At 43.1% G+C, this 71,348-nt stretch overlaps 4 protein-coding genes and 1 long non-coding RNA gene across 8 annotated transcripts; 1 reads left to right on the top strand and 4 right to left on the bottom strand.

Annotated features, from left to right (window-relative positions):
• LOC8055701 lies at nt 8,018-10,211 on the bottom strand. Of its 2 annotated transcripts, none has more exons than XM_021447079.1 (4): nt 10,061-10,211; nt 9,905-9,958; nt 9,714-9,789; nt 8,018-8,309 (listed from the first exon to the last, which is right to left on the bottom strand). In XM_021447079.1, exons 1-4 carry the CDS (start codon nt 10,150-10,152, stop codon nt 8,076-8,078), a joined length of 456 nt encoding a protein of 151 aa, XP_021302754.1. In that variant the 5' UTR covers nt 10,153-10,211; the 3' UTR covers nt 8,018-8,075. The 2 variants fall into 2 exon arrangements, with proteins under 2 accessions (XP_021302754.1, XP_021302755.1); XM_021447080.1 differs by having other exon boundaries at nt 9,738-9,789.
• Nucleotides 36,519-39,221, bottom strand: LOC8055700 (mediator of RNA polymerase II transcription subunit 1). Of its 3 annotated transcripts, XM_002439359.2 has the most exons (4): nt 38,828-39,221; nt 38,146-38,680; nt 37,711-37,932; nt 36,519-37,586 (listed from the first exon to the last, which is right to left on the bottom strand). In XM_002439359.2, exons 1-4 carry the CDS (start codon nt 38,887-38,889, stop codon nt 36,819-36,821), a joined length of 1,587 nt encoding a protein of 528 aa, XP_002439404.2. In that variant the 5' UTR covers nt 38,890-39,221; the 3' UTR covers nt 36,519-36,818. The 3 variants fall into 3 exon arrangements, with proteins under 3 accessions (XP_002439404.2, XP_021302899.1, XP_021302900.1); XM_021447224.1 differs by having other exon boundaries at nt 36,519-37,932; nt 38,828-39,207; XM_021447225.1 differs by lacking the exon at nt 38,828-39,221 and having other exon boundaries at nt 36,519-37,932; nt 38,146-38,803.
• On the top strand, nt 44,522-49,709 carry LOC110430393 (atherin-like). Its single transcript, XM_021448057.1, has 2 exons — nt 44,522-44,582; nt 48,853-49,709. Exons 1-2 carry the CDS (start codon nt 44,522-44,524, stop codon nt 49,707-49,709), a joined length of 918 nt encoding a protein of 305 aa, XP_021303732.1.
• LOC110430586 lies at nt 52,791-54,079 on the bottom strand. Its single transcript, XR_002447948.1, has 3 exons — nt 53,910-54,079; nt 53,420-53,734; nt 52,791-53,345 (listed from the first exon to the last, which is right to left on the bottom strand). It is a non-coding gene; the product is annotated as an uncharacterized LOC110430586 (long non-coding RNA).
• LOC8065889 lies at nt 54,469-55,914 on the bottom strand. Its single transcript, XM_021448056.1, has 2 exons — nt 55,672-55,914; nt 54,469-55,141 (listed from the first exon to the last, which is right to left on the bottom strand). Exons 1-2 carry the CDS (start codon nt 55,912-55,914, stop codon nt 54,581-54,583), a joined length of 804 nt encoding a protein of 267 aa, XP_021303731.1. The 3' UTR covers nt 54,469-54,580.

The raw sequence follows: 71,348 nt of genomic DNA, 5'->3' as shown, positions 1-71,348 counted from the left end.
CATGTAGAGTATTTGTGCACAACAAGCACCGGCGGCAATGTATTCCGCCTCGGCCGTTGACAAAGCAACACTATTTTGTTTCTTTGACATCCAAGAGACAAGTGATCTACCTAGGAAATGGCACCCTCCGGATGTGCTTTTTCTATCAATTCGGCACCCGGCATAATCCGAATCGGAATAGCCTACAAGTTGGAATCTTGCACCTTTGGGATACCACAAGCCTAGGCAAGGTGTGTATTTTAGGTACCTAAGAATTCTCTTGACCGCAATCAAGTGAGATTCCATAGGCATTGCTTGATATCTTGCACACATACACACACTAAACATGATATCGGGCCTAGATGCGGTGAGGTAGAGTAGACTTCCTATCATGGAGCGATAGAGAGTCTTGTCAATAGGGTTACCTCCCTCATCCAAGTCGAGATGCCCATTTGATGCCATGGGAGTCTTGATTGGCTTGCAATCCATCATCTTGAACCTCTTGAGAAGATCTTGAGTGTACTTCTCTTGAGAGATGAAGACCCCTTCCTTCATTTGCTTAACTTAAAATCCTAGGAAGAAGGATAGCTCGCCAATCATGGACATCTCAAACTCCTTGGACATCAAATCACCAAATTCCTTGCAAAAATCTTCATTAGTAGAGCCAAAAATAATATCATCAACATAAACTTGGCAAATGAAGATTTCCCCATTCATTTTCTTGGTGAAGAGTGTTGTGTCAACTTTCCCAATCTTGAAGCCCTTCTCAATGAGGAAGTCCCTAAGCCTCTCATACCAAGCTTTAGGAGCTTGCTTGAGACCATAGAGAGCCTTGGACAACCGGTAGACATGCTTGGGGTACCTAGGGTCTTCAAAACCGGGGGGTTGCTCAACATAGACAAGCTCATTAATATATTCATTTAAAAAGGCCCTTTTCACATCCATTTGAAATAACTTGATATCATGACTAGATGCATATGCAAGTAGGATACGGATTGCTTCAAGTCTTGCCACCGGTGCAAAGGTTTCACCGAAGTCAAGACCTTCCACTTGTGAAAAGCCTTTTGCCACAAGTCTTGCCTTGTTGCGCACCACTTTGCCTTGATCATCCTTCTTGTTCCGGAAGACCCACTTTGTTCCAATCACTCTTGCATCTTTTGGTCGCTCTTCAAGTGTCCATACTTGATTGCGCGAGAAGTTGTTCAACTCCTCTTGCATGGCCATGATCCAATCCGCATCACGAAGAGCTTCCTCTATAGTTTTTGGTTCATCTTCAAGAGACACAAAAGCGTGATGTTCAATAAATAAAGCATGTCTAGAACGAGTAGTTACACCATGTGATGGACTCCCGATGATGAGATATTGAGAGTGATCTTGGAGGAGATGTGATGTTCTTCTTGGTGCCACTTGAGGGGTTGGTTGGGGAGCATCAACATCTTGTGCTTGTGCCACCGCTTGCTCATGAGTGACTTGTGTGTCTTCATGAGCATCTCTCACATCCTTGTCTTCATTTTGTGGACCTTGTGAGGTGGATGGTGGCTCAATGACTTGTACATCATCATCATCTTCTTTAGGCTTGATGTCTCCCACGGGCATGTTCTTCATCGCATCCCTCAATGGTTCACCACCAACATCATCAAGATTATCACTTGCTCCTTGGGAGCCATTAGTTTCATCAAATTCAACATCAAAAGTTTCTTCAACCATGTTTGTGGCATGGTTAAAGACTCTATATGCCTTGGACTTTGATGAATAGCCAACCAAATAGCCAATGTCACATCTTCTTTGGAATTTTTCTAAGTGTTGGCGCTTCTTGTAGATGTAGCATTTGCATCCAAACACTCTAAAGAATGAGACATCGGGCTTCTTCCCATTGAGCAATTCATATGGTGTCTTCTCTAGGAACTTGTGAGGAAAGAGCCGGTTTGAAGCATAGCATGCGGTGTTGATTGCCTCGGCCCACATCTTCTCCGAAGTGTTGTACTCATCTAGCATTGTTCTTACCAAGGTGATCAATGTCCGGTTCTTTCTTTCTACAACCCCATTTTGTTGTGGTGTGTATGTTGAGGAGAACTCATGCTTGATCTTCATCACAATACTCTTCAATGTTGGTGTTGTCAAACTCTTTGCCATTGTCACTTCTAATTTTCTTGATCTTCACATCAAATTGATTTTGGGCAATCTTTGCAAACTTCTTGAATATTGATGCAACTTCGGCTTTATCTTGCAAGAAGAATGTCCAAGTGTACCGGGAGAAATCATCAACTATGACCAAGCAATATTTGTTGCCTCCAAGACTAGCATATGTGGTTGGTCCAAATAAATCCATGTGAAGTAGGTCAAGCACTCTTGAAGTAGAGAGATAGGCTTTGGTTGGATGTGTATTTGCAACTTGTTTGCCCGCTTGACATGCACTACAAAGCTTGTCTTTTTCAAATGTCATATCCTTCAAGCCTCTAATCAATTCTTTCTTCATCAACTTCTTGAGTGTGCCCATTCCAACATGTGCTAACCTTCTATGCCACAACCACCCAAGTGAAGTCTTGGTGAATAAGCAAGTCTTGACATCAACTTCATCGGATGAGAAATCAACTACATATAAGTTGTTGTGCCAGAAGCCTTTGAATATCACTTCATTGTCATCTTCCTTGGTCACAATTACTTCCTTCTTCTTGAATAGGTATTCAAATCCAAGATCACAAAGTTGTCCAACTGAGAGCAAGTTGAAACTCAATGATTGCACATAGAGCACATTGGTGATGGAGTTGTCATTTGATATAGCAACCTTTCCTAATCCCTTGACCTTGCCTTTTGAATTGTCACCAAATGTGATCTTCTCTTGGTTGTCAACATCTTCATCGAGAGAGGTGAACATCCGGGGATCTCCGGTCATATGTTGAGTGCAACCACTATCAATTACCCAATGTGATCCATCGGTCTTGTAGTTCACCTACACACAAGAGATCAAGCTTGAGATTTAGGGACCCACATTTGCTTAGGGCCCTTGACCTTCTCTACTAGTTGCTTTGGCACCCAAATCTTCTTTGGCCTTTGCTTGTTGGGCGGCCCCATGAAGCTAACCTTGACCTTGCCACACTTGTCTTTTCTTACAATGTAATGAGCATTGAAGGCAAATGGTCTTGCATGCTTGGGCAAGGGTGGTGGTAGTGGTGCCTTACACTCATGAGCAAAGTGTCCTTCTTGACCACACTCAAAGCATCTCTTTGGCTTTGGCTTGCTTGGTTGATCATGAGTGGCTAGAGACTTGATGAGCTTTGTTTGATGAGCTTTATAGCCAATCCCACTCTTGTCCATCTTCATGACGGTGTTCATGAAAAGCTCACTTTGAAGGTCTTTCCCTTTGGTGAACTTTGCTAACCCCATGGTTAAATGTTCCTTCTCTTTCTTGAGCTTGTTGTTCTCTTGAGTTAGCTTCTTGATGATTGGGTCATTGTTGCTAGCTAACTCATCCAAGATGAATGTTTCATCTTCTTCTTGCTTGTCATACATCAAACCAAGCTTGAGATATTGATTTTCTTCCTTGAGCAACTTGTTCTCATATGCAAGCTTCTTATCTTGGTCAAGTGACTCAATCACAATGGTCTTGTGCTTGACTTGTTCTTGCAACTCTTTCTTGAGCATGACAATTTCATCCTTGAGCTTGATAGTGTCCTCATAGCTCTCGGCCACTACCACTTTCTTGCCCTTGCAATCAATACATTTGCTTGTGCTCTCCACAAGTAAGTCATCACAAGATGTGGCTACATCAAGCTTAGCAACATTGTTAGTAGCAACATGTGTTTCATCAATTGCAAGTTCATAAGCAATCTCAAGGTTGTCATAGTTTGCTTTTAGAGTTGTTAGCTCTTCTTTCATTGCTCTATATCTAGTGATAAGCTCATCATGAACACTCTCAAGTTTATCATGTTTTTCTTTGAGCTCTTTTAGAGAGAGTTTGAGCTCCTTGAGCTTGGTGGTCATGATCTCATTTTGGTCTCTAAGCTCATCACTAGATTTGAGCTTTGCTAGAAGAGTGTCATTTTCAAGTTCAAGCTTTTCATTTTCACTTCTAGTTTTTCTTATGACTTTTGTGTACTTGTTTAGCAATTTTACAAGTTCATCATAAGAAGGTGATTCATATTCACTATCACTTTTACTACTCTCATCCTCACTTTGTACCTTCCGGTCACCCTTAGCCATAAGACATAGGTGTGTAGAGGATGTAGATGGTGGTGAAGATGATGGTGATGGAGCATCGATGGCAATGGCGGCAACCTTCTCATCATCACTTTCATTGCCGGAGGAGTCACCACTTGAGCTTTCAATGTCGGTGAGCCAATCACCAACAATGTAGGCCTTGCCATTCTTCTTCTTGTAGTGCTCCTTCTTCTTGCCACCTTTCTTCTTGTATTGCTTCTTCTCATTCTTGTCATCATCACTTGAGTCATCTTGCTCTTTGTTCTTCTTTTTATACTTGTCCTTCTTGGGCTTTGGACATTGATGTGCAAGATGACCAAGCTCACCACAATTGTAGCAATCCATCTCGGAGATGGGCTTCCTCTTGCTACTTGTGAAGAACTTCTTCTTCTTGGAGTCAAAGTTGACTCCATTCTTGTTGAGCTTCTTCAACATCTTTGTGGTTCTTCTCACCATGAGGGCAATAGATGCATCATCATCACTTGAAGTTGATGACTCAACTTCATTCTTCTTAGCCTTGCCCTTGTGAGAAGCCTTGAGAGCCAAGTGCTTCTTCTCTTTCTTGGCCGATGAGGAGCCATCTTGGGGGTTCATGTGCATGTACATCTCATGAGCATTGATCTTTCCTAATATGGCGGTTGGTGTAGCGGTGGAAAGATCTCCTTGATGAAGCACCGTTACTATGTGCCCATATTTTTCAATGGGAAGCACACATAGTATTTTCCTTGCTACATCCGCCGCACTCATTTGAGTGAGTCCAAGTCCATTTAGCTCCTCTACAATGACATTCAAGTGAGAATACATTTCATTAGCATTTTCTTTGGGAAGCATTTCAAATGTATTAAGCTTGTTCATCACTAAGTGATAGCGTTCCTCGCGTTCACTCTTTGATCCCTCATGGAGCGCACAAAGTTCCTTCCAAAGAGCATTGGCGGTTTTGTGGCTCCGAACGCGGTTGAACACCTCCTTGCAAAGGCCTCTAAAGATGTGGTTTTTGGCCTTCGCATTCCACTTCTCGTTTTCTTGCTCTTGTGGAGTAAGAGCGGTGGCTCTTTCCGGAGGGGCAAACCCTTCGGTCGCGGCTTTTAGGCACTTTACATCGCATGCCTCAAGGTATGACTCCATCCGTATTTTCCAATACGGGAAGTCATCCCCATCGAACATGGGTGGCGGTCCATCCCCGTTAGACATCTTTCTCTAGGCGGTGAAGCCTAAATAATGAGCACTAGGCTCTGATACCAATTGAAAGGATCAAGATGCCTAAGAGGGGGGGTGAATTGGGCTTCTCTAAAAATTTAAGCAACCTATAAGCTCCAATTCAACCCCTTGTGCCTAGTGTGACTTAGAGAGCTACCGGATAAAAGTTTTGCAACCTAGTTCCAATCCTATTCTAGCATGGCAATTCTAAGAATGTAAAAGCACAAAGTAAATGCTAGAAAGTAAAGGAGTAGTGGAAGAAAGTGCTCGGTGATGTTTTGCCGAGGTATCGGAGAGTCGCCACTCTCCACTAGTCCTTGTTGGAGCACCCGCGCAAGGGTCTTGCTCCCCCTTGGTCCGCGCAAGGACCAAGTGCTCTCTACGGGCTGATTCTTCGACACTCCGTCGCGGTGAATCGCCCAAAACCGCTCACAAGCTTGACACTAGCCACCCACAAGAACTCCGGGCGGTCTTCGTGCCTCCAATCACCACCGAACCGTCTAGGTGATGGCGATCACCAAGAGTAACAAGCAAAGAAATCTCACTTGATCCAAACAAGGCTCTAGAGAGTGGTGGATGCACACTTGACTCTTGGAACTCACTAGAGAAGGATTCTCTCAAGAAATCACTCAAACTTCAATCCTCTCTAGGCTCTTGCAACTCTCTTGCTCCACAACAAGTTTCTCTGATGTTCAAATGGGCAAGAGAGCTCTCATGGACGAGGTGGAGGAGTATAAATACTATCCACGAAGTCCAAAGGTCGGCCAACCGTTTTCCACTGAAAACGGGGTCACCGGACGCACATTATGTTGCACCGGACGCACTGCACCGAGCGTCCGGTGCTTCATAACGGCTACCTGTACTTCTCTCTGACAGGTCACCGGACGCTAACTCCCAGCATCCGGTGCACCGTCCGGTGCTCGGGGAACTTTACAAGCTTCCTGCGCAAGGGACCGGACGCTACCCGATGCGTCCGGTGCTCCAGGAAGGCTTGCAACCTCCCTGGGTATGGGACCGGACGCTGCCCGATGCGTCCGGTGCTAGCGTCCGGTGCCTAACCCTAAGCACCACACTGTTCCAACGGCTAAGGACCTCATCGGACGCACTCACAGAGCGTCCGGTGCAGCGTCCGGTGCCCCTTTGGGCACCCTAACTTCGTCGAAACGCGATAGCTCCAAAATGAAGTTGGTTCCTCTCGATTTAAGGACTATCTCTGAGCTGCCTAGTGCTAGATTTACCAAGTGTGCACCACACCTAAACCTAAAGCCTTGCCTAAGTCAAGCTACTAGATCAAAGCCCCTCTTAATAGTACGGTCAAAGGAAAACAAAGTCCTAAGCTACTCTAAGTGCCCTTCTTCACCATATGGCACTTAGACCTAGTCTAGTCTTGACGATGTCCATCCATCCTTTGAAAACCGAAAACGATTTCCACTATTAAGTTGGCATGTACGTTCCTGTCCATCGAGTACCTATTTACCATGACCTTACCTATGACTTTGTCTCTGCAAAACACACGTTAGTCATAGTAATCAATAATGTCATTAATCACCGAAATCACTAGGGGCCTAGATGCTCTTTCACACATCTTAATGAGCATCACTACTAATAACTAATTTGTTTTACCACTGTGTATCTGAAATAAATTGTCATTGCTGTATTCTTGCAGAATTACTTTTGTCCATATCCGGTCAGACTTACGATGAAAATTGATGTTGCCATTCTTCCGCTCAGACTTATGATGAGAAGCCAAGTTGCCAAGAGCCGAGGGTCTTCGTTTCATTTTTACCACCCGAAATGCTGGATTTTTTTATTTCAATCAAAATATGCAAAGTGAATACACTGAGAATTATATATCCACAGACAAACATCTATATTTATATCTATGACAGTATTCCCTCCGTCCACAAATAAATGCATATTTCGCTTCCCGAGGAGTCAAACTTTTCAAAGTTTGACTAGAAATATATTAAATAATATCAATATTTGTATCTACAAATAAATATATATTTCATGCTCAATCTAATAATATATATTACATATGATAAATATTAGTATATTTTTATATATATTTAGTCAAACTTAAAAGGGAACGGATCTAGTGCAAACTCATCTCGACCACAGGATGTTGATCCAAGGGCGCGAAAAGATTGGGTAATTTTGCACTTAACCGCCTGCTCTTAATCACACTTTTACAAATCTCTCCTTCCACCTCTCTTATGCGCTCTCTTGGATCAACATCCTGCGGTCCAGATTAGAGTTTGCATAGTTTGCACGGGAGATGAGTTTGCACTAGATACGTTGCCAACTTAAAAATGTTTAACTTCTCAGAAAACGAGATGTGCACTTATTTGTGAACGGAGGAAGTATTTCACAAGATAAATTTAATGGCATTATTCTGAAAAGGGGTTTCTAGAAATTATAGCTTCAAAAAAAAATGTAAGTGGCAGCTTTTTAAGACTCTAATCCCTTGGTAAAATAAAATTCTATTCGAAGTGTAAGAACATTATAAAAGTCATAGTTGGGCACTATCCTTTTCATTTGCTACATTGATTCAGCTTGTCATTCAGTACTGTCATGAGTTCATGACTAGCACCCCAGTAAACAGCTGCGTCATCATTTACCGCATTAGAGTAGAAACAAGATATAGATAACAAATCAGCTTTTTCTAAGGATAAGTGTCTTATAATTTTCTGATGCATTGCTTACAGATGACCATGCTTCTTTGTTAAACAGAGGCAATCAGTTGCTGTACATTCCAGTACAGAATGAGTACAACAGTGTACTAACTTAAGATCAGCTACGACTCCAGAGCATTCAAGTTCACGAAACCAGGCTTGCTGCTTCTTGCGGAATGCTAGGGTAGATATATGTGCTGGTAGAGGCAGTCTTTTGGGGTGTTCAAGAACTCTGCTGATCGAACTGGCAGCATAGTTAATCTGTGATGGAACAAACGAGCTGTTAGATATCAGGATGATGTTCTATTAATAGCCAAATCAAAGGTTTTTCCATTTCTCTCTTTATGACTAGGAGATAACCTGCATGCTTCGCGTATTCAAGTAACCATAATAACAGATGTGTAGTACTAGAGTGGATATAATCATCAATTGGAATAAAGGAAAACTATAAGGATAACATCATCTATAGGCATTATTGACTGACATGACTAATCTACAAGCACAGTTGAACAGTCGACATAAAAGTGGATCATATTCAGTTCAACTGGTAAGTTCAGATAAACTCATGGATATGCATGGCTTCATATCTACCACATGAACACCCACCAAATATAAATTGCTAAAACATGAACAGTTGAATAGGAACAGAGTCCAGAGTTAAGTCCTCAAAGAAAATGTTCCCTAGTACTTCTACTTAGGAGATCAATGTATCAAATTTCGTAGGAAATCAATAGGGCACTTAAGTTACAGTGTGGTACATGTAGTCCAATACACATTTAGCAGTTTTCAAAGATTAACAATCCACCACAGTAATAATTCATCTAAGGTAAGTAAAGGTTCATAGTAGATCAATGATCTCAGAATAGAACTGTTCAAATTTTTCAGAATGTTATCCAAATTGAATACATAGTGATTCCGAGTTTCCTGGATGACACAGAAGCCTTGCGAGATTAGTAATGTTAGGAAAAGATAAATGCCAATCACATGAAGAAAAATTCTCTAATGGATAACTTTCAGAAAAAAAACATATATCTCATATTAGACCTCAAATTGGTTGCCTCATCATATTTTTGCAATCTAGAAAAGAAATCTCCACCCAACAAACAAATTCCCGGAATTTAATCACGTGCCGATAATGTTGCCCAGCTTGTACTTGTCATAAACCCCAAACGTTAAAGATGCGACCATAAACTAATGCTGTGAAAGCATAGTGAACCTGGGGAATAATGATAAGTCCATTGTAGAATTCAGAACTCAGAATCCAGAACTTGTATTGTCACTGCAAATCCGTAAAAAGAACAAAGTGATGCTAGCATGCCACTCTATTATCGCCTAGGGCCTTGTTTAGTTGGTGAAAAATTTTGGGTTTGACTCTTGCGTTTGTATTTGATAATTATTGTCTAATCGTAGACTAACTAGGTTCAAAAAATTTGTCTCACAAATTATAGGCAAACTGTGTAATTAGTTATTTTTTATCTATATTTAATACTTCATGCACGCATTTAAAGATTTGATGTGACGGAGAATCTTAATTTTTTTTTTGGAATTTTGGGGGTGAACTAAACAAGGCCTAGATTTCTCCAATGCATCCTAGCACGCACGCCCCCTTTCCCAACAATCTAATTTAATCCAGCGAAGATGACAAAATTCAGCACATATCCTAACTTGCCAGCAAGGAGATGAGATTACCGAGGACGCCGCAGCGTCCACCAGCGAGCGCGCCATCGTCACCGCACAGAACCTGAGAAGCGACAAGGCAGGTATGAACGAGAGCTGAGGCTGGTAAAATTGGGGAAAAGAAGGAATTCTGAGGAAACCCAGCAGCATCCACGGAACGCGGGAGTGGAAGCACTAACATTCCGCGGCCGCCGGAGAGGGCTTGGTCGGCGGGGTCCGTCCACTCGTCGAAGCTGCGGGAGGGAAGGAGCGTCAGAGCACACGGAAACAGGGTCTCGGCGCCGACCGAGCGAGACAGAGATGGGGGAGCTGGCTGGGGGTCGGGTGTCTCTTACATCCAGCCGTAGCGGCGGTCGAAGACGAGGCGGCGCGGGCGGCGGCGGAGTGGCGGAACCAGCGAACCGGTGGAGGACTGTGGCGCCGCCATGGCTGGCGTCGACGCTGTCAGGAAACGCTCAGGGTCGCGTCGAAGCGGCTCTTGTGTTGGCATAGGCAGTGTCTCAGGCTCTCAGCTGTTTGACTCTTTTTAGTTCCAAAAACTTTACAAAATTTTGCAGATTTCTCGTCGCATCGAATCTTGCGATACATATATAAAATATTAAATATAAAAAAAAATTAATTAATTGCACAGTTTGCCTATAATTTTGCGAGACGTTTATATTTAAACAATATTTATTAAATACATACGAAAATACTACGGTGTTTATTTTGTAAAAAAAATTGGAACTAAACAAGGTCTTAGTAAAGAAAAACAAAATAAAATAAATTTGCTCGTGCTGGGCTATATTTCTCATGGAAGCTAGTTCAGTGTTTGCAGGCCCACTGAAATATGGACGCTGCATAGGGGCATGATAATATTGTTGTTGGGCCTTACTGGGTACGTTTAAGCAGGCTGAATTATAATGGGCAAGGTAGAAAATTAGACCTATTCCTTATTCTTTTTGTTTGCTTTTTTGGGCTTATTATTATCACCTGGTCATACACTTGGCACATGAAAATGACCTTCAGTTCCTCTCTCTCAAAAAAAAAAAGGAAATGCCCTTCAATGAGTTTTCTGACACCGATAATCGGACTTCGCTGACAAGTTACAGGTTACATCGAAGACCTTGAAAGAAAAACTCATTAGAAATAATCTACTGCTGTCAACTTCATCTTGTCTTGTATCCTGGTAGGTACTGGAAGTTCCAAATGCAGGGATGATTCCTTTTGCAGATCTTCAATCCTTTCTGCACTAACATCATGTCATATTCTCGAGCATTCGTCATGTAATTTTATTTCTAGATTTCAAGAGGAGTATTTGAGCATGTTAATAAACTGTAGTGCCTAGGGAAAAACAAACCTACTGCAGCCGGAAATTCTCTGCATCCATTCCACGAGTTCAGTGAGCAGGGTTTTAATTCCTTCGGCGAAGGCACTCCTGCAAGAATCCATTCTGTCAAGTGTCAAGTGATCTTAGCAGGCGCATCAGGCTTGGTCCCATTGGATGGTCCTTGTTTAAAATTCAATGGTTTCTAAGCACCCTGATGCTCTTGGTCCGGATTAATCTTCACAAGTGACCTGACTACATAACCATGACTTGAATTACTATTATTCACTTATTTACCTTTGCCATTGTTGCCATGCATGACATGATGATAGCAGAATTCTGAGAACACAATTATGTCATGCATGCCAATGAAGGCTCTGTAGTCCTTTCAGGCTTCATCAGTAATGATACTCCTTAAGCTTTCAATTCCTGCTGTCCCCCATGACTGTAGTACCATCTCTTACCTATCCATCTCAGCAACTTAAATATACGTGTCCCTTAGAACCAGGACACAGGCCGGTCTCTCTCTTATACCTATCCAGAGAAAAATGCAGACTTCCTACTTGGAATGAAGTTGGCAGCCAGTGCACTGCATGGTAGGAGGAGTAGTTATACGATTTCATTTGATTTGATGCAGCAGCAGGCATCGATCAGACTTGAGAGGGGCTGAGCCTATGCATGGCAGTGATTTCCATGTTGGGAACTGCGAAGAATAACGAAGAGAACTGGGGCATTCAGCTTTCAGAGGCTGACGAACGTTTGTTTGCAGGCCCCAGAGGCACTATTTCGTTCGTCCAGGATTTCTTTTTTCACCAACTGGTGGTATTGGTTGTTGCAAAGTCTATATACTGTTGTTGTAGTCCTTGGTATGCCTTGTGCTGTGCACAAGCAGGGAATTGTATGTGCATCAGGAGACAATCGGCAGCTGTATGTGCATCAGCAGCAAAACTACAGTATTCATCAGGAGAGATGGTGGAACTGTTTGTGAATGTTTCATTCAAGTTTGCATAGTGATTTAACATATTTCGTAAGGCATAGTATTTTCAAGTCCCGGCACTGCTGGGGGTTTTCACTGGTTGGACATTTCCTACAGCTGATTCTTTAATCAGTGATTTAACACTCTACTGCTGATTAACCCACCTCCTGCCACTCAAGAGCCACACTGTGGGGACTGGGGACAGCTTCATTTGTTTTAAATTTCTGAATTGCAGACGTAGAGGAGTATATATATCTTTTTGCTCACTGGCATTGAGCAATAGCTGAGCTCTCAATTTTCATAGTACTGTACCACACTGTGGTGATGGCACAGTGATAGTGATACCATCCGAGAGCGTCAGCTGAAGATGAATGAGTACTGTACCGTAGCTTGCACAGTATTTGAGCTTACACATGGTCCTGAGCTGAGTCCCTTAACCCTGATCTGATGAGTCAAATAAATGTGTGTAGGGCACAGGCATAGAACATTGGCAGCCAGAGCACAGAAGACATGTATGTAGCATGTGCTTGTTTGAATCATTTTGCGTTTTCAGGAAGCTCACACTCACTGACTCTCACAGTGGTTGTTCTATCTCCATGTGCTGTGAAAATTGGCCTTGCCTGCAGAATGCAGATGATGATGAATGCATGGCCGAATGGAGGGGGTACTACGCCGCTGCGCTCAGATAGATGTCTCTACATGTTCTCGTCTTTTGTTTGGATGATTCCTCTTGGTCCGGATGCAGTGATTTGCGATTCGCACGGCCCTCGTTCGTGCTCTCGTCCCTCCTTTACTCCGGGAATTAATTGGGGAGCTATGATGCTGCTGCTGACAAGTGAGGATCCATGGATAATGCTGCTGCGGACGATTCCACCGCACTGCAAACTGCAAATGCTCAGCTGCCTCAACCTTGTTTAGATACACCCAAAAACTCAAAACTTTACGAAATTCTCCATCACATCGAATCTTATGGCACATGCATGAAGCATTAAATATAGATAAAAATAAAAACTAATTACACAGTTTGTCTGTAAATCGCGAGACGAATCTTTTAAGCCTAGTTACTCTATAATTGGACAATGTTTGTCAAATAAAAACGAAAGTGCTACAGTGTCAAAATCCAAAAAGTTTTTGGATCTAAACAAGCCCTCACTCACAGTACCACAGCATGTGGCCGTTAATGGGGTGTTGTGGTGTCTTTTTGTTGCTCTACTGTTCTTGAGAAACAAGACACTGACCGTACGTACGTACTACGAGTACGCCGCACAGGAAAAGTAGGGCAGTGAATCGAATTCATTCCGCAACTCTTTTGAAACCTGTTCTGTTCGTTTGCTGTCCTTGAGATTCTACTTCTGCTTCAAATTTGAACATCATTAAGATTAATTACTAGAACAGCTAGACTCGCCTAGTAGTGCATCTTCTTTGGAACACAGATTAATTACTACAACAGCTAGACTGTAGTAGTGGAGTACATAATCGGATCGGAGTGCCTTATCATTTGAAATCCTACATACTTGAAATCCTACATGATTAGTACTCCCTCCATTCCAAAATATTAGTCATTATAAAAATCTTAAAAAGTTAAAATATCTTAAATTTGACTAAAATTATAGAAAAAATTATAAATATTTATAACATCAAATAGGTATACTATAAAAATATAATTAATGAATTATCTAATGATACTTAGTTGATAACATAAATATTATTATTTTATTATATAAACTTGGTCAAACTTGAGATCTTTTGATTTTCCAAGATTCTTGAAATAACTTACAATTTGGATGGAGGGAGTAGAAATTTGTATTTTGGAGGGATGTGCTATTGGAAATATGCAAGTATTTTTTTGATGGCAGACGTTTATTGAAAGAGAGAGTAGGTGAGGGATAGACATAGACTCAATGTTCATTAGTCCTCACAAAAAAAATTACTTGGCAATTCTTTTTGAGGCGTTTTTTGAAAGAAGGATGAGGAATTCTTTTTGAGTAATGTGTAAGGCAGTTGTACATTTGATGTGTAAAGTTTTTTTTCGAAGGTGTTGTGTAACGTTTTTTGTTTCATTTTCCAATCAATGGTGTTGTTCCATATAATTTCAAGATGATTTAATAGGAACAACCGAACAACCCTAACGATTGTTTGACCCCATTTGGTTCGCCTTATGCCCACCATGCGGTGCGGTACGCCATCAGCGGTGGGAGAGCTGCGGACGTGGACTGAGGCGGTGAAAGAAAATCGCAGCGGCTGCAATGACTTTGGTGCGATTATCGCGATCTAGCACCTGATAATCCGCTTTTAAAAAGTTCTAAACAGGCCTCTTCAGATACATTTATTAAGTATAATGTGCTTGGACAAAAGGTGTTGGTTGCCGCTGGAATCTATGGCTGACGACAGTGGCCTCTGTTATTGGCCAAGATTGTGCTCTTCACTTGTAGGTGTGCCACCTGGAATTGATGACAGAGCTGAGAGGTGCAGCTACTAGGGGAAGGGAGGCGAGACTATAATATGCTTGATGACGATGAAGCGCACAAAAATAGACTAACTGTGTCCACGCAAAAATTTGGTCACCACACAAGACACACAACAAGCTTGGAAGATCTGGTTGGCTTCAGTGTATGTGGATTTTGGGATCTAAGGTGTGTCAATTAGTTTGACCTATAACTGATAAGGGAAAAGATAATCAGTAATTTAAGGTGAAACATGTCGGCTGATGATTCGAATAGTTCTATGGGTCATTGGCTAGAAAGCCGAAGCAAGAAAAACGCGAGCCGCGGGGGAATGACGTAGCTATGAAGCCGAAATGCAATGATATGATAAAATAGAGCAAGTTGAGCAAATACCTTGGCTAGTGAACCAATGACGGCAATGCATATTCATATAAAGATATTAACTAAGTAATAGATGACTAGTTGGATCAAATCTACCGTCACCACTAATTGGATCAAATCTACCGTCACCACTAATTGGATCAAACTGAGACATCGTTAGCAGCAGGGGCGATAAATTAAAGGTTGCAGGCCGATAGATCTATTTATAGTTAAACAAAGAATTGAAAACACACTATGTTAGACTAGGATTAAGATATAATCAGCCGATAAGCCAATCTGACATCAGAAACAAAATAAACGAGATGAACAGCAAGACGATAGATTCATACAATTTAAATCGATGTGCCTTAATCTTAGTTTAACTGGTCATTCTACTAAATCTTGCAAGAGATTATAAGATGCTGCATTACTAAACCCAATAGAATCAGTAATGACGACACTTACAAATCTAGCAAGAGATCAAATGATGCGGCCTTACAAGATCAGATATAAATCGATAATGACGGCATGTAACATCTTTGATGTTATGGATACTAAAACCTGCCATGTCATCATATGCAGTGCAAAGTATGCATGTTTAGTACACTAAGATGCATCAACTAAAATAAGTTTATTATTTTAGTTTGTTGTGCTTAAGTGGTTAGTGTGTGTTTTAACTTTTGGAATGATACCTGTGATGGTTAAGTGATCCCTAATTAAGGTAGGATGAAAATTAAGTATTCACATGATGAGTAAAACCCTAATTTAAACCCTAGAATTACCCCTTTTTTTGTGCAATTCAAAATCTAAGCTAAATTTAGGGTTGAGCCGAAAAGCTAAGATGTAGATCTAGTTGAGATGTACAACTTTGGTGTTTTGAGGTTTTAAAGTTTCAATGTAAAATTCAAAGTAATTTTGAAAATACAGATTTCCAAAAATTACCCCCCTTTGATTTTAAACTTGCATTACAAAATCTGTTTGGAATTTTGAAATATGGTAAAAAGTAAAGTTGTATAACTTTTCAAAATGAACAACTTTTATTTTTGGAATTTTTCAAGTTGTTGAGCAAAATTGAAAATAATTTTGGAAATTCAGAAGAGTCCCAATTCAAATTGAGTTTTCCCCCAAATTGGAATTTGAATCCCCATGCTGTTTCATTCAAATTCACCCTTTTCCATTGCAAATCAGCTATGGTTCCTTAAAGATGATTTGTAGAGCTTTTAATTTTGAACAAACCATATTTTGGTCAAATTTCAAGTTGTATTCTAAATTTTGGTTTAATTTTGAAAAAAACGGAAAGCGGATAGGGATGTGCTACAGGAGCTCAGCCAATGGCCGCTGGCCAACTTCTGTCTGCCTTCGCCACCGTGGTCGACACAGCTGCTTGGCAGCTTGGTCATCACCTTCTTTAGCTCGACCATCGTCATCCACGAGCACAACGCCGCTGTGACTCGCTTTCTCTCTTTGAGCTCACCGCCGATTCTCCTCTCCTCAGCCACCAGCCTTTGCTCCTATGGTCACATAGCCAACATCGCCATGTTCTTGCGCACCTCCAGCACCCGCTCACGTGCCTCCGTTCACTCTCTAGCTCCCGCGCCACTATCTTCCTCAACTCTGGCGGGATTCCGCCATACTCTCTTCTGCGGCCAAGCTATCTCCGGAGGTCTCTCACCCTATCACCATGTGTTCTAACTCCTCCATAGCCTGCTAAAACTCATTGGTTTGATCTTTCCCTTTGTGCGTGGCCAGGTACCCGAGAAGTCGCCGTGAAACTCTGAGCGCATCGTCGGGCCACGCTCTACTGTTGTAGAAGCTCCGTATACTTACCCTGACTCTTCTAGGGTGAGCATCATGTTCGCCTTAACCTCTTATAGTTCCTCGAGTCCTTGGACCACATTCTATCGCGCTAGAGGGGTAGAAACATGGTCGTCGGTTAGCTCTGCTCGTGGAGTCGTCATGGCCAGTGTTGAGCTCCCGTGGAGCTTCCCTTTTGTTAGTGTTCGTCAGGATTGAGTTATGGAGGTAACAGAGTATGTTGTGACGCGGGCAAACTCCCTGGGGGAGCTTTCCCCTTGCCAAAGCACGGCCTTGCCACCGGCCATGCGTGCTGAGGCCGGCCAGAGCAGGGAAGGGGAGAAGCGGAGAAGAGCTTGCGAGCGTGCGTGATGCTGGGCTAAAATAGAGGGAATGGGCCGAGGAAGCAGGCCGAATAGCACCTCGTGTTGTTTTGCTCTTTTGCCAAATTAATTCAAAATGAATTTTGTTTGAAAATTTATAACAAAATGATGGCAAGTCCAAAAATTATGCAATTTTTTGGTTATGCTCCTAGTACTGAGTAGCATATAGAAAAAATATGAGTTGTCATTTTGGAGTACGTTTTGAAGGATTTAAAAATGTGCATTTTAATTATTAAATGAAGTTCCCTTGATTTTTATGAATTAATTCAGTTGTTCAAAAATCCCAAAAATTGTTGGGGAGTCACCATATGCTATTACCTTTCTTCACAAAATTTTTGGCGGTATTTGGATAAAATTTAATTAGATCCTTAATTTTAATTATTAATTAATAAATAATCATTTAATTATTAGTCTAAATTCAAAGTTAGGGTTCATGTGACTTGGAGATTTAGTGATGACCTACGTTCATTAAACCTAATGATCTTTGGCACTTTCCTTATTGTTTGAGCTTAATCTTTGTTCTTTTATTCTTAATTAAGAATTAATTATAATAAGAAAAATCAAACTATTTAATTAATTAATGATAACCCTAGTTTAAGAAAGACCATAAGGGTGTACTAGGTTTACTTTAGTAGTTTGGAATTGTACCGGGAAGAAAAGTTATACTCAACTAAACCCTTCTCATGTTTCATCATGAAAATGCATCCTTTTCACGTATAGTGCACGTCAACGAGGGGGTGACTAGTGAAGAGAACCCCAAGGAAGTAACTCATAAGTCGAAGTCGAGGGTGACCCTAGTGAAGCCCCGAGGAATCTGCTTACCTCGACAACCAAGGCAAACCCTGGACGCATTAACCTTTCCTTGAATATTTTAAATATTTTATCACTGGTGAATTTAAAATGCTGCATTACATGTTTAGGAGTTGAGTGTTTACCTACTTGTTGCATTACCAACCTTGTTACTTGTTATACTATCCTTGAGACTTGTTTTATTTAAATTGCGTAGTGATGCTTAGTCCTGCTTAGTGGGTAGGTTTTCAAATGTAAAGTTTGAAGGATTATTGTGGAATAACTTTGATGGTTAAAGATGTTTCAACTTGAGATCGGTCAGTACACTTGCATTGGGAAAGAAGTCCCAAAGTAGTGTCTCTGGCTATGTCGGTTAAGGATTGTTCGTTATCGGCTTGTTGTGATTGAGACTTTATAGTACTAGCCATATGCTCTGGTAAGCCCCATCTTGGCTATTCTATCATAAGAATGGCTACTCGCGCACTAAGAGTGGAGAGATGGCAAGAGTAGCGTGTACCCTCCTAGCAATGGGTTGGATGATGGAGTAGTGTGCTCTCGGGTGGCGTGGACCTATTCTTGTCTTGGAGGATCCAGGATGTGGGTTGACATTTGCAAGATTTAGTTCTACATATGTCGTGTGGTAAGGAGGTTCGAATCGTCGTTGCTCCTCGATTATGGAGACTCAATCCTTTGACCCTCATCATAGCTAACGGAAAGAACTAAATTAAGAAATGATAAGGAGGATATGTCACACTAAGTGTGGATCAAAATCTCCTAGACAGTAGTGACATGAAAATATGACCATCGGATGTGTTTATAGCACTTCTGGTAGGTGATAAGGGTTCTCAGATTCGTCTGTACAGAGTGACGTCTGCAGAGTGTCCTCGAACTCGTCTATGTGAAGTAGCAACTTAATTGGATCTAAAACCTTTAAAGTAAGGATCCACTACTAGTAAGTTGTTATACAAAAGAAAAGTTGACTCTTGCTAAACCTCTCCTTGTACATCCTAAACCTGCATTCCTGAGTTTCTCCTCTTTTTCGTTGGGTAAGTCTTGTTGAGTACCCTAGTACTCAGGGTTCTTTGACCCGTGTTGCAGGTGAGACCTAGGAGCCGGTCTGTTTTGGACCTTGTTGTATGACCATCATCAAGGTTAACGACGACGAGTAGTAGCTGTGACCCGTGGGCTAGGTCCGAGATTTGGTGGTTTTGTACATTATTACTAATGCTACTCCACAACCTATGGTTTGTAACAGTGCTCTACTTAAGTTGGCTACTTAAGTTTGTTATTTTGAAACAAAAGGTTTGTAAATTAAGTTATGTAATGCTTCCCCACTTTTACTCTGAAATATTATCTTTGTATAATGTCTATGATACTGCAATGTCTCTATGATGAATGATCCTGGTGTTAATGTGGCCACTTGCTATCTTTTAATGGTGAGAAGAAGCAGTTTGCTATTAATTAACCATTAGATGTGGTTAGGACTTCCGACAAGCCAATGATAGCGGTGGATTCACCCAATAGTCTTCTGGGGTATTTGGTTCCCTGACATAGCCATCAAGAGTCTTTGGGATAATGACGGGTGTTGGTGAGCCCAATTACTTAGCAGGTTCTGCCACATGGTACTTATAAGCAAACTAGAGATCAAAACCGATGTAGATTTGTCCACCAAAGAACTCGTTGAGATCTACGTTACTCCTACTCCTAGTGCAATGGTGTGAAGCCGAAAAAGATGTTATATTGATTGAGAGATGTTGATACAATAACTAAGGTTTATATTTATACCCTAGGCCGATAAGAGTCCTAAACAAACATGATTAGACTATTCTTAAATAAAAAATAATCTAATTTACATAAATTGGACTCTGAATTCCCTTTCTGACAGAGTTTGTCTCTGTTAGGCTTAAGCCGATGCCGTCATCACCATGGTTTTCACGGTACCTTTTCAAATTCTGGATTTCCACAATCTTTTTCCCAAAATCTGGTGTAAACAACCTACTTACTGGTAGGGTCCATATGTAAGAAAGAATAATAGAGACGAACTATTTTTCTGAAAGAACCGGAGAGGCGGAGAGCCCCTACAGAAAAATTATATTAAAGGCAAAGTAACATAGTAACAAGAAAGAGAACATGTTTAGGAAACAAAGAAGAAAAGAAAAAATAGAAGGAAAAGACAAGCAATTACAACAGTTTCTAAATCCATAACTCAAAAGTATGAGCTAATCGTGTCCAAGGAAATGAAGCTCCTCTCACTACGGGCAAGGACTACAAATCATTTTGCTCAAAAATTCTAGACATAATATTGGGGACCTAATACCATTTTAATGGCCTAAATGGGGGTAAGATATTAGAGGTCCAGTGGAGATGCTCTAACCTTCATTCAAAAAAGAAATACAATTCTCAATTTTTAAGGATTCAAACGATTTAAAATTTGATTGAATTCATACAAAAAATACTAATATCAATGATGCCAAATAAATATCACTTAATTGATCATATAATATATTGTAAAATATAAAGAAATTTAAGAAAAAATTATATAAACTACAATTACATTTTATTCGTGGAAGGAGTAATTAACGGTATATTATGTTGGACCAACATAGTAATGGGACTCCTAAAATTTTGAATTGGACCACTAGAATGACATAGAAGGCCGTGCGCGATACCCCACAAGACATAGAAGGCCGTGTGACTGCTTATAGCATACTACTTGGCCAAACACGCCCGCATAATGCCATGCAAAACTTGTGTCGAAAAATACTGCAATTGCTAGGATTTGAAACGCATAGCTCTAGCATTAGGCCATGGAGCCTTTGCCAGCCAATCTACAATGGATTGTTGTATAGGTGCCACCCTCAGTTTTGTTTATTGACAAGAAAACTAACCCTACACCTTGATAATCATATTCATGTTCTAAACGTCTTCCTTTTTCTATATGGAGGGAATACTACTGTATAGCATACTGTACTGTACATCAGCTGATCAGCCTATGATGCGATCGCTATGAGTTTCAGTGCTCAAAGCTGGACCGGTCGCCATTGGCTTACCAAACTGCAGCAGCCATAACTAGGGCATCCTGCATCCTCGATAATAAAACTAACTTGCTAGTTTAAATGATTTTTTGAAAAATAAATAGAGTAACCAACATACTAATATAGAAAAAAAAACGTCGTCTAAGCATAAACTCATCAATCATTGGAGAGTGTGTGAGCTTTGCTCTACAATAAAAACTAACTTATTGTTATCTCTTCTTCTTAGGTCAGTCTCAATGCATATTTCATAAGAGTGTCATACACATTAAATAGGGTGCCACATAACTAAAATTGCTGACTTGACAGGGTCATTAAGGCCAGTCTCAGTGGCGGTTTCACCAGAATGTCATGCACATTTATTAGAGCGTCATGTCAGCAAAACTGCACTTTTTGCATGAAACGAAGAGGAGAGAGAAGAAAGTAGTTTCACTATAGTGAAACTCCGCGGGCGTTGTTTCCCACGGGGTGAAACGGGATAAAATCCCCACTGAGGGCTAAATCGTTTCACCATTTTGTATGTGATCCGATCATTTTGTAGTAGTTAAATGCTTTGCCCAGCCTAGGAAACGTCAAGGTGAAACTCATGCATTGTGGAGGTTGTTTCATTATTCATTTCATGGATGCCCTGTCAGCAGATTTTTTTGGAAATAGTGCATTGAAACATGCCACTGAGACTAGCCTAAATGAAGAAGTTTCATCAGATGAGAGAGGAGTTTCATCCCCATGAAACTCCTATGGCTCGATTACCTAGTTTATAGTCTTGGTAACTGTGTCATGAAACTATGCATTGAGACTGGCCTTATTCAATAAAATATTTCACTTTGTTTGAATTAGGGTCTGTTTGGTTTCTCTTGCTGAATTTTAGCGAGCTAAACTTTAGTCACTTTAATAGCTAAATTTCCAAACATACTGACTAAAAAGGAGCTAAAATAGTTTAGTCCCCTAGTCACCCAAGAGTAACAAAAATAGTTTTAGCTGGCTAAAAATTAGCAAGAGAAACTAAACAGGCCCCTGGTAGGGAAACTTTACAGATTTTGACCAACAACCATTCAAATTGTATGCATGCTTAGTGTCTAAAACTAAAAGGTTATATGGATGTATTCATCTTTCAAATATTTCTTCATATCGCATTGATTTTGAAGCGATTGGTGACATGCTGAAGGAGAAATTGATAATCAAAATATACCACTAAAAACATTTTTAAAAAAATCCTAATACACCTCCTAAAAATGAATGGAGGGTGTAGATGCTTACTTTCCTGATCCCATGTACGGCCATTGTAAGTGGAAGATTATTCGCCACTCAGAATGGAAGAATGAACTAATAAGCAGCTAGTACCTCGCTCCCTGGTTGAGTTTAAAAAAAAAACAGAAACCAGTTTGTGTGTATTCATATAACATACTGTTTTTTAAACAACAGTACAAGGTGTTAGTAATTAAGATTTAAGTAGCTTCATATGTATAGGTCTTCTCAGCGGTTGAGGCTACTAGCTAGTCTAAGAAATGCCAGTACAGAACATAAGAATCCCAAAGTTTCAAAAGGTACAATATATGCACTAACCTATGTCAGATTAAGAGAAGGTTAACAGTACAAGTACTTAAATCGTAGGCACTAATAATATAAATCACCATGAGTCCAATAGCAAAGGGTGGAGAAGATCGCTACTTCGCTAGTACTAAAGATCAGCAACCAGTACGAAATAAAACTTTTAAACGGTTATTACAGTGCACATCGTCACTTTGGATCGATCCTTGGACAGATTTCACCTGCTCAGAAATGGTGACAAACTGACACTCTGAGACATGAACTGTCTGCCTCAACTCGTGGAGGGTTATACTGCTTGTTTAGTGGTAGGAGTACTGTCAACTGTGTAGTTACTAGTTTACTTTAGTTAGGTTGCAGGGTAAGATGCACTCCACGCTACAGACAAAGGACTGATGGGGAGCAGGTAAATCATGTAAATAATCAAAGTAACCTCTCTTAAACTGGCCTTTTAGTTACCTATCTCTACCACTATAACTAATTGAAGGAATTTATTTTAATCATCCGAGGCCCACTAAAAATATAAATCTTAGAATTTCTCACAAAATAAAAAAAATTGTCCAATCTTGTAGGGCAACAAAGTTAGAGACTAAATACTATCTATTTATATGTATTATATTAGAAAATATAGAGAACATACGAACAAAAATAAGCAATTTTAGTTGTGGGTAAGAAATTTATTTATGAACTTTAAATCAATTAGTTGCAGGACAAAGAACTGGTTGATGGACTAGTATGTATACAATTTGAGTAACAAATACTAAAAAAATGTGAAGTTTATTTTTAAAAACTTAGGCCTTGTTTAGTTCGTAAAAATTTTCAAGATTCCCCGTCACATCGAATCTTTGGTCGCATGCATGAAGCATTAAATATAGACGAAAATAAAAACTAACTGCACAGTTTACCTGTAATTTGTGAGATGAATCTTTTGAGCCTAATTACTCTGTGATTGGACAATGTTTGTCAAATAAAAACGAAATGCTACAGTAACCAAAAACAAAAATTTTTGCCAACTAAACAAGGCCTTAATACGACATATAAACAATGGATACAAGTTTAGTTCTCATCTAGTAGGGTTTCTTCATTCAAAACTGCTCCAATTTCTAGGGTTGTAAATTGTAGCAATGAGACATCTCTCTCTCTCTCTACCGGCCTATAGATGTCTAATTGGATCACCTAGGCTGTGATAGCCCGGGCCAAGAAAAACATGATCCAATCTCAATAGACCAAGAACGACATGGTCGTGCTTCTAGGTTATACCATGCTTGGCCTGGGCATGGTATGGCCACAACAGTGCCAGGCCAAAACGGTTGGAAACACAACATGACTCGCCTAAGGACGATTCCACTGAGGCACGATATGTCTTGCTATCAACACATTCCTCATACCAAAATTTTTGTACTCATCCCTACTCTCACCACCAACTGTCGCTTCCTTGACCCCACCATAAGAGAGCTCCCTAGACTCAGAAGTCAGAAAAAGGGAGGGGTAGAATCACTATGGGCAGGAGATAGAGGGTTGCCTGGCTAGGGCCTGAGAAGAAACTAACAGCTAGTGAAAGCAAGAGCAAAAGCATATCTAGGCCCCTAATTCAGTTTAGGTCAGAGATGATTGATTAATGGTCAATCAATTGTTTTCATGCCTCTATTTGATGAAATTTGGTTCAATTTTCAAACAACAAGTGACATGGTTAAGAAAGAACTAGTTCTAAGTGTCAGTTGGTGTTGAGGGATGCTTAGAGTAGTTTAGGACTTTGTTTTTTCCTTTGGTCATATTATAAAGGAGGGACTAGTAGCTTTACCTAGGTGAGACTAGTGAGTAGGTGTAGTGCACATTTGTCAAACTTAGTACTAGGTAACTTAGAGGAAGCTCAGTGATCAAATGGAAGTAATGCCATTCCCGAAGATGGTTGAAAAGGAAGTGAATGAGGGATTACTGGTCCGATGCTTAGGTCAACAACCCACCGAACAAAGCACTACATGTAAGTGCTAGGGTTGTGCAGAAGACATGTACAATGGTTGGACATTGTCGTGTTTGATGCCTAGTGCAAGGGGGAGTTCAAGCATAGTGGAGTGATTTTAGTTTGCTAATTCCAAGATGATTAAAGACTCCAAAAGTGCATAGGGAGTAGCAAGAGTGCATAGGTCAAGTGAGAGTTTGTGCATGTTATTCTTACTGATCAACATCACCTAGATGGCTTGGTGATCTTTCAGAGGCAATTATGAGAGGCCCAAGTTATGTTGTGAATGGTTGTGGGTGATTCATCGTGTCCGAGTAGCAAAGAATCAGCCTATAGAGAGAAATTTATCCTTGCGCGGATCAAGGGAGCTATACCCTTGCCCAGATGCTCCAATGAGGAATAATGGGGAGTGCCAACTCTCTCAGATACCTCTGGAAAAACATCACCGTGTTCCAAACCCTCTCTTTACTTTGAGCATTTACTTTTGTGCAATTACTAAATATTTTTACATTCCTAGATTGCGATGTTATCTTAGGGTTGGAAATAGGGAGCGAACTTTTATGCATAGTCTAGAAACACATACTAGGTACAAGGGGTGAAATGGGCTAAGTGATATATTTTAATTTGTGAAAAATTATATTATCCCAATTCACAACCCCCTGCTTGGGCATCATGATCCTTCAAACAGGAAAGTGTGGCTATGTGGGGAGTGGCAAGGAGGAGAGCAGGCAGCAATAGGCAAGGAGGGAAGCTGGTAGCTCTCAAATATGCATGTTAGAAACATAATATTTTGTTGAGAGAGAGGTTAGTTAGATTGATTTCTTTTTCTTCCTTTTGCAATTGAACCACTAAGGTCGGGATGTTTATGTGGTTCAACTAATGTATAACCATTATTATTTTCAATAGTTTGGTTACAAAAATTAGTTCATGGCTTCAGGGTAATTAATAGTAATTTGAACCTAATATATTGATAGTGATAGACTACCAAGGTGTGTAGGGGTTGTGTGGGGGAGGGGGCTCAAGCCCCCCACCCACGTCGACACCATGGATCCCTCCTTTAGTCTCCCCATGTCAACACCATGGATCCCACGCCGGCACCATGCTTCTTGTCTTGCCCTCATCATCATCGACTGGGATTTGCTTCAAATGGTCCACCATATTGGAAAAAATGTTTACATAGTGATTCATCACTAGCCTCTAGCTTGGTTGTAGTGTAGTGTAATGACAGATAAGGTTTGCTATTTCCAACAGGTATGTTCGAGTCAACTCATCAAAATTCAACTTTAGTATGGGGTCTACAACCTTCCAAAAGTTCTCATGATCAAGTATATTTGTATTACATTATTGCTAGACCATTTAAAATGTAAGAGAATTGTTCTAGTGCTTTTTTAAAAAAAACTTTGTTAATTTTAAAGCATCTTTTTAGAAAGGATCGCTAAAGTATTTTTTGGGCTACATTGTAGCATGGGGTACGACCGTACGGGCCCAAGCCTCGTTCACTCTCCTGCCCTTGTCCCACTTAAAAACCCTTAAAGAAACCCACCAAGCCTCATTTACCTAAGATATTAATATCACTGAAGTTGTTTAATTCCCCTTGAAGAAACCCACAAAGCCCCATTTATCTAAGCATCACTGAAGTTATGTGTGGCTTTTATCATGATATGCATCATTAGTTTGATACACCAAGCTTAGAGTGACAATAAGAATTTGTGCCTCAAGTGGTCACTTCATCGCTAAGGTGGGATTAGAAGTGCACATCCACTTCCACATTTCATCTAGCCATACATGTAGATCCAATGGAAAGAACAATGATTCTAGTTATGGTGATTCCAATGATCATGAAAATTTGTGTTATTGACTTTGGATTTTAACAACCTAGAGGATCTCCTTTTGGAGCAACCTCAACTAAGGGGCTAGTTTAATATATTACAAAATTTATGATTTATGTAAGTCACTGGAGAATTTGGTATCACCAGCTAAGTTAATTGTTCAATAGATGTAGTTATCCGAGCAATGAAAGATTTTGTAGAAGTCGGTGAAACTTTTCTACCATAACTTTTTAGGTGGCCTTGGCTTGGGTGACTCAATCGTTGTGCGACTTGCAAACTCGTGGTGATCGGTCAATGATGGTTGCAACATCGAATGAAGACGTGTGCGGTTTTGCATGTTGTGGTTGAACGGCATGTGGAAGTACGCATCAGAGAGCAATCAGCAAGCCAGTAGGTGCGATTGCAACACTCACAAGGTCTATATCAGGTATGGACATATCATCTATAGTCTTTATTATTATTATTTTAATTGGTCAGGTTGGAATATTGTCTGCAACAACATAGGGAGTAGATAGCAGACGGTAGTTAAGGGAGGAGACAATGACCGGGAGAGGAGCAGCTACTAGGGGTATAGTTGTAGGCATGTGACTCATGTATATTTGAGTAAGGGGTGAGAGGGGTGTTAAGAGGCTTGGCTCTGAGCTCATGTTGTTTAGCGGGTCGTGTCGCATGTTGTCTGATGTGCCAAGGGCCAACATAAGCACATCACATCAGGGGTGGAGGGATGGGGCTGAGGGGGGGGCAGACACCCACTATGTTGGGTGAACTTATATTGTGTACACAAAATTCCACCATATATTTGAAGAATTTTTTTTATATTTGTCCCTCCAATAAACCATCAATTAGGCCTTGTTTACTTGCAAAAAATTTTGCGAAATAGACATTGTAGCACTTTCGTTTGTATTTGACAAATATTGTCCCATCATGGACTAATTAGGCTCAAAAGATTCGTCCCGCAAATTACAGACAAATTGTGTAATTAGTTAGTTTTTTAATCTATATTTAAAGCTCCATGCATGTGCCACACGATTTGATTTGGCGGAGAATCTAAAAAATTTTGCAAAATTTATAAAGAACTAAACAAGGCCTTAGTACTTGCCCCTCTCATAGTTACCTCTGGCTCTGCCCCTTCATCACATGACGATATCGCACAGTGTCGTGCCTAGGCTAGGCTAAAAAATGCCATGGTAAGCCTCACGTCATTTGTACAGTATATCCTGTCTCTATAATAAACTAGAAATAGGTGAAACAAAAACAAATAGCAGTTTCACCGGCTCTAGCTCCTATATAGGGTTGTTTAGGAGGAACCAAAATTTCATTCATGAACAACATGAAGATGTGAGTAACCGCACAAAGGGTAAGGTTACATTGATCAGAGCCTGAAGAACAGGGCACTAAGACTCATGTGCTACATTTGAGCAAGAAGCCTGAAGAGGTTGATTAATGTTTAAGGGCCAAAGCCTGTCTAGCTAAAAGATCTACTTCTTCATTGTTTTCCATGCTAATCTTGTATGTAGTAATTGTTGAGTTTTGGGAACAGATATTAATTTCCTATGTATAAGGCTTCATTCTCCAATCATGGGGATGTTTGTGGTCTTGGTCATTGAGAAATTGAAGAAGTGTTATGTTAGTCTTGGCTCCTATATAGGTTGAAACCGAAACTTAGCCCTTGCAATGTGCTTGCTGTCTATTTTTGTTTGTAAGCTTTTATTATTGTGGTTATATGCGTCAAGGACTCCACCTACGCACGTGGAGTATATTTAGCCCTTGTTTAGTTCCGTTCGTGAAAAAATTTCGAATAATATAGCACTTTTGTTTGTATTTGGTAATTATTGATCAACTATGGATTTACTGGGCTCAAAAGATTCATCTCTCAAATCACGAGCAAACTATGCAATTAGTTAGGCCTTGTTTACATCCGAAAATTTTTTGGATTCTAACACTGTAGCACTTTCGTTTTTATTTAACAAACATTGTTCAATCACAGAGCTACTAGGCTTAAAAGATTCGTCTCGTGATTTACAAACGGACTGTGTAATTAGTTTTTGTTTCCATCTATATTTAATGCATCATGCATGTGCCGCAAGATTCGATGTGACGAGAAATTTTAAAAAGTTTTTGGTTTTTGGGGTGAACTAAACAAGACCTTAGTTTTTTATCTGTATACATGTGTCGCAAGATTCGATATGGCGAAAAGTTTTGAAAAGTTTTTAAATTTCAGATGTAAGTAAACAAAACCCCTTCGGAGAAAATTGCTTCAAGAACTGCACTATTTCCCGGAAGGATGTGACGTGGATGTGTGGGCGAGAAAAAGACCATTTCTCTGAAATAGCAAGCAATACCCGCACATTGCCATGAAAGTTCGTGCAGCTGCAGTATAGTACACTGTACGTACACGTACGACCGCATCATCATCAGTTTCAGTGTTGTCTCCCACACTGAAAGCTGGTCGTCGTCTAGCTCCGCAGTATGCTTTCTGCATTGCATTTGAGCTCAAATAGAGCATCTTCGGAGACGTACTATAGGAAACTGATTTTAGCATCTCCGCCAGGCTTTTCGCAAGCAAACTGATTTAATTTGCGACATGATATATTTAGTAAATACATCTGGAAAACAATAATGAGTAGCATCAGTTGCAAGATTCCAGGATTAGGAAGAGTAAATAGCTAGTACTATATGCTTATTTATTATTAATTCATCATCCAACATTGATCATCCCTGGCCCGCCGGAAGACTTGCCCATTCAATTTGCTCGTTTAGTTCTGAAAAAAATTCGGATTTCGCTACTGTAGCACTTTTGTTTTTATTTGACAAATATTGTCCAATCATGAACTAACTAGTATCTAAAGAATCGTCTCGCGATTTACAGACAAACTGTGTAATTAATTTTTGTTTTCATCTATATTTAGTGCTTCATACATGTGCCGAGAGATTCGATGTGACGGGAAATCGGGGTGAACTAAACAAGGCAAGAACAAATCCGCCACTATCACGTCATGTCAGTGTGGTTGCATCTGCTAGCTGCAGAGCTCTTTTTTTAAATAATAAATAAATAAACAGGCATAGATGTACCACTTCTGAAAACACTATACTGTAGATACGAGTACAATATTAGGGCTATTTCTCAACGGTTGAGAAGCTAGCTACTGCCTAGCAATAGAAAACATGGGCGATATGTTATAAAAGTACAGTGCACTCACTAACCTTTGATTTAACATATGTAGGAGTATGTCAGTTTAAGAAGGTCAAAAGTACATGTAGCTTAATTAGGTACCAACAAATACTACAAACCAGCAAGCTAAGACAGCAGATCATGCATCAGTCTGTACGATTTGAAAAGATTCAGTGGTAAACGGAGCAGTTGTCACCTGCTTTGTACTTACCAAGTGGTAAACAAATGCACGGCACACCACTATTGCTAGTTTAGTGATATGGTAGTAGGAGCAGCACTGTTTGGTTTTACTCTGATCACTGACCAGGCCACAGGCAAGTGATGAGGCCGGAAGCAAATTGCTGGATGGAAACAAAATTGACAGTGTTAGATAGAGAGACATGGATGCATGGTGACGGATCGACATGCCTGCATCTTGAATTCTTGATCGACACTAACAAACAAGGTCGGCATTGTAGGCGGGATCCCATATGTCTCCGATAGATCCTGTTGGGGTTTCGAAATTTGAAGCTCTCGAGTAGTGCAAAGCAGTTGTGCTACGTACTACTCGGTGCAGCAGGCGTGTGTGTATGATGAGGTGTGGCTATATTATACTGCCTCCGTCCTAAATAAAAAGAATACAATTCTAGAATAAGTGTGATATGTTATATTCTGTTGAGTTTGTTCAAGCTCATGTTAAAAATAGTAATATTTATTGTACTAAATAGATAGCATTAGATTCAATTCCTCAGGAAATCTATTTTTGGGAGGAGAAAGTAATACGTACAATACATGTACCCACAATCCATGCCACAGGATTAAAAGAAGAAGGCAGGGTGAGGTGACAGATAAGGTCACAGTCAAGGGCAGTGATCGAGTGGATAAGGAAGGTCATCTTCCCCAAATCCCCAATCCCAGGTAATAACGGTGCCCTGTGTCCTCCAGATCCATGCAAATCGTAGCTGCACTTCACGTACGGTACCAAAGTAAAGCTTGGTAATGGATGATGAACATATATAACGCTAGCTAGCTGCACCGGATGGAGATGGAGAGTGCCCTGTGGATTAGTTACTCTGTGCTTCCGGTCCACTACAGCACTACTAGCCACACACTGTCCACGCACAAATCGCTCGAATTCAGCGAATTTTGCCCTAGGCCTTGTTTAGTTCACCCTGAAAACTAAAAAGTTTTCGAGATTCCCCGTCACATCGAATCTTGTGACACATGCATGAAACATTAAATATAGACGAAAACAAAAACTAATTACACAGTTTAGCTGTAAATCACGAGACGAATCTTTTGATCCTAGTTAATCTATGATTGGATAATATTTGTCATAAACAAACGAAAGTGCTACAGTACCGAAATTTTTTCACTTTTCGGAACTAAACAAGGCCCTAGTCGTGCATGGAATTCGGTGAAATCATCTCTTGGGTGCGATGCGATTGTGGTCACTGGTCAGGCGGTCAGGGCTGCGGCTGCCTCGGACGGGGTTTGGTCAGGTCGTAGTTGAGCTCGAGAGGTGAGCCGATCGAACCACCGCCTCCATGTGCAGTGCAGCTGTCTGTCTAGCCAACAAGGGTCGAAGCCCATGCTTAACCACTTCACAAACTCTAGAATCTAGATAAGACATGGATTACTGATGAGCTCGTACTCCTTCCCTTACACAGATTAAGTGATTAACAGCTCCAGTAGTGCATGCATTTGACTTCAATTCCCCAGCGCTGTTTGCGTAGATGCCTTGCCTGCTAGGTGCTGGGATATCGCCACATTGGCTTCTGCCAGCCGATAACAACCGCGCCAGCGTGCCTAGGCTGGGCCTTGTTTAGTAAAAAAATTACAAAATGGACACCGTAGCATTTTGGTTTATATTTAATAAATATTGTTTAATCACGGACTAATTAGGTTCAAAAGATTCGTCTCGCAACTAGAGGGGATGGCTCTGCAGCGCGGCAATAAGGCCCAGTTTGATTAATGCTGTTAAACTTTAGTCCCTATTACATCGGGTGTTTGGATACATATATGAAAATATTAAATATAAATTATTTATGAAACTAGAAAATATAGCTAGACTAATTTGTCATATGTAGACACTAATTACTACAGTAACATATGCGGTAATGGTAAATTAATTAGACTTAATAAATTCGTTTCACAGAGTATTGATGGAATCTGTAATTTATTTTTCTATTAATATCCGAATATCCCATAGACCACCTCATATAACATTTGATGTAACACACTTTAGATGCCATACCAAGCATCCTCTGAAACCAATCGGCGATGTAAACGTGCAGGGAAAAAAAGCAAAAATCAAGAGAGAAAGGATAAGAATGTTAAGAAGAAAAAAAAAGCAGTACTCCCTCTAATGCATGCAGCATAAAGTGCACGGAGCACGGTCACCCATGGGGTGTGAGTCCGATGCTAGCAATATCAAATCAGAACCTAGCTAATCATTTGCTGAGAAGAAAGTCGCCATGCACGCATGAACTGATTGACGGATAGTCGGATAGGCCGAGAATGAACTGAACGAATGGACGGTTGCAGTCTCTCGTCAGGGTGAGGCTCCCTCGTGGTGTCTTCATCGGCAGGCAGTCAGGTCAGGTCAGGTCAGGTCAGGTCAGGCACCGGGTGTGGTGGTCTTCTGGTCTTGTGCTCTGTGTGGTGTTCTTCATACTGGATCGTGCTGTGTGGTGTGTGTGTGTGTGACCCACGGCCTCACGGGCGGGCAGAGTAGATCCACTTGCGATCGATCGGGTGATGTTCTGAATTTCTGACGATGGATGCAAGTTGCAATGGCTTTGCGGACATATGCATGCATGAACTTGCATTGCATCCACATCGGGAAAATTGTGGCAAACGACCAAATGGCATTGTTGTAACTTGCATTGCATCCAGATCGGGAAGTTGTAGCAAACGACCAAATGGCATTGTTGTATATCACCACAGTTTACTGTTTGGATTCCCACCTCTAAAGTTTAGAGCTCTTAGAGCACTTTAATTTAGATCACTTTTAGGTCTAAAGCTCTAACGTGAGGTGAGCTAAAGTTTTAGAGCTAACTTCAGGCTACATGTTTGGAGTTTTAGCTCTAAAATTTAGAGATTAAAATCCAAACAGATTCTAAAATATGTTGTTAAGCTTATTCGTCTAAAATGACGAAAATACCGTTCGCTGATCTATGAAATTAGTGTCATACGTTGACACTAATTTCGACCTAGATGAGTGATACCCTTATAAAGTCTCCGGTTTATGGATGTACATTATATACAGATTAGCAAGTTTTGCTGTCACTGCTTACTACAAAGAGTACTCCATTGTTAAGAGATACAGTACTCATCACAACCCGGCATGCAGCGCACATTGTGTTGTGTCTTAACAGGTGTGCGAAAGACAGGTGTACGAACAGTCGATGAGAACGCCACTTGTGACGTCACAAACAGTATCGGCAACTGAAAGCATGCAGCGAGCAGTGCAGCACCACCACCTGCACAACAGGGTCCCGTTACTCCCCCTCCCGACAGGGGGCGCGGCCCACGCGCTCGCCCCGCCCTCACGTGCTGGGCTAGGGGATCCCAGTCGAGCCTGCCTGCCCGCGCCTCCCGGCTCCAGGTCGGCAGCCAAGCCACATGCCCTGCCGTGCCCTGCCGCGTCGCGTTCCGGCGGCACCTCTCAAATCCTACCTGTCGCCCGCCACGGGGACGTGACGAGACGACTCACACCGCCGCGGTTCAAATCTGAAATCGAGTTCGTTTGCAGCTCCATGTCTTGTGCATCGAATTTGTTGCAGTTTCCCGTGTTCTTTCACAAGCTAGGCTGGGCCAGAACGGGTTGTCTCATTAGGTTTTGAACGCATCTGTAGTAGTAGCACAAAAGCCAGTGCCGTAGCCGCTACATACGTAGTACTAGCCTATAAATAAATACTGAAACAATCATTCACGATCAAATCCATAGGATTTTCAGTTTTACTACCCTAGCTAGGCCTTGTTTAGTTTCTTCCCGAAATGTTTTCGAGACACTATATTACTTTCGTTTGTTTGTGGTAATTATTTTTCTAATTATAGACTACTAGGCTCAAAAGATTCGTCTCATAAATTTCGACCAAACTATGAAATTAGTTTTATTTTCGTTTATATTTAATACTCCATGCATGCGTCTAAAGATTCGATGTGACGGAAAATCTTGAAATGTTTTTGGATTTTGGGTGGAAGTAAACAAGGCCAGTGCTCTAGAATTGTAGGTACGGATGTAAAGGGCTCAAATCACCAGTGAGTTCGGTTGCCATCACCAGTCTTTAGTTTTTCATGACGATAAGTCCATGTTGAACCTTGGGCACGCTAATTAAGAGCGCTCCAACTCTCCAAGACGTACATTATTGCATAGGTTCTCCAATTGGTTCTTGGGGCGCTTCAGAGTTCTTTTGTGGTTGCGAGATTGTTCTTGACCGGAAGAATTTTTATTTAATCCTTGTTTCTTATGAAAAATATATATATATATAAAGATATGTTATAAGTTTTCAATAAATAATAGAAAAATGCTATGAAATTGTAGTACATTTTATTCATAGTTGCATGCTGTCTACTTTGTGATCTTTGTTGCATAAGGTGTATCCATTTTATGAACGATATATATGCCCCCTTTATTAACATCGTTTGAAAAAAAAAATGGCAAACATATACACACAAGATATGCTTACATTCAATTTTTTAGTTTTTTTTCAACAACTTTTTGGTATTATTAGACTTGATTAGTGATAGTATGGAGATAGAACCTCGTTTTGACCGTGCAAAACAAATCAATTGTTAATCTTTCTCATGGCATATGGTTCAATTGACTATATGAGCTGAAATACATTTTTATGTAATTTTTACATTTTATTTTGCAGAAATGGACATTGTACCACTTTCGTTTGTATTTGACAACTATTGTCCAATCATAGACTACCTACACTCAAAAGATTCATTACGTAAATTATAGATAAACTGTGCAATCAATTATTTTTTATCTATATTTAGTGTTCATGCATCTGATGTAAGAATCGATGTGACAGAGAATATGAAAAAATTTACAAAATTTTTTGAAAACTAAACAAGATCCAAAATTACTATGAAACTCTCGGACAACAACATATGACTTCTATTGGATGTGAAGAAAGTTTCTGCCACGTGATGCTCATCGGCCTGCTCCCGCAGTGGATGGCGTGGAGCCACTGAGTGCGGCGTCCCTAGGGCCAGCACCACTGTGGACCGCTGGGATGATGGTGTCGTCGACGCACCACAACAGCACCTTAAACCGCCCACCCAGCCTCGTGTGCATGATGAAGGTGGTGGCCATCTGCCCCAGCGACGACGTTGCGTACAACATGCATGTCACCCTTCAGCGCTAGGGGTAAAAGGGTACTTTTGTGTGCAACTGAACGTTGTTAGAGCCTCAAACTAACGGAAGGGCTATGAAAAAAAAACGAATTTCATTTTACGGCCAAATAGGAAAATTCAAAACAAAGAGGGCCAAAAAAAAGGAAACAACTTTTTAGGACTAAGGAACTAATTTTCTCTTAAGTTTTTCCTGTGCTTAAAGGTTTGCATTGGCATGGAAAAACTCTGTACCAGCATCCCCCAAGCTTTGCCCATTTGATTATACCCCTATGTCTCCAATATGAGCATCGTCGTTTGGTGGATGGACACGAGGCTGAGGGTGGCTGCTAGCCGACGCGGTGGCTTCGACTCCCTGGTGCTTCTCGTCTCGTGGGAAGTCTGGAAAGAGCGGAACCGACGAACCTTCGACGGCAACTGCCTAAGCCTAAGTCAGCTATTGCAGCGCATCAAAGACGAAGGGGAGGAGTGGATCGGAGCGGGCTTCAACAAGCTTGCGGCCCTGTTCGTTGGGATATAGTACGAGGAGTAGCCCGGGGGTTTCTAACTCCAGTCGCAAAGCCGTGTGCCCCCTAGTACATCACTCGAAGTTCCACCGTTCTATCCGGTGCCTTGTGTCTGTGCTTCTCGGTTAGGGGCGGCTCGAGGCATCTCGCCGCTGGCACCCCTAGCTTTGTATTGAACTCCTTTTTCCCTTAAAGCGGTACACGCTCAAGCGTGATTTTCGAAAAAAAAGCGAGATCAATTTTTCTCTTAGGAGTTCTCTAAAGTTTCATTCCAAGACGTGTTGTATAAGAGATTATAGCCCCTTACAGGGTGTTCGGACCCGAAGCTAGCCTATGTTTTTGTTTGCCAATTAGAAAGCCTAAAGCCTCGTTTGACAGAGCCCATGAGGATTAATTAGTGGTTAAAATCCTTTAGCCCATAATTAATTAATTTTTAATCCATTCCCGCAAAGAGGGCTATTTTTTAACTCTGGGTTCCAAACATGCCTATAGTTGTACACAAAGTATGCTACTACGTGTTTGAAAAAAAAGAGCTTCGATAGAGCTTGGCGGTGAGTGCATTGAGATGTGTGTACTTCTCAATATGAATCTAATGGTCGGCATGTTGGGAGCACGTATCTTCAAGGGCAAAAAAAAATGTCTGCTATGCTTTTTCTACTTTTTTATGTTTAAACGTTTTTGCACGGTACAGATCTCTCAAATTCATGGACCCCGCACTGATAACACTCATCTTTCAAATAAGATTAGCAAGCACAAGTGCTGTTCAATGCTACAAACAAAAACGATATCTAGCCGTGCACCACAAGCCACGCTTGGTGGTGGCATAGGCAGTAGGGCACTTGGGCTGATTTAGACCTGCCTGAAAACTCGAGAGAAGTTTTAGGCCTTGTTTAGTTCCTAAATTTTTTGCAAAATCGACAATGTAGCATTTTTGTTTGTATTTGACAAATATTGTCCAATCATGGACTAACTAGGCTCAAAAGATTTGTCTCGTTAATTCCGACCAAACTATGCAATTAATTTTAATTTTCATCTATATTAAATACTTCATGCATGCGTCTAAAGATTCGATATGATGGGGAATCTGAAAAATTTTGGAAAATTCTTTGGAAACTAAACACGGCCTTAATCTAGATAACAAGTTTACGGAATGCCATAGGACACATAGTTTACTGAGGTAGGAACTGGACTGTACGGGTTGTTTGTCTAGGTGAATTTACAGTTTCTTCATTCATGGTGAGTGCCCTAAGATTGGTATCCACTACTAGCTTTGCTGATTGTATTAACTGGGTGCATCCACAATTGCAGAAACAGTTCACTTAATGCTCTGAACCAGCAAAGAAAGGCATTAAAAACACAATTCAAGAACAGCATGAATAATAAGATCAAGAATTTACATGCCAAGTGCAGTATGAATCAAATTTTCCTCATACACTTTGTTGGCCACTGATAAAAGAAAAGAAAAAGGAAAAAAAACACTAGTCGCATGATTGATCACATTGCAAAAACAAAACCAAGAAAAAGAAAAAAAAAAGGACGAGAACTCGCAAGAACACATGAAAACGCATTCTTATTGCTAATTACTCCTCCAAAGCTCTCGTCGTCTTGTTGGCATTTCCAATGGAGCTTGCTGATCGGTGGTCACCAGTCACCACCTCCTCTGCAAGAACGCCTGCCGGTCGTTCTCGATACCGGCAACCTCCAACGAGCGGTCCATGCGGCCAACGACGGCTGCCCTGAAGCTGAACGCCTCCTGCGCCCGGGCGCCGCCGCACCCGCGCTGCATGCCCACGACGCCGCTCAGGCTGGCGCGGGACGACTCCACGACCACCACCTCGCTGAGCGGCACCCGCTTCCGCGCTCCCCCGCCGCCGCCGCCGGCGCAGCAGGCGAGCTCGGGCCGCTGCTTGGGCGCGCTCTGGGACCGCACCTTGGCCTCCGACGCCTGCGTGCTCGACATGTAGTTCGGGCACCCGTGCAGCGACGGCGAGTTTCCCGCGACGGACTTCGTCGGGGTGGCCGGCAGCAGGTACCGCGGCGTGCTCTGCGCCGTGGCCGGGCGGGCCTTCTCGAGCGCGCACCAGTCGTAGTCCGGGAACTGGCGCGAGGTCGGCACGGCGATGCGCGGCGGTCCGCCGGCGGCGGACAGGTAGCACGGCAGCGGCGACGACGACGCGGGGTTGGCGGCGCACCAGTCCTCGCCGCCGCTGCTGCCGCCGGCGGCGTCGAGCAGCGGTGAGCTGGCCCGGCGCGAGGACGACGAGCGCGACTTGGGGCGGCCCGGGTCCACCTCCACGATCTTGGGGCTCCGGTCGTAGCCGCCGTACGACGAGGACTCGACGCTCGCCGACAGCCGCCGGCTGCTGTACGCCGCCACCCCGTGCTCGCTCCGCGTGTCGTCCGCGTACCGCTCTTGCTGCACGCCGGAGTCGGACGCGCGTCAAGAAACAGTAGAGTGTAAGCATGAACGTACGAACGAACGAACGAACGAACGAACGAACGAGTAGTGAATGGAAGGCGTGGTCCGTCGTCGTCTGTACCAGCGAGTAGCGCGGACGGACGGGCGGCGGGTGGTGGTGGTGGTGGAGGTGCGACTGCGAGAGCGCGGCGGCGGCGGCGCGCCTGGCGCGCACGGCGGCCTGCGCGCGGACGAGCGCCTGCATGCTCTGCAGCGTGGCGGCCGCCTGCCTGCGCACGAGGTAGCCGCGCACCAGCGCCTGCAGCTTCACGAGCGCCTTGAGCGCGCGCAACGCCTTCTTCGCCTGCGCACGCAGAGACGCAGCAGCGATTACAGCAAGAACAAAACAGAGCAGAAGCAGCCGCAGCCGCCCCGTACGAATGCACGAACATGGCGAGGCAGCAGGGCAGCGACACTGTTGGATTCCATTGGATCACAGGGTGTGGATAAGGAGAGAGAGAGAGAGAGAGAGAGAGAGAGAGGAAAAAAAAAGTTGCTGCGGATGATTGACCATTACCAAGAATCCTCGGAACGCCGTCTGGATCCTGACGGCGGCGGCGGCGGCGCGTCCTCCTCCAGCGGTGGCGAGGACGCCGGGCGGCGCGCGTCCCTTGTTTGTGAGTCGGACGACGGCGACGGCCGCCTGCGCCGCGGCGACCGCCGCGTCGGCCGCGGCGGCGGTGGCGGCGGCCACGGCGATGGCGTGCTTGCTCTGCTCCCGCTCGCGGTCCGTCTCGGCGCACGCGGCGGACCTGAGCCAGGCGGCCTCCGCGGCGCGCGCGATCGCCGCGTTGCCCGCGCCGGCCGAGACGACGGCCGCGGCCGCCTCGGCCGAGTCCCGCGACGACTTGCCGAAGCTCCAGCGCTTGGCGGTGGTGGCCGGCGGAGGCGGAGGAGGAGGAGGCTGGTCCTGCTGCTGCTGCTGCTGGCGCCGCCGGTGATCTTTGGTGGCCTGCTGCTCCTTCTTGCCGCCCAGGAAGCTGCGGAACCAGCGCGCCGCCTTGCCCATCGCCGGACGGACCTGGCAGCAGCTAGCTGGTGGCCTGGTTGGCCTGGCCGAGGGAGAGGACACGGCGGCGGTTAGAGTAGCGGTGGTGAGTTTTTGAATAAGAGAGGGAAAAACGAGGGAGGGAGGAGGCCAGGGAGAAGCGTGCGAGTGGCCGCGGGGTGGAAATAAAAAGGGAGAGTGGAGAGGAGACCGAGATAGACGACGCCACGAGCCCACGACGGTGAGGTGAGGTGAGGTGAGGGGCCGGACCATTAGCGGACAAAGCGAAGCATGGGCCTCGCCCACTCATCTCTCTCTCTCTCTCTCTGATCGCCGTTAATTAAATTAAACTAATGATGAAACGGAAACGGATGCATCTCAATCAAAAATATTACAGTTTGGGAGAAGCGTGAAGAGGGAGGGAGAGAGAGATTTTGTTTAGGGGGACTCGAGGTTCGAAAAGGGACAGCGTCAGCCCAAAAAGACGCAAACGAGAAAGGGCCGGCCGGGGTGCGAGAAAGAACTCAAAGAAGACCAGTTTGGGAGCAACAGCTGTAGTAGACCGCATTTTTGGAAACAAGAAGACCAGCATGCAAGTGCATGAGACCGACCGAGACCGAGCAAGGGCCGCCGGGGTGATCTCTGCGCCGTGCCAAAATTACTCATTTACCCTCGCATACAGAGAGAGAGAGAGAGAGAGAGTCTCGCTCGTTATCCTGTTTCAGAGGTTCACAGTGGGAGTACGTGGTGTGGTGGTGGTGCCCTGCCTCCGGCACTGGCAGAGCCCAAGTTGGGGGACGAGACGGGATCGATGGATGCGGCCATCGAATGGGACAAGGCGTCTACGTACTACGCGCGCGAGCATGATCCTACATACAGTACGCACCGATCCATGCAAGTAGCTAGCTAGTTAGCTAAAGACATTAGGACGGATAAGGCCTTGTTTAGTTTAAAATTTTTTGCAAACTGAACAAGTTCTGAGGAGATGAGGAGGACGAGGAACAACTAGCGAGCAATATATGAGCTAGTGACCACCTCGAGATGGAGACGAAGGAACTCGCCGGCGGGACACGGACGCCAGATCGGAATCAAACTGGCAGGGCCCAGCAGGCCGCCGGGGCATCGATCGATCGAGATCAGCTTTCGATCTCGATCCCCACATCACTCACGTCTCACACCACTCACCCACATCACTCGGCCGCTGCTAGCTGCATGCGACGGGTACGGCGACGAGAGACCACCACCGGGCTGCATGCCATGCATGACACTCCCGTGAGCGGAGCGGCGCCTTGACCTGCAGGCCAGCTGCAGCAGCCACGCACCACCAGTCTGCACTGCATTGCATTGCATGCATGCACGATCGGATCGCGAATCCGATCGATCGAGCTAAAGCTGTAGCTGGCCACAGCGAGGAAAAAGGCTACGCTGCTATACACCTACGCTGGTGCACCTGCCGGGCAACGGATGGCAAAGCAAAGTGGGGAGGATGTGGGGTAGATCTTCACCCTTGCAGTCGCACGGACGTGCCCCTCACCTCACGTACGGTCGGAGACGATACCGGTAAAGCTAGCTGGAGTTGTGTCCGAGCTATAGGACTCTACTATGCTTGCAGCCAGCGAGCACGATCACGAGCTACTAGCAGTGCACAGCATGCATGGCAGATGCAGATGCAGCAGGCGGATAAGTAGAGTAGGCGCATAGGCTTGCAATTGATGGATCGCGAGAAAAAAAAAAAAGGCGACCCCAAATAGGAGAGGATGGGTGCGGGAGAAAAAGGCATGCAATGCATTGATGCCAAAAACTTTTTGGTTTTTTTTTGGTACGGTAATATTTTCGTTTTAATTTGGCAATTATTATTCAATTATGGACTAACTAGACTCAACAGATTCATCTTGCGATTTACAGATAAACTGTAAACTAAACGAGGCATTCATCAGTGCCTCGGGGGCGCGGTGCGTTGGAGCAAGCTGGCCGTTTTCCATGACCAGATCGATCACGATGGATGATCATGCATGCCCCTGCCTGGGCGCCGGTGCAAAAGCCAGCCCCCCCCCTGGGTGCGTTTGCACTGTGGTCTGCGTAGCATCCATGCCACGCAACCGCATGGTGGTGGCGTGGTGCATGATGGTGTATGGGCCTGCAGGCACACTGCACGTGCGCGGCCGGGTTCGGTCGTCGTACCAGCAGCGTGCATGTGGGTGCTGCTGCTGCCACTGTACTGTGAGTGGTGGTGGTCTGGTGGTGAGGCTGCGAAGCCATGCATCATGGTACCTTTTGCAATCAGCATGCCGGCCGCCTCGCCGGGGAGGGAGGGAGGGATCGGAGGTGTTTAACTCGCTCTCGATTGATTGCATGGCATATCATGGCGAGGTGGGGATGGAGTTTTTTAGGGTTTGTTCCGTTTTTTTGGAAGGTAGTATAGAGATCTCCCATTCGAATTTGAATCCTACTTGTGCTACCATATCTTAATAATGCTCAACGAGGTACCACGTACGTACGTACGTGTACATGATGCTGTACCAAAAGCACCATGCCACCATGCATGATTACATTTCACCACGTATGCTAGTACACTTGCCGTCCGAAGCAAACCGCAAAGCAAGCAGTTGGAACACATGCATCCAAGGGCCTTTTTGATCAACGGATCTGCTAAAGCGCACTCAAGTGATTTGCCTTTACGGCTTTACCGTATGGACTGACACAGGACGCGCCTACCGTCCAAGGCAAGTTGAAGGGTAATTTTCTTTTTTTTTTTAAAAAAAAAATGAAGGTTCTGTTTGGTTTCTGGAATCGAGAGAAATTGAAATGTTAGTCGTGTTTGACAAAGCTCAGCTTCATAAGTGAAGGGTTTTTTTTTTTTTTTGAAAAAATGAGTTTTATGAGCAACTTTCAAAGTAAAGCTCAGTTATTTTTAAAAAGTTGTTTGACAAAACAGCATCACCAGCAACTTCATGCATAGATGAAAGAAATAAATAGAAGAGAGAGCTAGGATAAGCTATTCTTTTAGCTTCATCCTAACTCTATCTCTATGAATGTAGAAGAAAAATAACTTCACCCATGAAGCTATTTTAGAAAATAGTGTTTAGCAGGAAAAAAACAACTCAGAACAAACTCATGAAGTTGTTTGTGAGTTGTGCTAAATAGGCTCATAATCTAACAATAGAATGTGAAGCACTTTTTTGACATTAGTTTTGATTCATGGGATCCAAATAGGCCTAAATAGTTTTTTTAATAAAAAATTGTAGAGCTGGGAATTGTATCAGAAAAAATGCAGAAATAAAATCCCTACCGGCAATCCTCACTAGTTGGCCACTGAACACTACTACACAAATGATTTTACAAGATGGTGCCATTTTATTAATGGAGACGGTCACAAAATTCAACTGTCTTGGTTAATACATACAATTAACGGAGACCGGCATTTTTATATTTACTGAGGCCTGAGGCCGACACTTTTGGCCGCCTCCTAAAATCATTTTATGGAGGAGGACGTATTAAGGCAACCGCCTCCACAAAATCCTCTATTTTTTGAGACAATTATCTTAAAGCAACCGTCTTCAAAATCCATTTCCGGTGGCGGGCACACTATAAATCCCGCCACAAAAAATATTGGCCCAATCCTAGCCCAAACCAAAGCCCATATCTGACGACTGGAGGCCATATCTTGGCAGGGCACGCGATCCAGGCAGCAGCGAGCAGCGGCGTCGACGATCGTAGATGGGCTTGGTCGGCCCATGGATGGGCTCAGCAGGCCTACCACAAGATTTTCTTTGTGTTTTGTTTTCTATGTTTGATTAACCGAGGCGGGCAAGAGAAATTGCCTTCGTTATTCTTTCATTAACCGTGACCTTTCATTAGAGGCAGTTAGCCTTGCTTGTCTCGCAAAAGTTTTATGTAGTAGTGGAACTACTAATAGTCGCGTCATGTCCACTTAGACTTAGGGGATGTTTGGTTGCTAGCTATAGTTTACCACAAAGTGTGGCAAGCCACAAAAAGTGTGGCTAGCAAATTGGTTGCCATATTTTGCCATGTCTAAAGGAATCTTGCCACACTTTTTAACTCTATGACATTAATTTAGAGCCCAAGTAATCGTGCCTAAGCTTAATTGTCAACAAAACACTTGCCAACTTGGTCAAACTTGTCTAAGGTAAAGTATGACAAATTGTGGCTACCAACCAAACAGCCCCTTAGTTTGTGCTGACAGACCTATGAGTAGTTGAATTGTCAATTGACATACTTATCGATGGTAGAATAACTAATCAGTTCTGTATTGGATACAACTTCGTAAATACAAAATTAGTACAAAAACTTTTGTAAAAAATAGTCTATCAAATCGAGATCTCTAACTTTGGTTTTTGTAATTTCTTCGTCCAAGTTTTTTTGAACACTTTAAATTTCAAAAATATGAAACCTTCAAATAAAAATTTAGTACCATAAATAATTCAAATAAAAAAGTCATAAAGTACAAAGTTATAGATCTCATCAAGAACTACTTTGATTCTTGCATTTGTCCATTTGTGTTGGTTCAAAAAATTTGAATTTTTAAAAATTTAAAATATGAGAACTTGAAACAGAATTTTGGGACCGTAAATGATTTGAAAGGAACAAGTCATCGACTACAAACTTATAGATCTCATCAAGATGTACAATTTTGGTTTTGGTCATTTCCTCCAACTGAGTTGAGTTCATTCAAACAATTAAAAAAAAGAATTTCAAAATATGAGAATGTCAAACATTTATATTTAATTAAAATAATATGTAAAATGCATAAAAAATCTAACTAATTTATTTAAATGGATACTACATTTTTCAAAAAAAAATGGTATCGATTTCATGTTTTTTATTTATAAATAATTATTTATGGATTTAAGATATTTATTTAGTTATAATTTAGTTTTATTTTTGAAAAAAAAAATCTATACTCGAAACCAACTTTTGAAACCAGGCAAGGGCTAAAATTGTCTGGTTTTAATTGTTGATGAAGTGGCTGCGGATGTCGTGGGCCGGGCAGGTGCGGTTCATGATGTGTTGGGAGGTAGCTCTCCCATGCATCTCGAGCCCACCCACTGGCCCTGTCCGCAAGAACCTGTATGCGAATTCGATCGCAAAGGTAAGCTTGATGAGCATGCATCCGACCCGACCGAGACGGGTGCCGGCGCAAAGCAAGCCGATAACGCAATGATCACCATCATCATCGTCATTGATCACCGCAAAAGCAGTTGGTAGCCTGGTAGTAGTAGTAGTAGTAGGCAGCCAGCTCCAGGTCCTCGCTCCCGCTGTCTAGCTGGACGCATGGATGGATGCGTACGGAGTACATGCACCAACATCAGGGGGTCGCCAGTCGCCTGACTCGTCGGTCGGTCGTCGGTGCAGCCGGCAGCCCGGTTTGGTCACGAGGACACGGTCGAGTACTCGAGCCTGCATGCAGGCAGCCAGTACTGTAGGCCGCTAGGCCCAGCTGCTGCCATGCACGCAGCTCGCTTTCTTTAAAGGCCTTGTTTTAGTTCTAAAAATTTTTATAAAATTTTTTAATTCTCTGTCACATCGAATTCTACAGTAAATACATAAAACATTAAATATATTTTTAATTTTGTAAATAATCTATATTTAATACTATATATATATATGTTGAAATATTTAATGTGACAAAAGTTAAAGTTTAACCCAATGAACCAAACAGAGCCTACATTGGCCATGCAAGGGCAGTACCTAGCTGTGTTGCAAGTCTCAGCGCAGTTCGTATGCGCAGGGAGACAAGCTGTACGTACGTGGAGAGAGGAGCTAGGATATACAGGATCATGGATAGGATTGGATTAGATACGAGAGGACGTATAGTAATCCGCTAGCTGTAGGCGCTCTGGCGAGTACTGCTATACCCTCCAAGCTGCCGGCTCCTGGCAACGCCATGTTGCCGCCACCGCCAGCGCCACGATTCAAATTCACCGCCGCCGCCGCCGTTGAGCACGGTATGAGCACGAACGCAGTAGCTACTCCAGTATAATATACTACTGAGTATGCATGCGCGTGCACGTGGTGCCGATTGATATTGCAAAACTATGGTCTTGTTTAGTTTGTTACATGAAAAGGTTTTAGGGACCGTAACACTTTTTTTTTGTATTTAATAATTATTGTCTAATTATAAATTAACTAAATTTAAAATATTCGTCTCGCAAATTTTAAATAAATGTACAATTAGTTATTTTTTTTATTTATATTCAATGTTCTAAACATATGCTGTAAATTTTGATATGATTGAGAATCTTGAGAAAAAAATGTTTTTAGTTTTTAGATGAAATTAAACAAGGTCTAACAGTATTCCGTTTTATTTATGCAGTGACAGCACCACCACGGCGTTCAACACGTGTGTCGCGACGGCTTTCCTGGGGCCGGACGTCCGGTGCCGGTGCTGCTGCGCCTGCTCGGCTGCGCGCCCCCGTGCCGTACACAATGGCGAGTGGCAACCGCTCCTGCAGCTGCTCGCACCGTTCATAAATAAATACATATCTCTGTTTTTGAGGAGTTATTTTCTCTGAAATTTAACTAAATATATATATATATATATATAAATATTTATTATATATAATATGTATCATTAAATTAAGTATGAAATATATATATTTTATAATATACATATTTGCATATACAAGATACATTTCTAGTCATTCGAAAAGCGGGACGTTGGAGCGAGTAAGATCCTGGAATCTTTTTTAAATTCGGAGGGAAACACCAAGACAACTACGCTGCGGAATTGCAGAGCCAACCAACCCCTTTTATTACCCAAAATTAATTAAAAAAATTCCCTGTAAACCCCATGGCTGGATACAGATCATGATCCATCCAAGATCGAGAGCGTCTGCGTCTCTGGTTAATTAAATCATCCACATCCAGAGAGAGACTGTTGAAAGGCGGGCCATGTTAAAAAAAGGAATCTTCCCTGGCGACACCGACGTCAGGTGACGGCACGGTCGGTTTTGCAAAATTCCCCGGCCTGCCACCGCGGCGCCCCCACGAGATGCCCCCCCCGCCTCGGCCCGCGTGATTCAAACAGCCAGCGCTGCCACTGTCCAGGGGTACGACGGTCATTGCGCCCCCACCAGGTACCACGACCACACCTGCTGACGCAGGCACGCAGGGTGGGGCCCTTCGCGACACGTTTCGACCGCCCAAACATGACGTCCTACGGCGCCGCGCGATTCCTTCTACTCCCCCGTAATAAAAACTAAATAATACTAACACTCACCTTTTAGTTTCAAAAAAAAAAAACACTCACCTTTTCATCAAGACTCAAGAGTAAACCTGTTTGGAGATGAATGTTTATGATTACAAATAAAACTATTAGATGAGTCTCATAATAGTAATTCAAAGTAACACTATTTGTGATAAATTGGTATTGTTTTCTATAAATTTAATCAAACTATAAAAAAATCTTAACTTGATCCATCCAAACCAATTAGTCCATAGACATAACATAGATCTACCTATGAATCTAGAAATGTTAAACCATCTCATATTTGGAAAGGGGGGAGTACATATCTGTAAATATAATTTTATTAAATATATTTAGGAATCGATAATTGATATTTCCACTTTTCTAAAAGAAGCGTGTATCTCGCTTATTGAGGAATCAAATAATTTTAGATTTAATTAAATATATACGCAAAAGTACTAACATTTATGATGTTCGATAAATATCATTATATTAATCATATAATATATTTTCATCATAAATGTATTTGAATACACAAATATTGATACTATATATTTTAAAAGAGTTTGACTCTTCGAGAAATGTAGTGTGTGTTTATTATGGACGGAGGATGTACGTAATTGTATAGTTTTTTTGTGAGATGAATGATCAAACATATGAATGTTTGGCTTAGCACAAAGCTAATGTGATATATAATATAAAAATAAGAGGTATTACTTTTAAAACTCTGGACCCCTTTTTATGGTGCATGCCTTTTTTTTTTTGACGAAGTGGTGCATGCCCTATTGTTCGATTATTGGAAAAAAAAAACATTAGGGATTGTAGGACGTGATGGATATTTAGCCCATGGCAGTTTTACATTAAAAAAATATTTAGCCCATGGAAAAGCCTATTTATGAAACTTGACCATCTAGGTATAGTATTAGGGAAATGAAATTGTCCAGCTAGCTATCCTCGCGTGTGAGCATTGCAACGCTCATGTCCGTGTCATCTTCCTCATTCTTCTTCTACTTCTAAGGATTTGTTTAGATGTGAAAAGTTTTTGGATTTTGACACTGTAGCAGTTTCGTTTTTATTTGGCAAATATTATCTAATCATGGAGTAATTAGGCTTAAAAGATTCGTCTCCTGATTTACAGATAAACTGTGTAATTAGTTTTTGTTTTCATTTTTATTTACTGTCTCATACATGTACCGTAAAATTTGATTTGACGAAAAATCTTTAAAAGTTTTTATTTTTTGGTCAACTAAACAAGGCCCTAGTCATCCGGTTGACGACGGTCAGTTTGAGCTTTTATCCATCGTGATTCGTGACCCGATCGCTTGGGACGAGGTTTATTGTTCCGCGGAGACTTCCCATCAGTAATGACGTGCACAGGGCAGCAGCCCATAATGGTTGTCTTTTCGTCGTTCGCTTGTCTTATAAACATATTTTTTCTATCAATTAATAGTATTTTTCTCTTATAATAAATTAGTAAACAATATTTTTAATCATAACTTTACAAACCAGCGCGTCAAAGACATTTAGAATAGTATCAAAATAGATTATGGGGTGATACTCTATCTCAAAAGTAATGTTGTTATGGGATGATGCCGATTAAAATTTTCTTATCTAACTAGATTTATATATTTGATTGTCTAGAAAATCTATTATAAAAAAACAAAGATACATGTCGCGTGAGTTTATATATATGTATGTCTAAATAAATCTATTATAAAATAATAAAGGCACATTGCGAAGGGCACGACCCGTCTTCCACGTTGCATCTCTCCCTCCCATGCCCCTCCTTCGTCGCCCCTCCACCACCAACGGCTCCCACCGCCCGCTGACCATCCCACCTCACTGCCACCTCCACCTTGTCCTCCTCTAAATACAACGTAGCGCGCCGGCGACAAACTTCATCCTCATCTTGACTCCGCCCACACCACTAGCTATCCACCTCGCCATTCCATCACCCGCTCCTCGACCCCTACCCACTCTAACCCCAGGGCAAGGTGCCAATAAGCTCACCGCGATGCCCCGACTGCCAACCCTACCCGACTGGTAGTCCCCCACCGACCATCCAACAGTGCGCCCACTGCCCTTCAACCCGCCACCGTATTTTTGTCACGACCATCTCCGCCGAACTTCCTTGTATAACAACTGGAGATGGTAACCCTTACCAGTTACCTTGCTGTCGCTGGAACCCAAGCAACCGCTAGCTTCCTTGTCTCTGGCGTGGGCACTAGCGTAGGATCGAGAGGGAGATGTGCAGAGGGGGAGGGGGGTTTACACCATTGTGTGACGTCTCGATGGGTCGCGTATTTGGCTTTGAGTTATAAAAAATTATCTTTGGTATTAATTATACATTATAAATATTAATATTTTTAGTATATATGTAATCAAAGTTTAAAATATTTGACTTCATAGAAAGTAAAAATGGCACCTTTAGGTCTTGTTTAGTTGGTGAAATTTTTTTGGGTTTTGCTACTGTAGTAATTTTGTTTATATTTGATAATTATAATCATAGACTAATTAGACTCAAAAGATTCATCTTGCAAATTACAGACAAACTGTGTAATTAATTATTTTTTATCTACATTTAATACTCCATGCATATGTCTAAAAATTTAATGTGACGGAAAATCTTAAATTTTTTTAGGGATTTTAGGGTGAACTAAACAAGTCCTTAATAGAAGGAACGTATATGGTGGAAACCACAAACTTTGTGAAAACTCATGCAAACCACGACAAAAAAGTCGTCTAAATTCACTAGAAATGACACATGTAGATGATATAATGATACACAACCTTGAACCTTGTAAAATATCTTGTCCAAACTTGAATTAGTTTGTGAGATATAAAATAACAAATTTCTAATAAATCTTGTAGACACTTTTCTGGTTTGAAATTTGTTACTTTTATATCTCTACTATAATTGAAATCTTCTCCAGCCAAATCTCTCCTACAAGATCAACGACTCACAGCACATATCCTACCGATTTAACGGCCCAGATTAGAAGTATGATCACGACCTTACACACCCTCAGCCTCGCGTCAATCACACATCACACAAATTCACCACGCGTGCGGCTCCGTCGCCCGCCACGAGCGCGAGCCGCTCACCCGGCCGCCGCTACACACCCCGGAGCTGCGCCGCCCGCCGGAGCTGCGCCAGTCCGCTCGCCCGCTCGACCTCACAGCACGCTGCCCGACCATCGCCCGCCCCCCACCGCCTGGCGCGCCTTCCGCCGCGAGCGCGGCCGCAGCTCACCCGGCCGCCGCTGCTCGGCCACCGCCCGCCGCCCGGCGCACCGCCGGCCACAAGCGCGACGCCCGACGCGTGTGCGGCTCCGTCGCCCGCCGCGAGTGCGGCCGCAGCTCACCCGGCCGCCGCTGCTCGGCCGTCGCTGCCCGCCCCGGTGCTGCGCCCCCCGCCGCGCTCGCCGGAGCTGCGCCAGTCCGCTCGCCCGCCCGTCCTCGCAGCGCGATGCCCGACCAATGCCCGCCACCGCCCGCCGCTCGGCGCGCCGCCGGCCACGCGTGCACCTCTCGACGCGCGTGCGGCTCCGTCACCCGCCGCGAGCGCGGCCGCAGCTCACCCGGGTGCCGCTGCTCGGCCGCCGCTGCCCGCCCCGGTGCTGCACCGCCCGCCGCGTCCGCCGGAGCTACGCCAGTCCGCTCGCCCGCCCGTCTTCGCAGCGCGCTGCCCAACCATCGCCCCCACCCACCGCCCGGCGCGCCTCCCACCGCGAGCGCGGCCGCAGCTCAGCCTGCCACCGCTGCTCGGCCACCGCCCGGTGCGCCGCCGGCCACAAGCGCGACGCCGGTGCTAGAGTCGCGAGACCGTCGTCGTGCTCTGTACGTCCGTCGCCGTAGATGGAGAGAAGGGCATCTATGCAAATAGAAACTTTTTACCGTGTTCAATTTGTAAAACTGCTAGGGAGAAAAATTTTCTGATTTGAGTTTGATTAATTACGAGAAAGTTTTATGTTCATTTTGCAAATAGTCCCAGAAAAAAAACACGCTTATGGTGATTTTACCAAGTTAGAATACTATAAATCATTGGAGAGAGATCTTTTTTTGACTTGCCAAATAAAATAGCAACTTGCTAAAACTAATGATTGCCAAATAAATCTTCATATCATAGCAGTAAAGAGGGTGACTGCTGCTTTCTTGACCATGGTGGCATAGCAAGCGAATCCCCTATCAACTTGAGAAAATTCCTGATTTTTTTTCATGTTGCATTTGATTGTTCCATCTATTTTATCTTCCATAGTTCCTGCTTCAGATTAGTAAAGAAGTAATATCTTGTCAATGGCTTTAATATTTGCATGAGTTTGTTCATGTAGTATGTTATTTCACTTGAATAACAGAACCAGTTTGATGTGAGAATAGATGAGGCTCATTAGATGAGGCTCATTAGCTTTTTCAGTCTAATTCACCAGATTGTCACATCAATTTATCAAGACTTGGAATGGTCTCAGTTTGAGTATTTGTGCGATACAATTATACAAATTGCTTATAGTAAAATATTCTATCTGGTGATTGCTAAGTTTTGACATAGTAAATGTGTTCCTGAATTACAAAAGTTGGTGCTAATTTAGTCTTCAGTATTCAGGCCTTAATTTGTGGTTTTGCTCCTGGTTCAGTATTCAAGACTGAAAATTTCTTGGAACTTTGATGAACTTGGCAGATAGTCCTACCAGCGTGAGCACCAGCCAAAAATAGAGAGAATAAAATGTTACACACTAACTTTATATGCACCCTTAATTTATGATGGGAGAATAAATAAATTCTATCTATATGTCTCCTATCTGGAGAAGTTTTGTACAATGATCTAGACCATCTCAAACTTCTAAATTACAGGAGTATTTTAATTTTCCTTTAGCCTTGTGTATAATTTAGTGTTTGCTTGTCTTCTTGGCATTGCGTGATAGACTGAAGATTGGTGCCTGATTTTGTGAGGCATTTTTTGTTTTATTCCTTTAATCGATCTCTACAATTTTGTTTTTCTTGCTTGTTTGTCCAATAAGGCAGGTATACGCCTACACTAACTACAATCAAGTATCTCAATTTTTATGGACTTGTTACCAAGATTACAAGACAAATGATGGGCATTTGTAGATCAGCTGTGTTTCTCAACTTTTCTACATAGTATTTGTTAAAACCAAATGTATGTTCCCAAATGAAGTACCGTAATTTTCATATAGACTTTTTTTGTTAGTGGGGTAAGTTTGTTTTTTAGTTTTATAATTTATTTTAGTTTTGTATTTTTTTTCTAAATGTCACCGTAGCGTTAGCACGGATAATATACTAGTCTTAATAGTTCTCTTAATAGAATGGGAACCGGGGAAGTACTACGTTATAGTTGGAGCAGTACTACTACTACTTGAGGGGATCCGCTAATGAGAGGCATATCTGGGACATGGTCATGTGTATGATGTCAGTACGTGTACTGTAACTCATCAACCAGTGCACCTTTCGGCTCGGCTGGCCTGTGGACGCCTCGGAGGCCGTGCGGTGCGGCCGGAAGTGAGCTCAACCCGAACGGCTGCTCCGGCGTGGTCGACCAAGCGGATCACGGGGGTGTTCGGCCGTGCGGTGCGGCACTTGAGGAGAGGCCGTGGGCATCCATCATACCACGCGTGGCTTCGCGTCGCGCACCAACCTGCCGCCGGAGGCCGCACTCCATGCCGCCGTCGCGCGCGTGCCCCGGCCGTGCGCCGCGGCGCGCCACGCACGCCTGGCCGTGGCCTCCGACTCCGGGGAAAAAAGGAACTTGTACTTGCTGCAGAGCATTATTATGCCGCGCACGTGACGTGACGTGAGCGAACCAACCGACGGTTCGGGGCGGGACCCGGGAGGAACGAGGAATGCAGCAGCCTCCACGAGTGTTTGTGTTCCCTCCCCCCTGTGATTATGCCGGTCGTTTGAACTGACGACATTCATTGTTTGCCGTACAAGTGACTCATTCGGTTTTGATTTGTTTTCACTCTTTGGTTTGATTTGATTGAAGTCTCCTCCTATGCCTTGTTTAGTTTCCCAAAAATTTTACAAAATTTTTTAGATTCCCCGTCACATTGAATCTTTAGACGTATGCATTAATTATTAAATATAGACGAAAATAAAAACTAATTGTACAGTTTGGTCGAAATTAACGAGACGAATCTTTTGACCCTAGGTAATCTATGATTCGACAATATTTGTAAAATACAAACGAAAGTGCTACAGTGTCGATTTCTCAAAATTTTTTGGAACTAAACAAGACTCTACTGAGAAATCATCATTCGTTTCAATTCAAAAAAGAAAAAAAACACTACCGTACCACGTGGATTCCGGTTCTGGACCTCGGCCCATGGGCCCCTGTGCGTGGCGAAATGATTCCTTCTCCACGCTAGCATGCTCTTCTACTTATTTTAGCCCACTCAACCATGCTTTATTCCTTATTAAACAAACTTATTCTGTTCAGGTAGAGTTTAGATTTGTTCAATGAAATTCTTATGTGTACAGAGTTTTCAATGAGAAGCTATGGCTAAACATACTGTTCGCTGTTTTATTATGAGAAAAAAACACTTGTCTGACAGAAAAAGTACGACTTATAACACAAGCGAACAGAAGTATGACTTATACTGGGTTGAAGTGGATTGGAGTGGAATTAAATTTAGGGCCTGTTGGTAGAGCTCCAGTTTTGCCAAACCAGCTCTGGAGCTGTTGCTCCACCACAGAGCAGCTCTAGCGTGGAGGTGTGTTCTTAATTTGGTGCCGAAGAAATGTGTTTGGCAAAGATAACAGCTCCAGCTCCGCAAACAACTAATTTGGTTGGATTTCCCTCTTTTGCCCTTGGTTTTTTCTTTTTGTTTTTTTTCTATGATGTGCTGCTAACGCCACTCGTGCATGCTCGTGCATGGCGTTGGGCTGCTTTGTTTTTTTATTAATCAGACGAACATGCCATGCATTTGAAGATGCCATCCAATAGAAACTAATTAAAAAACTTTGATCATTCGAACATGTTAACACACATGAATTGTTCAAACGCTAACCCAACATCACTAATCCATTACAAGCTAGTTCCAACCAAGAGCGAGAGATGTGGCAAGTTCATCCCGAAAAGTATCCATACAAGTGGCACTGGCTTCCGCAGTAGATGTATCTGATGCGTTAGCTGGAACGACATATCGTTTGTACCGGGTCGGTATTGTAGGCATAAAATTAGGATCACGATCAAACCGAGCAAAGTCCGCATCCTCACTGTTATGCTCACGAATAAAATTGTGGAGGACCATACAAGCAACAACTATCATTTTTTGCTTCCACATGGGGTAGTTCCCCATCTTGTATAGAATTTGCCACTTCATTTTCAATAACCCAAAATATCTCTCAATCACATTGCGAATAGATGAATGTTTACGATTGAATTTTTCCTTTGGAGTTCTAGGTTCCATACCTCTATGCCACTCGGGCATATGATACCTCTCACCCTTGTATGGAGCTAGATAACCAGAGCGATTAGGATACCCCGCATCGACAACATAATATTTACCTATACATGAAATAAAAAATATTAACACACTTCGATGGTCAATGCAAGTAAACTAACTAATAAAAAATATTTACCTTTTGGAGGATGTGGAAATATTTCCTTATCCACACTCAATGCATTGTACAGGACACTTGTGTCGTGCATAGATCCCGGTTGGCCCGTTGATACATATGTGAATCGCATGTCAAAATCACAAACTGCTAAAACATTTTGGGTGGGTACCCTGACTTCCCAATATACCTCACTTGCTCCTCTGGTGAAAGTGAAACACGGATATGTGTGCCATCAAGTGCTCCAATGCAATCTTTAAAATATGGATACGCTCGCTTGTCATCCCTTATCCTCCTATGCATCGTATGAAAATTTGGATCTTTTGGCCTAATGAAATCCTTTGCCATGTCCATCAAACAGAAAAGAACATTTTCAAATTTCCTACTAATAGTTTCACCTGAGTGCTTGAATCTATTTTGACATTTTCTGTTGGACTCATTTCCCGAACAAATGAACAACAAAATGCCTAGACTCTCTTCAATTGACATGTGCACTGATGGTTTGAGCCCATACCTCTCAACCAATAACTTGTGGAGGTCGTCGAAAATTTCTGGGCTCATGCGCAATTGGCTATGGCATTCTCCTGGAGTGCGGAAAAGCTCCAACATATACCCCATTCCACTAGTTGTAGATGTCCTTGTAGGGTTTTTAGTAAGAAACATGTCAACATATATTTGTCCAATCATAGCACCTCCTAAGACTATTTTAAAAAATACCTCATTCTCCTCACTAGAATCATCGCTAGACATCTGCAAAAAATCAGAAAAAATCTATATAACTTGCCAGCATGTCAACATATATTTATCCAATCATAATTTGTTGTCCATGACACATAAAAAAATTCACAGCAATATCACAGTTGCTTTTCAAGTAACTCAAATTTCCCAATCAAATATACAAGATTTTGCACTCCACTTCTTTCAGCATTAGAAGGTTGCGGTAGTACTAGTAAAAATAAATAGAAAATAGAACTTGCTGTCCACTTCTTTCAGCATAAACGTGTTCACTTGCAGATTCACTGGATCATCACAGATTCCACAAATATTGCCCAAGAGAGGTATAACTTGCCAGCAATAACATAGCAATATAAGTTCACAGCACAATAAATAAGTTCAAACAACTAAAAATATGAATAAGTTCACATAACACTAGACTGAAACACTAGACTGTAGTTTCTATAATTATCACTTTGAAAACAGCATGTCGAACTTTCTCTTTAGCCAATTGAACCTAGCCTCGTCGGTGGAAAAAGTCATGAACATTTCCCTATGTTCTTTCTTCACAAATAACTCAGTTGCCGCATAGTGCTCATCACTCCCCTCAGTAGCCCCACATGCAATGAGATGAGTCATGACTTCTCCAATTGTGATCCCCACTTGCTTAGAAGCCACAAAAGCTTGAGCACTATCTGATATCTTGGAAATATGATCTTGTATAACAAGTGCAGTGCTAGACTTGGGTTTCTTGTTAGGTTTTTCAAGAATAATATGAGCCTTTCTCTTAGCAGGTGTAGGAGAGACTTCCTCATCAACATTATCGAAGTCATTATCATGCCCCATTTCATCCTCTTTACCATTGTCCAGATCGATATGATGGGGTGCATCTCCACTAGGAGGGATGATGGGGTTGGACGACATAGGATTCCAATGATCTATCTCTTCATTTATGATGCTCCCAAACATAACCTTCAAATCATCTTCATTTTGGATAGGTCTATTCTTAAATTTCCCGACACCAGGTATCTCCTAAATATGTAGACTAAAGTAAGAAATTGTATTACATAAAAAATTAAAAATAAAATAAAATATAAGACGCTCACTTGTTTGATTTTTTTCCACCACTCGGCATCCATGTTGATATCCCTTGTCCCAATTCCAACCGGTTCCAGTTTGTTTCCTCATCAATTTTCTCCATGCACCAAAATCAACCTTCAACTTGTCCCATTTGTTCTTAAGTTGACTTTTTTTCAACATAATACCAGTACACTGAAAAAACCTATCATTCACCTCGGTGTAGCCCACATTATTCAAGTGTGTGTTTGGCCTATTTTCTTTTCTAACTTGTTCAGCAAACAACGAGCACACAACAATGGTATACTGATCATTCCAATCAATATGATCACCCTATGCATGATTTCCAAAAAATTGAATCAAATTTCTACAAATTTCTATAAAAAAATAAATAAATTCCTACAAATTTATATAAAAAATTGAATAAAATTCCTACAAATTTCTATAAAAATTGAATAAAATTTTGACATGCGGGGAATTTATACCTCATCATCCCTTGCCCTTTTGGTGGTCGATGGAGCACGTTTCCTAGGCTGTGCACTGGACGTAGCTGATGGTTGGGACGCCAAGAACGATAACGCAACATCCGGCACTCCCTGTTGTCGTCCATGGCCCGTGCCGTCAAGCACATGGTCGTTCGCTGCGCCATGGCCGCCCAGACTGGCTCCTGCGCCATGGGTTTGTGCATCCAGGCTGGCCGCTGCGCCCAAGCTCGGAGAGGAGCCCATGGCCGCGCCTAGGGTTGCTGGTCGAGGAAGTCCGCCCCTTGGCGCGGTTCGAGAAGGAGGATTTGAGGAGGGGAGATGGTCAGTAGGGGGCGGCGGTGGTGGAGGATGGGGAGGACGTGCCATCTCGACGGCAACGACGGTGCAGGAGGCGAGGTCGCGGCCGTGACGGGCGGAAGTCCAGGCGGCGACTGGACTCACGGGAGTTCCGTAGCTATCGTGAGCTTCCAGGCCATCCGGCGTCGGGTGGAAAAAAAAAGAAAATGAATCGTTATGTTGTGTACTGGATGGCAAAGGTGGGTAATTTTCTTCAACTCCACGCCAGATTACAAAACCAACAATTGCAGAGCACCCCCTCACCCACTCCGTGGATTTGGTGGAGTTGGGAGCTGCTCCATGTTTTTTTTGGATCTGGAGTTCCTGGAGCTGAGGTGTTCGGCTAGTAAAAATAGGAGCAGAGCTGTTTTTTTTGGATCTGGAGCTGTTTGGAGCTCTACCAAACACGCCCTTAAGTTCAATTCCATTCCACTTCAACATATATAGATTAAAGTGGATACACATGTATCCAAACAAAGGTCGTAGCTGGTTTTCGAAAGGATGTAATACATATGAACCGTATGATTGTCCAATCAAGTTTATGAACTCCCTCCATATAGGATTTAGAAGTGGTTTAGGACAGAAACACGTCTACAAAACACAACTTTGACGTCTTATTTTTATAAAAGTATTTAGAAAAAAGATATGTGTACTTTTATAAATTTTTTTTAAGACAAATCTATTCATATAATTTTCACATTTGCAAACTCAACAATTTCAAAGTTATTGATGATTTATATTCCCAATGTTTGACTCAAAGCTTGTCTAAAATGACTTCTAAATCCTATACGGAGGGAGTGTGTTATTATGTAAAAAAAGAAACAAACCGTTTACATGTCCAAATTTAAAGCAACCATGAATACAGATATGGAACTTATAATGCTTATTAATAAGGTCGATGTTTAAGTGCGAATCGCTGCCAGTGTAAATCGTTCTTGGGCCCCCAAACGATACCGCTTCAAGTTATGGGCTGGGCCGAATCGGCACCAAAACGTCCGCGATCCAACTCAAGGTTGCCACGGTCCTTCATTTGATAGTCTCACATTTCTTTCGCTGAAATGACGCATCCAGGTATTTTAATTAAACTAGCAGCCACAGAGAACTCTACTGATAGATAGGAGTATTATATGAATAATACCGCTAAAAAAATCGGCAGATCAAAGTGAGAGATAACAAATGAGCATTATCTCTTTGTCATCCTTTGTCGTTGTTCTCTAAAAAAAGAGAACCAGTGAGGCTGCTATTGCAAGTCCAGTCTCAACTTCACCAGCAGCCTCTATCGTCACTTTCAATCCACCAACCCACTCACAGAAAAAAAATCTAAGGAAATATTTGGTTGAGAGAGTTAAAGTTTAATAAATATTATAATATTTTTTTTATTTGATAATTTAGTGTCCAATCATAGTGCAGAAACTTATACGTTGTGCAAAAATAAACAGAGATCCATCATTTTCGAGCATTTGTTTGTTTCAAAAGCTAGCATAGCAGCCGCGCGCGCCAAAAGGCTCTGCGGTGTGAAAGCTTCCCGTTCCAGATTTGCAACACCCTTTTCTTTTCTTTTTGAGCATTTTATTAAGTTGTCCTTTTGCATTGCTAAAAGACACAGCAGCAACCTGTTCGCTTGGCTGATAAGATATGGTTGAAAGTACTATTTGTTGATTTGTTCTAAGAGAAAAACATAAAAAAACAAGTGAGCATCCTCGCTCCCCGTCGGCGGCCACTCCGGCCCCAACATTCACCACACCCTTCGCCGCTAGTAGCCACACCGACACCAACGTCCACCTCTCATCGCTAGGGATGCCTGCTTGAGTTGCAACGCAGTGCAGCTACCGAGGGAAGAAGATGGAACATGGGCGGACAAGGTCAGAGAGGCCGAGGCCTTGGAGGAGCGGGGCTCTCTGCGTGACCGCTTCTTGGGTTCATCGCGCTTGAACCCCTTCGCGGTTCCATTCTCGCCAGCGAGCTCCTATGCTAGTGGAGCAGGTAGGGTTTCTCTGACTAACTCGGAGGCCTCTGAGGGCTCGGAGCCCCCTTCGCCACCGGTTGAGGGGCGGGGCAAGCAGGCTGCCTTGCCGCGAAGGTGCCGGGGACAAGCCCCGCCTGCCTGTGGTGCCTTCCTCGCGGATGCTCGTTGCTCCTACCCCTGGTAGGAGTAGTCACCGCATTGTCATCAAACACCGCGCCGCCGTCTTGCCTCCGTGGTCGTGCACCCAACCCGATTCACGAGGCCGACGGATGCGGAGGGCTACTACCAGGCGTGGAGTCGTCATCACGAGTGCCGACGACTGTCCCCCAGGCCGGCCAAGCTCGTGCCCAAGAACCTGATCAGGGTGTGCTTCAATTGCCTGGCGGGTGATCATGCCAAGGCGAACTGCACTAAGGCAGCGAAGTGTTTTATATGCAAGCTGCCTTGTCATGAGGCTAAGACTGACTCCAACAAGAGAACGCAAACACAAATATAGGTCATGCATAGTGTTTAGCGTCCTAAAAAATAGCCTCCAACGGAAGATCCATAGCAGACACCCATTTTGGGTACAAGGCCAGCGGGAACGCAAATATGCGTCTTCCAGAGAGAAGACGCAAATCTCTGCCACGAGAGGAATGGAGGAGGTGGATGAAGGAGAGAGCACCGGGTGTTGCCGCTGGACGCGAGCTCGGGGGAGACGCGGCCACCGCCACATGCGACCTTGGGGAGCCATTGTCGTCGGAATCTTGGGTCTGCCGTCGCCGGGATGAGGGGGCCGCTCCCGTGTGCGAGCTTGGGAGCCGCCGCCGGGGTCCAAGCGTGGAGGAGGAGGAGGAGGGGCCGCCGGGCGCGAGCTCGGGGGAGATGCGGCCGCCGCCACATGCGACCTTGGGGAGCCGCCGCCGTCGGGATCTGTGGGCTGCCGTCGCCGTGATCCAGGGGGCCGCTCCCATGTGCGAGCTTGGAGAGCCGCCGCCGACATCGGGGTCCAAGGGGCGCGCGGAGGAGGAGAAGGAGGAGGGGCCGAAGAGAGAAGATCTCGTCGGAGGAGGCGGGCCTGCAGAGGATGGAGGCGCGGGGCGAGCGGACGAGATGGAAGAGAATGGCTCTCCTTTTTTGCGTTGTGTTGTTGGAGAAGTGAATTTTTGCATGCCCAACTTCTCTCTCATGCGTGACCCAAACCACGAAATGGGTATCTGGTTTGAGTCCGTATTGTTGGAGATAGCCTAAGGAGTGTTGGCTTGTGCACTAGCACCGAGGTGGCAAGCGTGCCCATTCGCCTAGAACAGTGTGTGGTGTTGGCACAGCTTGAAATGTTGGTTTAATAGTTAGGCTAATTATAGACCAACTTAAAGCTCAGTACCTGTTGGGTTTTTTGTTTCCATCTTATTTCTTGTTTTTTCTGATTTTTTCTTTATTTATTATTTCTGTATTATCTCTTATTTTTCTATTTATTTAAACTAGTATTCTCTTTGGATTCTATATAACTTTCTAGAGTCCCCAGGTCGTGGAGTATATAATTTCTTATTTATTTGTGCCCTATGGTAACTTTTTAGAACTTTTGTATCGCTAGAAGGCCAAGCTTAAGCCTGTATCCAATTGATAAGTTTTTAGACTTTTGTATCGTTGGAAGTCTTAAGGATAGATTTGTCAGATAACATCATGATGAGCTTACAATGACGTGGCGCAATATTTTTTCGTTATCGAGTTTCAGTCAAGAAACATGACACATCTAATATCTATAGTCTTCGTATTCGTTTTATAAAGCTAGCAGCCACAGAGAACTCTACTGATAGATAGGAGTGTTATATTATGAATAATAACGCTTAAAAAAAATCAGGAGATCAAAGTGAGAGATAACAAATGAGGCATTATATATTTCTTTGTCATCCTTTGTTGTTTATTAAAATAACCAGTGAGACTACTGGCTGCTATTGCCGGTCCAATCTCAACTTCGCCAGCAGCCTCGTCACTTTCAATCCACCAACCCATCCACAGAATCGATGGAGCGAGAGATCTGAGCACGAGCGCTCTTCAGATCACGACAGGCTAGTAAAGAGAGACCGCGTGATTTGCAACACCTTTTCCTTTTCTTTCATTTTGAGCATTTTATACGTTGTCGTTTTGGATGTATTTGCTTAAAGACGGCGGCACCCTGGGGCTGCTATTGCTGCAAGTTGAGTCTCAGCAGACGGTTGAACATCTGGGGTGCGTTTGTGAGGGTGGCTGAGGTGAGCCTTGCGCTCGTGGGCTGCAATTTATCATGTTTGTGCACTTGGCCCAAGTGCACAGCCCGGCTAGCACGGGATTTAAAGCAGTCATAGCCGTGCCCTCCAGAAACGCCAATTTTCTGCGTTTCTCCGTGGCCAGGCTCGTTGTGGCGCTCACGCGGCTCGCAGCAGCCCAAGCACGGATAGAGTCACCTCCGCAACAGCCCCCAACGCCGCCGTCGTTCCTCTCCCCGAACATCTCCTCCCTCCCATAACCTTTGGCTCCAAGCAGAAGCCTTTCTTCCTCCTGCGCAAGAGTGGCCGCCGGCGGCAGGCGGCGCTCCGAGGTGGTGGTGCGGTGCAACGCCGGCATGGAGGCCCAGGTGCCGGTGGTGGACAAGGCACCGCCCCCGCTTGCCGCCTCCCCCGGCACGCACCGGAAAGCGACGCGCCTCCACCGCCTACGCTTGCCGCCTCCCTTCCATACCGGTTACCACCTCCTCCTCGGGACGCGGAGCGCCCAACCGCGCGCATCTAGCGATGTGGCATCGACGCGCCTCCAACCCCTACTGGCGAATGTGTGTCTTCCTCTGCCTCGGCGGGAACAGATGAACACCGCCGTGCTCGTCACCTGCATCCGCAACTTCCGCCGGAGCAGGGGCCCCGTCTCCGGCCTGCTCAAGGGATACGTCGGCCTCAACACCGCCATCTTCACCGACACCTGCTCCGCGCTCTTCGCCGACGATCCCGCCTTGTTCCTCGTCATGCTCGCCGTCGTGCCGGCCGTGATCTGCGCGCTCGCCATGGTGTTCCTCAGCGAGGGCCCAGCCGCAGGGGCCACCGCGGGCACGGACGAGGAGGACGACGGGCACTGCTTCGCCGCGATCAACTCGCTCGCCGTGGCCATCGCGATGTACCTCCTCGCCGCGGACCTCACGGGGCTCGGCGGTGACCATGGCCGCAGTGGAGTACGACAGGTGCTCGATGAAATGTCGATGAAGATAGAATGTTGACCATGTGGTGGTAAGCCTACCAAATGTGAGTGAAGAGTAAACATATCTCCAGTTAAGCTGAAGACAAACACAATCTCATTGGAGGCAAACCCATTTTATACATCAACACAAACACGAGTAGCTGCACCACTTGGACCTGGCTTTGCCAGGCCTGGGCCAGTTGAGAAGGCCAGGCTGGGTAGGGACAGGGTCGCAAACGCGCCCCAGGTGACGAAAGGAGCCTCGGCGAAGCACATTATTAGGCCTTGTTTGATGTAGTCGGATTCCTATCAATTCACATGTGCTGAGGTGGATTTGAGTGAAATTTGAACTAAATTCCACTCCAATCCACTACAACACATGTGGATTGAGGTGAATCTGATAACGTCCAAACAAGGCCCTACTTGTGTCAAGTTACTTAGTAATGAAACTTCATTGACATTACATTTTTGCTAGATTTTTAATTTTAATTTGTCATGACCGACGGGTGATGGCGCACCAGCGTTGGGCGTTTTCAGTAAAGGAGAAGCGTAAAGCTAGTGCTATGTTTGTGTCGGTCTATGACATGTAGGTCCATCGGACCAGTTGGCCTTGGCCATATATGCTGTGAACTTATCGTTGTAAGACAATTAAGAAAAGTATCGTAATAGAACTCGAGACAGAGAGAGATTCCTCTGTGCTCTTCGTCGGCGATTTCCATTGTTGTGCTCACGTCTCCGGCGATCACCGCCGGTGGCCAGGGGTGTTACAGTGGTATCAAAGACAGTCAATCCTCGGCCCTTCCCTACCCACCTAGCTCGCTCTCGCTCGGCGTCGGCCACCCTGTCCATTGCCATCGAGCGAGATTCACACGAGTTCGGTCTACATACTCCTGCCGGATCGACCCGATCCTCCAGCCACGACAAGCGCACGGCGGCGGCGTGACGGGATTCACTCGTAGCGTCACTTGCGAGTTGGCGAGCGGCGGCGGCGGCAGATCGGGATTCGCATCAGCGGCGGAGCCAGGCGTGGAGCGGCGACGCGTCGACTCGGCGTCTACATCTCCGGCTACGACAACTCGATTGGGGGACTACATCAACCTCTTCGGTTCGGCGGCGTGAACCTCAGTGAGCTCTTCTCAATCGCTCACACCTCTTCCTTCTTGTGCTCGCATCGTTTTCTAGCCTAGGGTTGCGGAACAACTGTTTCCGTGTAAAATTCCGTAAGCTAACAGTCGATTGCGGAGCGGTGGCGTTGGCGAGGAACCGTCCTTCGATTTGGGTTGCCGAGCACTGTTTCCGTTGTAAAATTCCTCGATCGAGCCTCGGTTCCAGGAGTTGGGGATTTGGTGTTGCAGGATTTTGGGGAGGTTGTTACTGAACCGGCTGCTACACCATACTTTGTTCTTCTGTTTTGATTCAGTTGGTCACCACGGCACCATCCAAGCCACCGAAACCTTTGGCTCAGACCTCCATCTTGTTGGATCAAATGGCTACCAATGCTGGGGTTGAGCAGGGCCACTGGCGCGAGGTGTTGGACCATCTCGACCTGCTCTCTCAACGCATGAATGATTTGGGTGTCACTCAACAACAAGTCAAGCAACAGTTGCAGGAGACAAGCCTGAAAGTGGACAAGTGCACTGCTGATCAAGACATGATAGCTCAGCAAGTCAGGGCGAATGGACATGCTGTTGCCCAGATCACTCTTCGTCAGTTTGCCGATGAGAACCATTCAGATGCTACTGAATCAGTAGTGGCAGATGAGGTGGATACTTTTGAGAATGTGTTTGCTGCCAATGAGAGAGCCAACCCAAGACAGAACACAACTTTTCACCCTCGACACAATCGGCTTCCACCGCGGCGGGACGCCTTACCTCATCATGCTTTGCCCAAGATGTTGTTCCCTTCCTTTGATGGCTCTCAACCCAAGATCTGGCTGGATAAGTGCAAGAACTATTTCAGGATCTATCAGATTCCTGATACTCTGTGGGTGGAAGCAGCTTCAATGCATCTGCAAGATAATGCATCCAAGTGGTGGCAGACTTACAAGATGACTTACCCAGATGTCTCTTGGCAGCGTTTCTCTGCTGATATCCAGATTCAGTTTGGCGGTGATGATTACAGAGCGTCACTGAATGACTTACTTGATCTCAAACAAGACACTACAGTGGAAGAGTATACTACCAAGTTTCAGTCCTTGCAGTACGATGTCACTATGCATGGTGGCAACTATGATCCTATGTTTTTTGCCACTCACTATGTCAGGGGTCTCAGGGAGGACATTCGAGCTGTGGTGGAGCCACAAGTCCCTACTACTGTGGAGAAAGTAGTTATCATCGCTAAGATTCAGCAGAAAGTGGTGGAACGCGGCAAACTGAAGTTTCAGCATAACAAGCATGAGCCTAAGGGATAGCAACCCAGACCTGAGGCTAAGCAAGCTAATACCTATGGCAGTCTTTGGAGGGATAAGCAACTCAGAGACTACAGAAAGGCCAACAATCTTTGTTATGGCTGTGGGGAGAAATATGAACCAGGTCATGCTGAGCAATGTCCCAAAAGAGTCAAACCACAGCTCAATGCTATGGTGGTCAACGACTTGGACAAGGAGATTAATGAGGAACTACTCAATGAAATGGCTATTGATGAGATGTTGACAGAGACTTTTTGTCAGCTGTCACTGAATGCCATGTCTGGCACTGATAATGGCAATTCCATTAAACTGAAGGCCACGGTCAGAAACAAAACCATGCTCATTCTGGTAGATACTGGTAGTAGTCACACTTTTGTCAGTTCTGCTTTTGTCAACTTGTCCCAGTTACCGACTACCACCATGCCTCATCAAAAAGTCCAGCTGGCTAATGGTACTTGGATGTCCACTACCACACAAGTGAAGAATCTGGAATGGTACATTCAGGGCCATACTTTTAATACTGACATGATTGTGTTGGAACAACTGCCCTATGATGCAGTTCTGGGCTATGACTGGCTTAAGACATTCAGTCCCATGCAATGTGATTGGCAAGCTAAGACACTACAATTTCAGTATCACCAGAAACTGATTACTCTCAAGGGTCTGGAACCTGCACCATTGTTTGCCAGTCCTATCACGGCTAAACACATGTTCAAAGCCATCAAAGGCAATGATATCTGGGCATATGTCATGGTAGACAAAGCAGTTTCACCTGCCAGTACTCCACCCACAACAACAACTCAACGAATAGCTGATCTACAAGATTTACTGTTGCAGTATGCTGACATATTCCAGGATCCTAAGCATTTACCACCAAATAGATCCTATGAGCATGCTATTCCATTGTTCCCTGATGCAGTTCTAGTGAATGCCAGACCCTACCATTATTCTCCTCAGCATAAAACTGAGATTGAAGCCCAAGTGAAACAACTCTTGGAATCAGGACTCATCACTCACAGTCACAGTCCTTTTGCCTCTCCTGTCTTGTTGGTCAAGAAGAAAGATGGGCAGTGGCGGTTTTGCGTTGATTACAGAAAACTTAATACTATGACAATAAAAAACAGGTTTCCTATGCCTATTGTGGATGAAATTCTGGATGAATTGTCAGGTTCCAGATTTTTCACCAAATTGGACATGAGGTTTGGGTACCACCAGATCAGAATGCTCCCTGAGGATGAGTTCAAAACTGCTTTTAAAACACATCAGGGCCACTATCAATTCAGAGTCATGCCTTTTGGTCTCACCAATGCCCCTTCCACTTTCCAATGTATTATGAACCAGTTGTTGCAACCATACTTGAGAAAGTTTGTGCTGGTTTTTCTGGATGATATCCTCATATACAGCACTTCTATGGAAGATCACTTGCAACACATACAGCAAGTGTTTGAGGTGTTAAGGAAGAATCAATTATATCTCAAGGCTTCCAAGTGTACTTTTGCTCAACCTAGCCTGGAGTACCTTGGTCACATAATATCTGATAAAGGGGTAGCAACTGATCCAGCAAAGACTCAGGACATGGTAAATTGGCCTACACCATCCACAATGACTGAGCTGAGAGCCTTTCTGGGATTCACAGGATATTACAGAAAGTTTGTGAAGAACTATGGAGTGATTGCCAAACCACTTACTGCAGTGCTCAGGCTTAAACAATTTCAGTGGTCAGCTCAAGCCCAAAAAGCTTTTGACAAACTCAAAGTGGCTATGACTACAACTCCAGTTTTGGCTCTACCAGATTTCACAAAACAGTTTCAGATTGAAACAGATGCTTGTGGTGAAGGATGGGGGCTGTGTTGATGCAACAGGGTCAACCCATAGCTTATCTCAGCAAAGCTCTGGGGGCCAAACATAAGGCTCTTTCTCTCTATGAAAAAGAATTCTTGGCTCTCATCATGGCAGTGGAGAAATGGAGACCCTATCTGGAACGCCAAGAGTTTGTTATCCTCACTGATCATAGATCCCTGTCCTATCTCAATGAGCAGAACCTACATTCCAACATGCAGAGGAAAGCTATGACTAGGTTAATGGGGTTGCAGTTCAAGATTTCCTACAAGCAAGGCAAGGACAACATTGCTGCAGATGCACTATCCAGAGTGGCCCATCTCATGTCCTTACAAGCTGTGTCTCAGGTCCAACCACAATGGATTCAGGAAGTTCTCAATTCTTATGCTACTGATTCACAGGCTCAAGAGCTACTAGCCCAACTGGCAGTTTCTAGCCCGAGTACTCACGGTTTCAGCCTGCATAATGGTATCATCAGGAAAGGTCCTCTCATCTGGATTGGTAACAATTCAGCCCTGCAAACACGATTGATTTCAGCATTCCACTCCTCAGCTATTGGGGGACATTCAGGAACTAATGCTACATACCACCGGCTCAAGAAGTTGTTTATCTGGAAAGGCATGAAATCTGATGTCGACAGTTTTGTCAAGCAGTGCACTATCTGTCAACATTCCAAACATTCACATGACCACCCTGCTGGATTACTCCAACCGTTGCCCATACCATCAGAAGTTTGGCAAGACGTGTCCATGGATTTTGTGGAGGGACTTCCTAAATCCGAAGGGTTCACTGTGATCTTGGTGGTGGTGGATCGGTTGACGAAGTATGCTCATTTCATACCCATGAAACATCCATATACAGCAGTTACTGTGGCACAACTGTTTATGGACAACATTGTCAAGTTACATGGTATGCCAAACAGCATTGTCAGTGACCGGGATCGCATCTTCGTCAGCACTTTCTGGAAACAACTCTTTAAGCTGTACAAGGTCAACCTGGCTATGTCCACTGCTTACCATCCTCAAACCGACGGTCAAACTGAGCGCGTTAACCAGTGTTTGGAAATGTATCTGCGCTGTTCAGTTCAAGATGCCCCAAAAAGCTGGAAGGCCTGGTTATCACTTGCTGAACTGTGGACAACTCCACTTATCACAGTGCTCTGGGTTGTTCACCGTTCAAAGCCCTATATGGGTATGAACCCAACCTGGGAAACCCACCTCAGCATACTGACGACACCATTCCCTCATGAAGGAGGTAATCGATAACCGTGAAGCTTACCTCACGATGCTCAAACAGCGCCTGGAGTCTGCTCAGAACAGAATGAAACTTCAGGCTGACAAGAACAGAAAAGACAGGCAGTTTGCAGTGGGGGGACAGAGTTCTACTCAAACTTCAACCCTACACTCAAACATTAGTGGCCAACCATCCTTTCCCCAAGCTGGCATACAAATTCTTTGGCCCTTATAAGATTCTCGAACGTGTGGGTACAGTCGCTTACAAGTTGGAGTTACCAGATCACAGTGATATACATCCGGTGTTCCACATTTCTCAGCTCAAGCCATTCACACCTGATTACACACCTGTGTTTTCGACTCTTCCCGTACTGACCGATTTGCAGGCGTCCGAAGCAGTTCCTGAACAAATTCTTCAGCGCCGCTTGGTCAAGAAGGGTAACACTGCCATGCCTCAGGTGTTGGTGAAGTGGTCTGGCCTGCCCACTACATCGACTACATGGGAGGATCATCACGTCCTCAAGGAGCGCTTTCCAGCCGCACCTGCTTGGGGCCAAGCAGGATCTTCGGGCGGGGGAGATGTCATGACCGACGGGTGATGGCGCACCAGCGTTGGGCGTTTTCAGTAAAGGAGAAGCGTAAAGCTAGTGCTGTGTTTGTGTCGGTCTATGACATGTTGGTCCATCGGACCAGTTGGCCTTGGCCATATATGCTGTGAACTTATCGTTGTAAGACAATTAAGAAAAGTATCGTAATAGAACTCGAGACAGAGAGAGATTCCTCTGTGCTCTTCGTCGGCGATTTCCATTGTTGTGCTCACGTCTCCGGCGATCACCGCCAGTGGCCAGGGGTGTTACATAATTACTCATGCTAGCATTATATGAGGTGTGCATCTATCCATTAGCTTTAGCCTCTTTTTGACTAGTTTTGGAGTGTAGAAAATCTGAGAAGTTAAATCTTACTTTTTTTACGTAGGTTTGCTCTGTTCAGTATTATTAGCAATGAACTATCTTTGATCAATAATGATGACATGATTTTGTGCTTAGACGCATTCACTATTTTCATATATGCAATGGTTATGGCAAGCAACCTTGTGAATGCATTTCCTCACACCATTTGCTTCCTCACTTTTTGTTTCACCTATTCATATGCACTTGACGTATATAAGACACGATCTGAGCCAATTAAAATAGGTGCAGCTGGTACTATATGTGTCATTGCTAAATGCTAAATAGGTGATGTATTGACCAGGGTGACAACAGGTGTTTAGTACAAATCAATTTGGTCTGCATCTCTTGCACCAGTCGATTATTTTTTGCAGCAGTCAATTATTTTGTAGTTCAGTTTTTATTTTTTGTAGCTCAGTATACTTTTTGCAGCAGTTAATTACTTTTACATCAATTAACTTTTTGCAGCAGTTAATTGTTGTGTACAAAAACTGTTCAGCTATTAGCTTCTACACTTATGAACACAACGACTAGTCGACTACTATATCCATCACAACCTAACTCAAGTATCCATAAGCTGCAAGCCATGGATGGGCAGCAGTACGTACGTACGCTTACACTAATGAAGAGCCACCACCTACCTATATGAACATTGTGTTGATCGAGCTGAGAGAGGTTAGGGTAGGTGCAGGCAGGGCCTTTGGTCAGTCTCTTGACTTTATCTGTGCTGATATAGTGTTGTAGGCTGCATGATTTCATTTGAAAATTGAAATTTATTAGTATGTTGCAAGTTACATAGAAATGAAATTTTCATTTCAGTTATATTGTTGTTGTAAGTTACTCACTTGTTGTTGGCATTACCTTGCATTATGGTTTGAAAGCTCTATTTTAGATTGATTGGAGCAGCTATCTTTTTGGCTTTTTTTATTGTTTTATTGAATACAAATTAATTTTCAGATTCCGTTGTCTCAGTATGGGGAGAAAGCGCAAATCGGATGAAGTTGACGTCACTCCTTCACCGAGGAGGTTGACAAGGTCTATCTCTGAAATTTTGCAAGTTACTCAATTGCAATTTTGGTTTTTAGAGTCTGGTAGCTATGTAATGTGCTGTGGATTGCTGTGGTGATGAGGACGCAATTTGTTGTCATTGTTTCCCTAGTTCCCTTGATTCTTTGTCATCTTCTTGGAGCCAAGGATTTTCTCACTTGAGTTGTTCATTCATCTTGGCGATCTATTTCTTTTCCCCGACTGCAGTTCATCCTCTGTTGCATTCTTCTCCATCTCCATCTCCATCTCCATCTCAAAGACTCTGCTACTGCTAGTGTTCACTGACTCACTCCATTGTTGGGGGAGGTAGGGTGGGGTAGGGAGCAGCACGACATAATTTTTGAGTAAATGGTGTAAGAGCACTCCCAATACAGAAATTATTGTGGTTTCTATAAACATTAATTGTAGTGCCACCTAAGCATTTTGCTGATGTGGCAAGAGAGTTATTGAAGAGAAAACAAAAATCATAGAAACATAAAATTCAAGACATAATGTGATATGATTGAGTGAGAATGAAGAGAGAATGAATGTGATTGGATAAAAAAAATATTTTATAGAAACTATTCATTGAGACTATAGTTTTTATATATAGTGTCTATAAAAATTAATAGTTATAGAAGCTACATATAGTTTCTATAATTGGGAGTGTCCTAAAGGTAGCACTGACTGGTGGCAAATGTGATTCCGCTGCTAAGTATGCAGCTTGACCATACTCCTTTGTACTAATTAGTCTACTCCTATTTGCTGTGTAGTCACTGGGATCCAGTGCTTGCTGCCAAGTATTTCAGTTTTAAATTTTTTGATTGTCAATTTTAGTTTTTATTTTTTTGGTAGCTAACCACGCACATTTTTAGTTTTAACAATTTTATTTTTTTAGAGTTTTAACAAATAGCTAAGTACATTGACTTTTGAGATTCAGTTTTTTAATCCTTTTAGTGTCAGCCTTTTTTTCCTTTCATTTTTATCTACCTTAGTTTTCATTAACTATTTGTCGGTTTCAGCTTTACTTTTTAGTTGTCAATTTCATTTTTATTCTCAGTTTTATAGTCTGGTAGCTATTTTAGTTTTAGAGTCTCGTAGCTATGCTTTCAAGCTTGTTTGCTGGTGTGAAAAGTCATGACTAAAATTACTTTTGGCTGATTTATTATGAGAGAAAAACACTGCTACAGAAAAAGTATGACTGATAAGACACTCAAACGGGCTTGTTTTAATTGTTTGCAATTTGAGTTTTTAGAGTCCCGTAGCTATGTTGTCAATTGTAACCATTATTTTTTGTTTACTTTTTCATTAGTTATTTTTCAATTTAAATTTATTTTCTAGTTGTTGATTTCATTTTCAGTTTTAGTTTTTATTTGCAATTTCAGTTTTTAGAGCCTGATAGCTATTTCAGTTATTAGAGTGCGGTAGATATGTTTTCAATTTCAGTTTGCAGTTCAGTTTTGAAAGTCTAGTAGCTATGTCGTCAATTGTAGCTGTTAGTGTTTATTTTATTTTTCATTTTTCAGAGTCTGGTTATTAATTTCTGCATATTCTCTTCACAATCTAGAGTCTGATAGCTATTAATTTCTGCATATTTTTTGGTTGTCACTCAGTGCAACACTGGGAAAGTAAGGATGAAGGAATTAATTTGCCTGAGGTTCAACAGCGCTCGGAGGATTACAAAGATCAAATTTACAAAAAAAGTACTTGAAGTGGCATGCAGTTTTTTTGTCTAATGGATGGTCTTCTGTGTACCTTCTCAGTCTCTAGTTGAGAACCTTTTAATAATAAGTTTTAATGTTGAAAAGCCAGAGTTATTTTCCATTATTTAAAAAATACATCAAAATCTATAGCCCCTCGCAGCCACGGCTTCCGATCAGACTACTATGTACTCTCTCCATTTCAAAAAAAAACATTTCTAGGTTTATGACTAGTCAAAAATAGGGAAATGCCATTAAATAGGCACTTGTTTTTTTTTCCAAACTATCAGGCAGAGTCTCCTAACTATAGCCACGTGCTCTTTTTCCTTCTATCAACCGTTAGCAGTAAAGCAATAAATATTGTCTCAAACCCATCGCGTGAGAGATCAGGCGACTGAAATCAAGAAGACATGGAAATTGATCAATACTCTTTTACTATAATAATCAATCATGATATTTTCTAATATAAAAGTATTAGTAATTTTTCGTATAGATGTTGCTAAAGATAAAATGATTTGACTCCTCAAGAAAATAATATTCTTTTTAGTATGGACCGTAGTATGTGTATAATATACTGTGTAATGAGAAGTCTTTTTTAAAATTTTTTAATACTGTTATACTTAGGTCTCTTCTGTAGGAGTACTCCTTTATTATAAAATAGATAATATATGTTACTATAAGAGATTGACAGAAAAAATATTAATATTTACATATCTAAATAATTTTATTATAAAAATATATTTAATAAGTCATACTAATTATGTATCATGAATATTAAAAAATTATATATATTTGATTATAATTGAACTGTTTGACTGTTTAGAAAGTGTTAAGGAGTACAATTAGTTTTCAAAAGATTCGTCTCGTCAATTCCGATTAAACTGTGCAATTAGTTTTTATTTTCATTTATATTTAGTACTCTATGTATACGTCTAAAGATTCGATGTAACTAGAAATCTGAAAAATTTTACAAAATTTTTTTGAACTAAATAAGGCGACTGATGGAATATTTCGGAAAACCTTTGACACGCTGGTCCAACC

Source organism: Sorghum bicolor, chromosome 9 (assembly GCF_000003195.3).
Source record: "Sorghum bicolor cultivar BTx623 chromosome 9, Sorghum_bicolor_NCBIv3, whole genome shotgun sequence".
NCBI classification, from domain to species: domain Eukaryota; kingdom Viridiplantae; phylum Streptophyta; class Magnoliopsida; order Poales; family Poaceae; genus Sorghum; species Sorghum bicolor.
The sequence above is the reverse complement of the archived record's forward strand: the minus strand, read 5'-3'. Positions and strand labels throughout refer to the sequence as shown.

What these genes read in the sequence shown, in the direction of transcription:
- LOC8055701 (XM_021447079.1), bottom strand. Translation starts at nt 10,152, where the DNA reads ATGGCGGCGCCACAGTCCTCCACCGGTTCGCTGGTTCCGCCACTCCGC. An exon ending in CTCTCCGGCGGCCGCGGAAT is followed by an intron (nt 9,790 to 9,904) that starts GTTAGTGCTTCC and finishes GTCGCTTCTCAG; the next exon opens with GTTCTGTGCGGTGACGATGG. An exon ending in TCTCATCTCCTTGCTGGCAA is followed by an intron (nt 8,310 to 9,713) that starts GTTAGGATATGT and finishes GTTCCATCACAG; the next exon opens with ATTAACTATGCTGCCAGTTC.
- LOC8055700 (XM_021447224.1), bottom strand. Translation starts at nt 38,889, where the DNA reads ATGGTCCGGCCCCTCACCTCACCTCACCTCACCGTCGTGGGCTCGTGG. An exon ending in TCGTGGCGTCGTCTATCTCG is followed by an intron (nt 38,681 to 38,827) that starts GTCTCCTCTCCA and finishes TCCCTCGGCCAG; the next exon opens with GCCAACCAGGCCACCAGCTA. An exon ending in CGGCGTTCCGAGGATTCTTG is followed by an intron (nt 37,933 to 38,145) that starts GTAATGGTCAAT and finishes CTGCGTGCGCAG; the next exon opens with GCGAAGAAGGCGTTGCGCGC.
- LOC110430393 (XM_021448057.1), top strand. Translation starts at nt 44,522, where the DNA reads ATGTTGCCGCCACCGCCAGCGCCACGATTCAAATTCACCGCCGCCGCC. An exon ending in CGCCGCCGCCGTTGAGCACG is followed by an intron (nt 44,583 to 48,852) that starts GTATGAGCACGA and finishes ACACACCCTCAG; the next exon opens with CCTCGCGTCAATCACACATC.
- LOC8065889 (XM_021448056.1), bottom strand. Translation starts at nt 55,914, where the DNA reads ATGGGCTCCTCTCCGAGCTTGGGCGCAGCGGCCAGCCTGGATGCACAA. An exon ending in AAAGGGCAAGGGATGATGAG is followed by an intron (nt 55,142 to 55,671) that starts GTATAAATTCCC and finishes CTACATATTTAG; the next exon opens with GAGATACCTGGTGTCGGGAA.